This window comes from Xenopus laevis, chromosome 1S (assembly GCF_017654675.1).
Source record: "Xenopus laevis strain J_2021 chromosome 1S, Xenopus_laevis_v10.1, whole genome shotgun sequence".
NCBI classification, from domain to species: Eukaryota; Metazoa; Chordata; class Amphibia; order Anura; family Pipidae; genus Xenopus; species Xenopus laevis.
The window spans coordinates 131,308,372-131,380,460 of record NC_054372.1 but is presented as its reverse complement, the minus strand read 5'-3'; the positions used below and the strand labels follow the sequence as shown (position 1 = coordinate 131,380,460).

General features: G+C 39.7%; 2 protein-coding genes across 2 annotated transcripts in view; both read left to right on the top strand.

Annotated features, from left to right (window-relative positions):
* Window positions 1–10,456, top strand: part of LOC108707033 (platelet glycoprotein VI) — a 22,612-nt gene extending 12,156 nt beyond the window's left edge. Inside the window, exons 6-8 of the mRNA XM_018243948.2 lie at window positions 3,153–3,221; window positions 7,085–7,181; window positions 9,972–10,456. Of these exons, the coding sequence (XP_018099437.1) occupies window positions 3,153–3,221; window positions 7,085–7,181; window positions 9,972–10,011 (206 nt within the window). The 3' untranslated portion in view covers window positions 10,012–10,456. The remainder of the gene's footprint in view (window positions 1–3,152; window positions 3,222–7,084; window positions 7,182–9,971) is intronic.
* Window positions 10,457–42,191: 31,735 nt separating this feature from the next.
* rpgrip1.S (RPGR interacting protein 1 S homeolog) lies at window positions 42,192–67,423 on the top strand. Its single transcript, XM_041580202.1, has 25 exons — window positions 42,192–42,691; window positions 42,892–42,951; window positions 44,826–44,958; window positions 46,561–46,850; window positions 47,381–47,483; window positions 47,748–47,891; window positions 48,216–48,321; window positions 48,537–48,560; window positions 48,859–49,005; window positions 49,325–49,398; window positions 50,027–50,166; window positions 50,924–51,087; window positions 52,663–52,956; window positions 54,441–54,558; window positions 55,443–55,883; window positions 57,174–57,313; window positions 59,240–59,588; window positions 59,730–59,851; window positions 59,959–60,192; window positions 60,284–60,353; window positions 61,252–61,340; window positions 62,183–62,375; window positions 63,154–63,244; window positions 66,717–66,847; window positions 67,145–67,423. The coding sequence occupies exons 1-25, from the start codon at window positions 42,604–42,606 to the stop codon at window positions 67,255–67,257; spliced, it is 3,858 nt and encodes a 1,285-aa protein (XP_041436136.1). The 5' UTR covers window positions 42,192–42,603; the 3' UTR covers window positions 67,258–67,423.
* The last annotated feature ends 4,666 nt before the right edge of the window (window positions 67,424–72,089 follow it).

The window sequence follows — 72,089 nt, the reverse complement described above, 5'->3', positions numbered from 1 at the left end:
TTGAGGAGAGTGCAGACCTTGTTGTGAGATGGATATGACAGTAAATCCCTTAACACTATATTAAAGACACTGAATGCCGCACTGTACTGCAGAGCACTGTATGTAGCAGAAAAGATATGAAAACTGATGTCCTTCTGCAAAAGTAGACAAATCCTTTTTCAGAACAGGAAGTGGTCAGTGGTAAAATGCTTTTAAAATATTATTATTATTAATTATTATTATTATTATTATTAACATGTATTTATATAGCGCCAACATATTGTGTAGCACTGTAGAGTAAACGTGATTATACAACTAAATCACATGAATTATATACATAGAACATATGGAGTTACATACATCACAATCAATACAGGTACAAAAAGGTGAGGAAGGCCCTATGCAAAGGGCATACACTCTAAAGGGAAGGGAGTAATACACAAGGTGTGGGAGTGGGCAAGATCGAATTAAGTGGGTGAGAAATGTGTTATTGTATGTGGTGTTGCGTTTGTTAGTTAAGCAGAGTGAGGGTAGGCTTCTCGAAAGAAGTGCGTTTTCAGAGATTTCTTGAAAGCAGAAAGGTTGGGAGAAAGTCGGACAGACCGTGGGAGAGAGTTCCAGAGGAGGGGTGCAGCCCTTGCAAAGTCTTGAATGCGAGCATGTGAGGAGATAATGAGAGAAGAGCTGAGTAGCAGGTCAGTAGAGGAGCGTAGTAAGCGATTGGGTGAGTATTTAGAGATGAGTTCAGAGATGTAGGGTGGGGCAGAGTTATGAAGTATTGAAAGTCAGTGTCATTAATTTGAATTTGATTCTGAAAGGTAACGGAAGCCAGTGCGGGGATTGACAGAATGGCGAGGCAGAGGAGGAGCGGTTGCTGTGGTGTATGAGCCTCGCAGCAGTGTTCATTATGGACTGGAGAGGTGACAGTCTCTGGAGGGGAAGGCCAATTAAAAGAGAGTTACAGTAGTCTAGACATGATATGATGAGAGAGTGAATAAGAATTATGGCAGCGTCTTGGGTGATAAATGATCATATTTTGGATATGTTCCTTAGGTGGAAGTGACATGATTTAATAAGTGACTGGATATGAGGAGTGAATGACAGGGCAGAATCTAGGATAACCCCAAGGCACCGGGTCTGGGGAGAGGGGGTGATAGTGGAATTATAAACTATGATGGATACTTCCGGGATGTTACTGGTGTTAGTTGGAGGAAAGAGAACCATTTCAGTTTTAGAGAGGTTTAATTTAAGGTAGCGTTGCGACATCCAGGTAGAGATAGCGGACAGGCAGGAGAAGACCCGAGTTAGGAGTTCTAGGTTGAGATCAGGAGATGAGAGATAGATCTGAGTATCGTCAGCATAGAGGTGGTAGTGGAAACCATACGAGTTGATTAATTTGCAGAGGGAGGAAGTATAGAGGGAGAATAGTAATGGTCCCAGGACAGAACCTTGAGGAACTCCAACAGATAGAGGCAGGGGAGAAGATGATACTCCATTGTAGGAGACACTGAAGGAACGATTGGTGATGTAAGAAGAGAACCAGGACAGGGCTGTGTCACGAAGCCCAAGCGAATGGAGGGACTAGAAGAGGAGAGGGTCATCTACAGTGTCAAATGCGGCTGAGAGATCAAGCAGTATTAGTAGTGAGAAATGATTGTTGGCTTTAGCGGTTAAAAGGTCATTAGTTAGTCGAGTCAGGGCAGTTTCTGTGGAGTGTTGTGGCTTAAAACCAGATTGTAGGGGGTCCAGCAGGTTATTGTCAGAGAGGAATGAGGTTAGTCGATTGTAGACTAGGCGCTCAAGTAGTTAAACACCTTCTACTATACTTGCTCATTTAAGCTGTACTTACAAAAGAAGTATGCAAAAGTACGCTCTACAGTTCCTCTAGCACAGGCCTGGATCCATATGTTGTGCTTGTTGTGCAGGTTGTTACAAATCTGCCAAGCTGTGGCCACAAGGTAGTTCTATACTTAATTCAGCAAAGGGCAAAGAGCTGGGCCATTGGGGACAATGTAAGGGTCCAAGTGTAAAAATGATTGTGCTTTGTTCCTTTGCCCTTTACAGCCTATTCTTTACCTAAAACTGGCCATAAACATTCAGATTATATTTCTTGGATGACAAATTTTCTGATAGCGATAGTTTTATGCAACAATTGAATACTAACATTCAGATTTAAATTGTAGGATTAAAATAGGAAAAATAACAAACCAGATAATGTTGTGGCCATTAAATTGACAGACAATAGTCTACAGTTATGAAATCAACAGTTATAAACTAAAGTCATACTCGGGAAATACTAGTGACAGTCGCCCATGGATATCGTCAGATAGGCAATACATGCTTGGATATTGTAGTTCACCAACAAAAAAATGCTCTAACCTGTCCAATCAACTAAACGACTGATCTCTATGGTATGAAAATTGTCCAGACGATTATTATGAGTGCACAGATGGTCTGAAATTCGTACAATTTGTACGTCTATCGCAAGCTTTACACAGTGATATACTCCTGTGTATATACAGACATCTCACTGCAACAGTTGCCCATTATTATTCTACTATAATTTAGCCCACTATGCTGGAAACTTTGGATAACACTGCATGCAAAAGAAAAGAAGGTACAGGTATGGAATTTGTTATCTGGAAACCCGTTATCTAGAAAGCCCCGAATTATGGAAAGGCTGTCTACCCTAAACTCTATTATAATCAAATAATCCAAATTTTTAAATTGATTTCCTTTTTCTCTGTATTATTAAAATAGTAAATTGTACTTGATCCCAACTAAGATATCATCAATCCTTACTGGAAGCAAAACCAGCCTATTGTGTTTATTTAATGTTTACATGATTTTCTAGTAGACTCTAGTAGATCCAAATTATGGAAAGATCTGCTATCTGAGCAACCCCAGGTCCCGACCATTCTGGATTACAGGTCCCATACCTGTAATATTAATGTATAAACATACATCTGCCCATCGATTAATAATGACATTTAGTAGAGCAGGTAATGAATCAAGGTACAGTATGTAGGAACAAATACCGTAGCTAATTTCTCATCACAAACTTGTGGTTAATACAGTATATAGACCTTTTTTAAATATATGTAAATGGCAGCCATTATACTGTGGGAATTTAGTGTACAACTTTATGACTGATTTCATTGGTGGCTCTCTAGTTTCAGAATCAGATAGAAGAGGATGTGAAAAGCGAGAGAACCCAATGTATTCCCTTTTTTCTCTTCAAGGTAAGTAAAACCAAAAAGAGCAGTAAAGGACATTACTAGAACAATACAAAAAAGGCTCATTTATGAATGCAGCCAGACATACAGATGTGCTAAAATGACCTCAGTGGTGGGATGCCCATCTTTACACTACTTTTGCCCATATACACTCCTTGCACTTCTGCATGGTCATTTGGGAAGTGTGTCAGTCCTGCTTCTTCTCTGATTTAATGAATAGTTAACATTTTGCGACTACACCATATACACCCTAGACTAATTCTCATTAGTGTTTCATGGACTGGACTCCTCCTCTATGATTTATTCACTGATATGTTGTTGCTACACGTGAATTATGTTATACTGTATATGAAGTATTTTATTTAGGTATTGTGTGGCTATTTATTCACTTTGAATAACAATGTGATATCTGTGTGAAAATAGGCACTGGTGGGTAATATACACTTTAATAAATACATACCTTTTTTGGTCAGTGGGACGATATACCTGTAATTTGTGAAATTTATTGTATTAAGTCTGATGGTGATTCTTCTTTAAGGGCAAAGAAGGAGGGTGCAGTCCCTTTATCTGCGTGTTTTTTATTCTATTGTTCTTTCTGAATTCAGATTTCAATTGGGTTGACTCCCCTTCCATGGAATATTCTCCTCCTCTGCCTCTCCTTGGGGCAAATTCCCTAACTGGCGAAAATTCACTGGCGATGGCTTCACAGCAATCGCAACACTTACGTTGCCTAATTTGCATACGTCAGGAAATGATAAAGTTACAAGGACATATATGTTGCAGCAAATACATTACACAAGTCCAGGGAAACTTTATTAAAATATAATATAGTTGTTATAATGCCCTACACATGAGCCCACTGTATGGTTTATGTTTCATATGTTAGAAAATGGAGGGGGGAACCCAGTTACCCAAAAAAAAAAAGATGCCAGCGTTTTTTGCACTAAAAATTGAGGAAGTCCTATACACTCCATTGCACTTCGCCTGGTCTGAGCAGGCGAAGGCAAGTCTGGCGAAAGAGGTAACATTCAGTAAAATCCACATCTTTGTGAATTTGCGGAGTTACTTCCATTCAATTGGCGTTAAGAGTGCGAAGCAACGCTAGCATCTATCTCCTTTGCTAGTGAAGTGACACCTGTGCCCGTTAGGAAATCGACGAAGTCCCTGCGGGTGGTAATGCTACCGATTTGCCGCTAGCGTTAGCCACTTCGACCTTTAGGGAATAGACCCCCTTGTCGTTTTGGAGCTGTGTACTCACTCCTAATCTAATAGATTAAAGCAGAACCACCAAGGACCTGTGGTTGTGGTAATTCCCCCACTGGTCAGGGTTCAAAGTCATCTAACCCTTTTTGCATTCTGCACTCTACCCATAAATGTAGCATTCTACAGTGACTGAAGTTTGTAGTGGTAAAAACAATTGATAGTTGAAGGGAAAGAGAACACATGAGTAGTTTTGGTCAGACAGTTTGGTTGTTTTTTTTTTTTTTGCTATGCTGCCAGACCATCTGTCCATCTCATTACTTTATTGGATTCCAAACTGAATTGAGATTTGCCTGTTATTAATATTAATTTCAGTAAATGTGCATTATTATTTAACATCTTACACATTATATTATTGTCAATTAAATATCTATAATAGCTGCACCTTGAATGCCAATATCAATACTAACAGGTCTGCAGTGTTGGATATCTTCGCTTATCGACCTAAGGCTAGTGACACACAAGGGCTGGAATATGCAGGCCCAAAATCAGCCCCTAGATGGGCAGTAGATGTAAGGGAACCTGATGGTCCAGTGGTGTGGTGGTCTGTCCTTTTATTCTCAGCGCCAGCGCATGACGTCCTCCAGTGCGGTGCAAAATTCAAATATTCAAAGGGGACTTGACCTACCACTCATTGCCCAACGTAGGTCTATTTCCAATAGTTCCTGGGTGTGTTCCAATAGATTCTTGTGTGTTTAACTTTTTATTGACTTTGCCTGTCCCTGACCTTGTCTAGTTTGCTGCCTGTCCTGACACTTGCCTGTTTTTGACTACCCTCTTGGATCACAATTCTGTACTGTGCTACTGGTGTGTTTGACCCGGCCTGTGACCTTGACTACCCTCTGACTCAGGCCCGGATTTGTGGAAAGGCCACCTAGGCCCGGGCCTATGGCGGCAGGATTTTAGGGGGGCGGCATGCTGCCCAACCACACTCACATTGGTTCAAAACACTGGGGATGCACTGGTGGTATAATAATTTTTTTAATTTCCCGTGCGCCAATCCCCCATCCAGGGGGACAGGAGCAACAAACGGCAGTGGGCCTAGGGGCGCCCACTATGTAAATCCGGCCCTGCTCTGACTTGGTACTGCTATGCCAGATTGGTACTGAGCCAGCCAGTTCCACGACCACGCTCCTAGTTCCCCATTCTCCTTGTTAATTCTTGGTTCCCTTGCCTGCCCAGAACTCTTTCTCTGGTCCTCACATAGCTTGTATTAGCAAATGGTGTATAATTTAGCAAACACAACAGAAAGGGAAATACAGCTGTCTAAAATCTAGCAATGTGGCAATATTTCAACACAGTTTGAACTACAAATCTCACATGGATACCAATGCTTTTATCAGTGATGTTCCACTGTCTATGGTGGCAGTGAGGAAGGACATTGAGTGAGGCATTAGGCAACTGCCCCAGAAACAAAAATCTGTTAAAGAGAAAGGGAAGTAAGTAAATAAAGAATAGATAGCACAAGAAAACAAGGAATATTAACATGGGGAACTAAAGAGACTCAATTACAAGTAAAGGTATGAATTTACTTTTACAAATCACATTGCTGTTTGGCAGTATCAAGTTGCCAAGTCAAGTCAAGTTATCTATCTGTCACCTAATTTACTGGCTGCCTATGACATCTCCGGCCCTGTGCTGCTGCCATAGATGTTCTGTTTAGTAATATTTCTGGGTTAGGGATAGCTATATGGCCCACTCTGTTTCAGATCTAGGGTATACATTTTTCTAAAGCACATAGGAGATTACTAACATTTTGTGATATAAAAATATCAATCATTATCAAGTTAAAAAATCAATTCATTATTTGCTTTATAAAAATGTAATATTATGTTAACTTTGTTTACACTTAATTCTCTTTCACTCTTCTCTCCCATTTAATGCATGTACTATAACACCAATGACCATTGTGTACTAGTAATGTCCAAGAAATGTACAACATGCTATGGAGATTAACAAAAACAATTTTCAGTGTTAAAAATACAAATTCATTCAATTGTATGGTCATAGGATTTTACGTCACACAGACTTGTTGAGTCATTGGACCCTTTCCTGTGATAAAATTTGCTTCTGGGTAAAATTAGTAAAAACATTCATCAAGGGGAAAAAAAGCACAATCAATAATTACTTCTGCAGTTGATTCAGTTTTGCATAAATTGAAGAATACATATTTAAAATTGACTAAACTGTTGTATTGGTGCCAAAACATAAAGTGCTTTGAATCCTAAAGATTGATAGTACTAGCTTGGAGGAGTAATGAAAACACTGAACGTAATCTTTAATATGAAATTAAAGAAACATGCATATTACTCACCTGGCGGCATCTGAGTAGCGGAGAGATCCTCCCGTAGCCTGATTTCGGTGAAGAAACTTTGTATTTCCAGATTTGATATAACGGTTCCTCATGTAAACAGAAGAGACTAATGCTTGTGTACGAGCTGATTTTCAGCCTGCGTATTTTCAGTTCAGCCCCCGTGTTGCACTAGCCTAAGTTGTTGCAGACAATTATAGAGACAAACACAGCTATTCAGAGATAAGTATCGAAACAAAGAGCTTTATCAGCACATAAAAGCACATGTAATAAACTGTTTCTGTTGCATCTCATGCAGGAATTAAACTCTATGGAAGTGTGCTTGTTGGCAAGATCCTGGTTCTCCTCTCTCTGCTGGTTTTTTTTGGAATACGCGTGATGCTAATAAATTTAAGGTAGGCAGCAAATAGGGAGGGATATACTGTGTTATAACAATGTTTCAAATTCTCAATACAATTTCTGCCAAAAGAGAACTTCAAAGTTCTTTAGAAGCAAATAGCTCTGTGATGTTCTTTTTTTGACAAATTTTGTGACGCATTGTCTTCACTCTATAATGAAACAATGATGGTTTATTTGTCATATCAGATGTAACTAAAAAGTTGTGATTTTGTTTACTTTATGGCATTTTATTGGTATTTTTCCCTATGTACAATATGTTTTTTCCATTTCATTTTAAGTTTTTCTGAAATAATTATTAAAGCATTTTTATAATTTACATCTTTTTTTGCCAAGAACTGTTCCCAATCACTGAAATTATAAAAACCAGTATAAGCTATAGCCAAATCAATGATTCCTGGGGCTACACATACAACCCCATGTTAGCTGAAGGTAAAAATGAATTTTGATATTTTTTTATATTAGAAGGTATATTATTGCGCTATCACCAAAAGTCTACCCCTTTGAGTAGTCTCAGGCCTGTGAAATTTCAAAGGGTGACCATTACTAACTTAAGTTGTTGTAAAGGGTCTAAACACTCAACTGGTAGGGAATAGTATTTCATGCTGGGTATTTTATTAAGGGCCACACCAACATCATACTTTCATTCCCAGGGATCCTTGCATAGCCTCTGGTATACGCACATGCAAAGTACAGTAAGATTTTCCTAAGCCTATGCAAGGACCACCCATATCCAGTGAATAAGCCTTTCAGTACCATATTTTAAGCAGCAAAATGATGTTTCATAAACCAACGTCTGTGTGGTGGCCTGTGTGGTGGAGGGCTGATAATGGAAGCCAGAGTTGACCACTCCCTGTTTTAAACCATACCCACTTTAAACCACACCCATGTTACCATAAGGAAGTTTAAGACTATATCCACATAAATGGTGTTAACACACCAAAAAACCAAATGGTTGGTGCGCACTGCAAGGATATCACTCATATTAAAACATAGCCTTATTTGCTATCCCCCTTCCATGTGGATATCATGGATGCCCCAAGCACATAATTAACACCTTAGGGGCCCTAACAACCATTTCCAAATGCTACCAAGCCCAACAGGAAAAAAACCCTACTGGCTCACGTCCCACATGCAGTATAGTGCAGGCAGAGTATGGCACACACAGGCAAAGCACAGTAAGCAGATTGTGGCACACAGAGGGAGCATAGGGCAGGCAGAGTATGGCACACAAAGGCACACACCTCCCAACTGTCCTGTTTTCAGTGGACAGTCCCTCTTTTGACAGCTCAACCAGCAGTCATGTTGCTTAAAAAAAAGATACCATGTTTCTAACTTAATTCGCTTTTGGCAGAGAGCCCAGAACAGCCATATGTTCAGAACAATTTTGAGATAAGTAATTGTAACAATTTAGATAAGGAGGTCCCTGGGAAAATGTTAGACTCCCAGCTTAAAGGACAAGGAAAGTTAAACTAAAAAAATAGGCTAGAAATCTTGTACATTAGGTTTTCGGCTTCTGTGCCAGTCCCAGACAACCAAAGCCATTTAGCAGGGAAGATCTGTGCCTCCAAAGATGCCCCAGTAGCTCCCCATCTTCTTTTCTGCTGATTCACTGCACATGCTCTGTGCTGCTGTCACTTACTGAGCTTAGGGACAGACTCAAAATATACAGTACACATAGAATATAAATGTCACAGTATAAGACTGATTAGTAATTAATATGGATAATTACTACATGGCAATACAGAAATCAGTGCAACCAGCATCAGAATTTAATAATCAGCCCTGTAGCATTAGCTTATATGACAGGCCAACCTCATTTCCTGCTTGATAATTTGTGACGACCCCTAAGCTTAGCTTCTCAACGGCTGCTCAGAGCCCACTGAGCATGTGAGTGTCACATACACTTTCCAAGATGGTGACCCCCTGTGACAAGTTTGAAGTCCTGGATAATTGCTGCTATTGAGAAGCTGAAACTTTAGGCTGGTGCAATAAGTTCTGTATATAAAACATTGCATTTTTAGCCCTATTAATTTTAAGGGTTTAGTTATCCTTTAAAGGGCAATTCACCTTCATTAGCAAAACTGTAATAGCTGGAAAAAAAAACACAGAAATATGTTTAGATTTTCATAAACTAACAAATTTTGTAAAATGAACATTGTAATTAGGGGTGTGACCAAAAAGGGGCGTGGTCAAAAACATTGCCACGCTACGAGCGGCAAATTTTTTCTCCATCTTTTTATTTCCAAAATGTTGGGAGGTATGCAGGCAGAGTGGGGCAGGTACAGTATGGCGCACACAGGGATCATAGGGCAGACAGAGTATGGCACACTCACAGAGCACAGAGCAGGCAGAGTAACACACAGGGAGCATAGGGCAAGCAGAGTATGGCACACTCACAGAGCACAGAGCAGGCAGAGTAACACACAGGGAGCATAGGGCAAGCAGAGTATGGCACACACAAAGCATGCAGAAGGCAGAATGCAGCAGGAAGCAGGGAAACCTACCAGACTTTCATGTGGGGGGCCACACAAGGGGGTTGGGGCGCCAGTTGGACAGCACTGCTTTACATTATGCTGAGCATCATCTTACCCTTAAATTCCCTACCTGCACTGCTGATGCACTCAGATTGCTGAGCTGGCAGGTCTGAAATCACTCTTAAAGCCTTACCTCCTGGTTGAGCTTTGCAATAGCACCTTTTTTCCTCCTCTCTCTTTTAAGATGCCAAGTATTAAATGTGCCAAATATTAAGAAAACTATGTGTGCTGACACACTATTTCTTTTTTCAGAAGAGGAAAAGAAGAGATAGAGATAGAGATGCAGACATGAATGAGCAGGTGCACAGTGAATTTGGTGGCTGAGATCTCCTTTCTACTTAGCTACTCATGGCGTCACCCTCTTGTCTGGCTGTCATTTTGAAACCAACACAGAAATGACAACAAGATTAGATTCTTCATTTTCTTCATTTTCTGCTGACAGTCAGGGTGGAAAAGTATTATTCTTTTCAATGTGTATCCACCATAAAAGACTCATGACCGAATATCTCCAAATTGTATTGTACAGATGCTAGTAGGATAGTAGGACAGACTTTCCTTTACTGTGTAGTGCTAATGAGGGCAGCAGAGTAAAGGTTCAACTGTGTCTCTTATAACTGACTGTGCTGAAGATTATATATAGTAAATATGGTGTTTGTTTTCTGTATTATTTGTAAAAATGTATAATGTTTAGTGTATGTTATTTACTGTCACTGTATTAAATTTACTTCATATTTTCATGATGTGGGATTAGTAATTTCAATTTATACTCACACGGTCAAACCTCCATATTGCAGTAGTGAATTTAGAGAAATGGACAGTCACCAATTGACTTGTCAGGAGATTGTTGTCCGAATATTTGTTCAGGCAGCTTCACTGGAGCAACACTAGTATAATGACAAGTGTAGCATTACCTTTAAGTTACCCATAGACTTTAGTCTTGGTTGTATGGCTAGTCTAGCACAGCAGAACCAAATATTCTTTATTTAATCATGATTAAATACAGGTATGGGACCTGTTATTCAGAAAGCTCAGGATTTGGGGATTTTCCGCATAACAGATCTTTCTGTAATTTAAATCTTCATACCTTAAGTCTTCTAGCAAATCATGTTAACATTAAATAACATTAAACAATAAATAAAATGGAGTCTACGGGAGATGGCCATTCCATAATTCAGAGCTTTATGGATAACGGGTTTTCCGGAAAATGGATCCATTATCTGGAAAAGCCCAGTACCAGATCATTCTGGCTAGCATGTCTCATACCTGTATAATTGTAAATTCTAATAAAAATAATATTGAAAAAAAGTTGGTGCAAGGGGTTTTTAAAGTATAGGTATGGGATCTTAATTACTTCGCAAAACCAGCCTATTGGGTTTATGGAAAGGACATCTCCCTTAGACTCCATTTTATCCAAATAATCCATATTCCCTTTTACTCTGTAATAATAAAACAGTACCTTCTACTTGATCCAAACTATATAATTAAACCTTACTGAAAGCAAAACCAGCCTGTTGGGTTTATTTAATGTCTACATGATTTTCCAGTAGACAAGATATAAAGATCCAAATTACGGAAACATCTGTAAAACCCAAGGTCCCAAACATTCTGGATAGCAGGTCCCATACCAGTATCACAGCTTGGACAAAGATCTCATTAGTTGGCCCCCACAGCTGCACCAAGAAAGGCAGAAGATTTTCGGTGAACTTTAAAACTTACCAAGATAGTCATGGGGTCTAGGTCTGAACCAACATCGTGAGAGAGGATAAACTGTAAACACAAAACAAAGGCACGTAAGATTAGGGATGTCGCGGACTGTTCGCCCGCGAACTAATTCGCGCGAACATCGGCCGTTCGCGTCCGCCGAATGTTCGCGAACATCGCGCGACGTTCGCCAATTTGGGTTCGCCTTAGCTGGCGCTTATTTTTGCCCTCTCACCCCAGACCAGCAGATACATGGCAGCCAATCAGGAAGCTCTCCCTCCTGGACCACCCCCACACCCCCTGGACCACTCCCCTTCCATATATAAACTGAAGCCCTGCAGCGTTTTTTCATTCTGCCTGTGTGTGCTTGGAAGAGCTAGTGTAGGGAGAAAGCTGTTTAGTGATTTGAGGGACAGTTGATAGTAAGTTTGCTGGCTAGTAATCTACTTGATACTGCTCTGTATTGTAGGGACAGAACTCTGCAGGGATTTGAGGGACAGTGAGTTTAGGTTAGTTAGCTTTGCTGACTAGTAATCTACCTTCTACTGCAGTGCTCTGTATGTAGCTGCTGTGGCCACTGCTTCTGATCTCATCTGCTGACTGCTGTAATAACCCAATAGTCCTTGTAAGGACTGCTTTTATTTTCTTTTTTGTTTTTTTACTTTGCTACTGTAAGAGCCCAGTGCTATTAGTCTAGCTGTGTTGGGGAGTGGGACTGGTGTGCTGCTCCTCCTAGTAGTTCACCACTACCAGCACCAACCAGAGTCAAAATTGTTACAAAGTATCTTATTTGCACCTGTTAGCTGTTCTGAGCCCTCTGCCAAAAGCTAATTAAGTTAGAAACTGGTTTATTTCTGGCTGTTCAGTGCAGAGAAAAGAGGGACTGGTGTGCTGCTCCTCCTAGTAGTTCACCACTACCAGCACCAACCAGAGTCAAAATTGTTACAAAGTATCTTATTTGCACTGTTAGCTGTTCTGAGCTCTCTGCCAAAAGCCAATTAAGTTAGAAACTGTTTTTTTTCTGGCTGTTCAGTGCAGAGAAAAGAGGGACTTTCCAGTACAAAAGAGGGACAGGGGGTTGAGTGGTCAAAAGAGGGACAGTTGGGAGGTATGCAAGTGCCACCTAGCTGTGTGAGCTTTTTCACATTCTGTCTAAATAACAATAATAATTCCGTGTCCGTAAACATCACCTGAGTGATGTTTTTACAGCAGCAATAATATATTCCGTATCCACTACTGTATACGTTGCCCTTGCAGGCATTGTTTGCCCAGTCTTTAACCAAGTACCACCTAGCTGTGTGAGCTTTTTCACATTCCGTGTCCAGAAACATCACCTGAGTGACGTAGTGTGATTTCTGCCCTTTACAGCACAAAACGCAGCGCTGTGTCAACAATGTATTTTTCAGATACATTTTTGCCCTTGATCCCCCTCTGGCATGCCACTGTCCAGGTCGTTGCACCCTTTAAACAACTTTAAAATCATTTTTCTGGCCAGAAATGTCTTTTCTAGCTTTTAAAATTCGCCTTCCCATTGAAGTCTATGGGGTTTGCGACGTTCGCTACATCCCTACTTAAGATAAAGAATGAAGAAGCGGCTTTATGACTTTTATTTAAACATAGGAAGGTATGTGTTGTTTCATGACTGAAAGGGAACTGACTCTTTCCTACTGTGATTTGTTTATGTCTCCATATTGTGTTTACTGCACTACTAACCACCATCTTTAATTCATACCTATTTTTAATGCTACTAATGGAGAGGCTATGGAGTGCCATTAAAGCTGCCGCCTTTTAAAATTCTTCTTCTTTTGGGAGGAACGGTGACAAAAGGGGGCAGACCATGACATAAATGGGGCGTTGACTGTAATGTCAAAAGGGGTGGAGCTATGACACAACAGCCTGCTAGAGGGTGGATCGAGGGGAGATCGTGGAGAGAACAAGCTAAGATTAAGGAGGATAGAGGGTTTAGGTGGGTAGGCCAGTGGCTACATTAAACGAATTCTAAAAATTTACTGGCAACTACAGTAAATGTATCATACTTGCGCCAGCCTTGAGATATTTTTACCTGCAAGGCCAGTAAAATACCATCCAGATAGCAACCCTAACTGCCATTTGTACCTTTTACCTACAACACTATCCCCAATATATTTTGCAATCAAAAATTAATATTGTATACTAAAAAATATTTGGACACAAAGGACTGTATATATTAAGCCTTTTGTAATAGAGGGTAACCTAATTAAATGGAACACCAAAGTTAGTTTCACACTCAATGCTGTTAGAGTAGTTTCACACTCAACTCTCCCATAGAGTCCATTTTCAGCAAATAATTCTAATTAAAAAAATTAAAAGTGATTTTCTTTTCCTCTGTAAAAATAGAAGAGTGTTTTGTACTTGATTGTAACTAAGCTGCATGAATCCATACTGGTGGCAAAACAGTTTTGTGGAATGTAATGTTTAAATGATTTTTAGCTTGGGATGCACTGAATTCACTTTTTTGGGATTCAGACAAAATCCAGAATCCTTTGTGAAAGATTCACCCAAATATCAAACCGAAGCTTAATTTGAATGTGCAAATTGGGGCTATAAGGGATTAAAAAGAACCATGGGCTAAGTGAGCTGTTTAAAAATGTTGTACTTCTTTGTGTGACAAAAAGTCACATCATTTTAATGATTCTCATTCGCTTGGCCACATACTTGTATTCTGCTGAAATAGGCCACATCCTGAACCAAAACCTGGATTTAGTACATACCTATTTTTAGTATACTTAAGGCCTGGTGATGCAAATTACAGAAAGATCCCTTATCCGGAAATGATAGATCCTATACCGGTATTTCCTTTCCAGATCTACAATTACTACATATTTTGATTGCTTAAATAGGTGGTTCACCTACAAGTTAACTTATAGTATGTTATAGAATGGTCTATTCTTTGCAACTGTTCAAATGGTTTTCATTTTTAATTTTGTATAGTTTCTGAAACTAGTTTCTGAAAATACCTTCTATTTTAGCTTATCTTTCTATTCAGTCCCTCCACTATTCATATTCCAGTCTCTCATTCAAGACATCGCCTGTTTGCTATGGTATATTGGACCCTACAACCAGAAATCTGATGAAATTCCACACCAGTGAGCTTCTGAGTAGATATATATATTGAAGTAACCAAGCCAGAACTAAGGGTAGACAAAAGAGGCATGTGCCAAGGGTGCAAAGCTGAAGGGGCACCAGACACGCACATTCTCTGCCTCCTTCCTACCCCTAGTCCAGACCCTGTCTCCACTCTCCTCACTGGTGCTGTTTGAGACTTCACATGTGCCCGCATATTCGATCGCACCCAAGGGGTAAGAGGCGGGGCAACCAGCCGGGTTGCCTAGGGTGCCCGGCCAGCCTGGTCTGGCACTGGTCAGACCTAAATGGCCTTTCTATATGGGGTGCCATGAGAAAAATATGTTGCTAAAGACACTAAAGACACTATAATTTGTAATTTAAAAGATTGCTTAGGACAATTTGTTGCAGTTGAAATTCATTTTAAAAATGAATGAAAATTGTTATGTTGAGACACTTGCCATTAATTAAAATAAGAGGGTCTGCTATTTCCTGGGGTTATTTTAGTAAAAAGGTATAGTGAATGAAAGGTCCCTTTGTCTTTGTGGGTCATGGCAAAAACAGTCCTTAACAGGTGCGGCTTCCAGGCAATACTTCTGCAGCAGTTTATTTGTTCTCCTGCTGAGGAGCTGTTAAAATAGCAGTCAGATCCTATCCTTAGAATGTGCAAGCCACAGGAAATGAAAATGTCAAACCTTCACCATTAATGTACTCGCCTGAAGTAGCAGCCTTAGAATCATATATAATGGCAGCCAATATGGCTGATTGCAGGTGTAACCCCTTTTTGGCTGAAATAGACTAATACCAACTAGTGTGCTAGACCTTCTTTCACCAGGATGGGTTTTTGTTAAATGGAAAGATCACGGGCTCATGTTGTTGAACTACAACTCACTAATGCCAAAGGTATAAAAGAATAGAGTTGGATGCCATGGGTTGTTTGCAAAACAGTAGAACAGGCTTTATTCAATTATAAAACACCACAGGGTTATCATACTCACACATGAGGTATTCAAAGTACATTGCCAGGTACATTCAAAGGTGTAGCAGTCACAGCATAGAAAGACACCACTGAATGAATAGCACAGGGAGTTGAAAGTATCACCTTCCAGGTTGTCAGTACCTCATGTGACCCAGATCCCCTACAGTATATGTGGAACAGGGATAGAACAATTACCTGATTCCCTTGTCAGTACTGTGGTCCCTTCACTACAGGCAAAGCAGAGCCTGGGGGAGAGCTACTCCCTTCTATATTCCTTGTTGGAGCTTGAGCTGCTCTTACTAACTAAGCCTCAATGTCTCACTTTTGTCTATAGAGTGCTATTACATGAGCTATCCTGCACACAAGCTTATGAAAATAGGGGTCATTTATTAAGACTGGAAACATTTACACCTGGGAAGATACCCATGGCAACCAATCAGATGTTTAATTTCATTGTTCTCCTCCTAAAAATATCTAATCACTGATTGGTTTCTATAGTTTACTGCCCAGGTGCAAATTTGCCCATTATTGGGACCTAACATGTTTTTCAGTGTGGCCCAGTAATAGAATGCTATGCTCTCTGTGCTGTAAAACTAATAAAAACAGAAATCTTGGGGTTATATCGACATTCAATTAAACACAACTGCTATATATATATATATATATATATATATATATATATATATATACACATAACCTGACATGCACAATGTGTCATCTTATTTCACTGAATTGTCGCTTCACTTCCTTCAGCCAACCTGTCACACCTTCATATGCTCACTACTTCTCCACTCCTTACATCAAGTTGGTTTTTGGTAAGTGCAGCTTTTTCCACAAGGTATTTTTATGAATTGTATATAATTTTATACAAATTGTGTACCATCCTGTATGTTTCTGAAAATGTTCTACAGTTTCACCTGTTTCATTTCTGCAGATCAGCAGATATCAAAATGATTTTCCTGAAGTTCCCTTGGTGGTTCAAATTTTGTCAGCTCCTTCTTACTTTATTAAAAGTTTGAGCATTTATAATAACTGCTGAAATAATAATAGCTGAAACATTCCTGTAGTTTTAGTACTTTGCAAGACAAGAAAATATATGACCGTGCTACATCCACTGCTTTGGGACCCCATTACATGGCTATACCCATCGTGTTTAAAGCCCCGTCCTGTCTATATTTCTAAACACTCCAATGAGTGTCTAAAGCTTGCTCCCAATAAACTTGTCTCATTTAAAGATCTTCGTTTAAGTTGTTGGTTGTCTCAGGGCTCATCTTGATTCTGGGACCTTCTACTCCAGGCTCCCAGCACATCCACTGTCAAAGAGAATAGTCGCTCCACACTCATCCTTCACAAGATTTCTTCCTCCGCTCTGTTCCACACCAATCCCAGGTGCTCAGCTACCAGCGCCTCAGCTGTGCATATTGCAAATTGAGAATAGATTAGGCAGCACTCCGGATAAAATAAGAGAGCATTTATTGAAACAAGTGGTGGATCCATATTGCATGATGCATTTCGGAAAAAATTCCCTTACTCATAGGCTTACAGGTTAAACAATGCTGATTCCTTAAAGGGATTCTGTCATGATTTTTATGGTGTAGTTTTTATTTCTAAATAACACTGTTTACACTGCATATAATTCACTCTACAATATAAAATTTCATTCCTGAACCAGCAAGTGCATTTTTTAGTTGTAATATTGGTGTGTCGCCAGCCATCTCAGGTCATTTTGCCTGGTCATGTGATTTCACAAAGATCCAGAACTTTAGGATGGACCTGCTTTCTGGCAGGCTGTTGTTTCTCCTACTCAATGTTACTGAATGTGTCTCAGTGGGACTTGCATTTTACTATTGAGTGCTGTTCTTAGATCTACCAGGCAGCTGTTATCTTGTGTCAGGTTGCTGCTATCTGGTTATCTTCCCATTGCTCTGTTGTTAGCAGGGGCGATCCTGGCCCCTCCACTGCCTGAGGCAGCAGCAAATGGAAATTCACTCTTAAAGTACCAGGAGCAGCATCTTTGCTGCCCCTGGTACCTAGTGGGGCGCTGCCGCCTGAGGCGACAGCCTCAACACGCCTCATTGGCGAAGCACCCCTGGTTGTTAGGCTGCTGGGGTGAAAGGGAGGGGGTGATATCTTTCCAACTTGCAGTACAGCAGTAAAGAGTGACTGAAGTTTATCAGAGCACAAGTCACATGACTGGGGTCAGCTGGGAAACTATCAAAATTAAATATGATAAAATATGTTTGCTCTTTTGAGAAACGGATTTCAGTGCAGAATTCTGCTGGAGCAGCACTATTAACTGATGTGTTTTGAAAAAAACATGTTTTCCCATTACAGCAGTGATCCCCAACCAGTAGCTTATGAGCAACATGTTGCTCTCCAACCCCTTGGATGTTGCTCCCAGTGGTCTCAAAGCAGGAGCTTATTTTTGAATTTCAGGCTTGGAGGCAAGTTTTAGTTGCAAAAAAACCAGGTGCACTGCCAAATAGAACCTCAATGTAGGTTGGCAATCCACATAAGGGCTACCAAATGGGCAATCACAGTCCTTATTTGCACCTCAAGAACATTTTTCATGCTTGTGTTGCTCCCCAACTCCTTTAACTTCTGAATGTTGCGGATGGGTTCAAAAGGTTGGGGATCCCTGCATTATAGTATTCCTTTAAATAGACAGCATAACAGCGACGTCTACTGGACATCATCTAAATTACAAATTTAAAAAAAACACATACATAAAATAGCATGCATATGAATATGATTCCCAAGTCCCCAATTAAAAATAAGCTTTATTATATTAACTTAAAAAGCAAACAAGCAAAAATTGGACTGTTAAAACATGTTTCCTAGAGCCAGTGCCTGTAAGAGATAATGTCTCCAAAATGGGGAGATATTTTTTTTTATACTCTTCACTATACTCTGTTACGAAAGAGATGTTGTCCCTATCTTTCTTATGGCCATTACTTCTATGATTAATCCTGTCTCTTCTATTGGTACCTCTAGATCTTGTGGTTATTTTACTTGCCTTGTCATAGGACGCCCTTACTAAATCCACTCCTTCTGTTTAATATGAGAGCTCTGCACTCTGTTCAGTAAAGGAACTATCTAAGCTGCAGTTCCTACAGTATCTGATAAATTGACTTTATGGTATATTATGCACGGTAAGCCTTGGGTGACAACTATCCGCCTTAAGTATAGTGTTACCTGCTGTAGGTTTACGAAAAACCTCGGATTCCATCTTACCAGAGTAGATATCGCCTCTCAACTTAAGATCTAAAAAATCAATCTTGTGCACATCAAATTTCAAAGAGAAGTTGAGATTGTGGTCATTATTATTTGGATATACGTGAAAAACCTCAATAAGATCAAGTGGTCCACCCCATATAAATAAGCGGTCATCAATGTAGCGACCATACAATGTGCTTACGATGGGGGTTATCACATCCAAAAATTATAGACCGCTCCCACCAACCCATGTAAAGGTTGGCATTGGAGGGGCAAAGTACACCCCTATAGCAGTCCTGTATTTCTGAAGGTAGAAAGCCCCTTTAAAATAGAAAAAAATATGTGTAAAAATTCAAAAACCAATAATGTGTAGTTAATAAAATCTTGTGTGTACTGTTTAAAATTAGAAAGAATCTTTGTGATTGCCCATAACCCTCTGTCATGTGGGATGGATGAGTATAAGGACTTAAAGTCCCTAGACATCCAACAGTACCTGCCCAACCATATAATTTCAGAAAGTTTCAACAACAATTGACCAGAATCTCGCAAATAAGAATGCAGTTGAAAAACCAAAGGTTTAAGACCAGAATCTACCAAGTCCAATAATCCCTCATTAGCTGAACCAATATTGGCCACAATAGGTCTCTATTCTGGCGAAGTCAAAGATTTATGTATCTTTGGGAGGTGGTGGAAAATTGGGACCACAGGGGAACATGGGATAAGATAATCCTTGCCCCCAGAGTCCACCAAAAAAAAACAAAATTCTATTTCCGCAAAAAAAAAAAATCTGTGGATTCAAAGGTAATTTCAAATATGTGTTGGCATCATTTATTTGGAGCTCAGCGTCTGCAATATAAACCTTTGTGTCCATAACTACAACACTCCCACCCTTGTTCGCCTGGCGGATTGTAATATCCAAATTTTCTCTCAGGGATTTAATAGCTCTCCTTTCATCAATGGATATATTATCACAACTGCTTCTACGGGTATTCTCAGCTAATTTCTTAAATTTAGATTCGATCAAGTCTTGAAATATACCTATTGAGGGGCACCTGGAATGTATGTGATAAAATCCGAAACCACCCTTTTTGATAGAGCAATGCCGTCCACCAAGTTCTGAGATGTGATCTGACCAGGACTTTCCCCAGCAAATCTAACTCTGCTACTAAGTAGGACTAAATACATTGCAGATAAGTTGTTGAATAAACCTGAACTGGCAGCTTAAATCTGCCCGTTTATGGTCAATTTATACGCATTTTATTGCTCTGCCAGGATTATAGTGTCAGTAGTTCCTTAGCTGATACTCAACAGGCTGTATGGACTCAAGTGGGTATCTAGTGAAACTACATTTTCCCTACATACTAATTGAGTCCCTACAGCATAAAGATGGGAGCATGATGGGTAAATAAAAATGACAGCATAAAGATCGGAGCATGATGGGTAAAGAAAAATGACAGCATAAAAATGGGAGCATGATGGGTAAAGAAAAACATAAGGCAGTGAGAGCCCACCAGAGGTTCTCCAGATGTTATTGAACTCCTAGGATCTCACCTACAGCTGAAGGTTGTGGCTGATGCTCGGAGATGTAGGGCTGACAGGCCTCTAGTTACTCACTGATATATATAGATTGGAAAGTTAGCTAGAATTAACACTTTCTTTCATTATGCTAAAAATGTATTCATTTGTTTGCAATTATTTGAACATTTTTTCAAGGTATAACTCATGAGCAGAGTGTAATACAAACAATATGTGTATACATGTCTCGTTTAATGTTATTTTTATACACACTAATATTTATTTGCCTTTACAGCTTTACCCCTTGTGCCTATTTCTAGTTTTACTTCAGGGAGGAGAAGCTGTCTAACTATTTTTTTAGACTGTCTAACAATTATCTTGTTTTAAATTTAAAAAATGATGTTTTCATGTTGGGCAAGGTTTGAATTTGAAAACAAAATATGAATGAGTAGTAAAACTGAGCATTTGCTCAACACACACTTACAGATTACCATACAAAACCTAATATCTAACGCCAATATCTGTGTTTAACAGAATCACCACAAGCTCCAGTCATATCTTTGAGCCCCTCACACCCTGTGTATTTAGTGGGTGAACAAATCACTGTCACATGTTTGTCTCCTGGTAAAATGGAAGTGTCAGGGTTCCACTTTTATAGGGAGAAAAAAAGAAATCCTCCCAACTGGCAAACAGACAGACAGATATATAATAACATCTTCCAGGAGACTGCTGGGAGTTACAAGTGTGGATATTGGCAAATATTAAAAGAGAGGGAACTACAGTCTAAGCTTTCCCATAAATATTCAAGTTTCAGGTAAGTTACGCTGACTTTTGGTATTGACATTATACGGTTATAAGCAGGTAGATGTAACATGGCAAGCACAAATACATAAGTCTTTTACCTCAATAAAATGTGCTTTAAAAAGAGCCACAGAAGATTAAAAAATGGCTCTGTAATTACTTTATGCAGATCTTCTACTTACATATCCGAGAATCACAATATTAGAGCTGAAAAAGAAGAGGTTTGCTTCCATTCTTCCTGCTGATAGGTAGCAGCAGTGATACAGTGGGTGAAGGAATATGGAAGCTTTTGTTGGTAAGTGTGTTTTTTGGAGTTCAACACAAAGATAACACTACCTAATTCACAGTTGCAAAGGTAGAATTGTAGATGGGCACTGAATGTAATAAGTGGAGAATTCCTACAGGCAGTACTCAATAAGGAACAGCATTGCAACAGGTTATTCTGCACAATATCAACCAGATGGTTTGTTATCAGTACTGGGCAAAATGCAAAGTAAATGATAAGCCCTACTGGTGTGAAACCCATAGTTCAACATATTTACTCATACCTGTTTTGTTAGTAAATGAAAAAAAGTATGCTATTTGAGGTCACCCTCATAACTGCATGCATTTTCTTCACCAGTTCTATGAAAATAAATATATACATAATGGTCTTTTTTTCAAATATATATATATTTAAATATACATCAAACATACACATTGTATACATATGCTGAACAATACAGATCTAACAATGTAAAAAGAGAAGACAGTATGAGATGCAAATTGTAGGGACAGGCAAAATACAGAGTAAGCAAAGTGAAAAGACATGGTGTTGAATATTGTACTGTTCCACTACCCAGGGGCCCAATGCAGTTTATGGCTGTCTACAGCGCTACAGAATGAAAATCTCTCATATAAAATAGCACAATTGTTTCCAATAAACAGTTTATTTTTAGGTGCTGGGTGAACAGATACAAATTTGATCTATATTGTCAGATATTATTTGCCCCATTAAAGTGCAGCAGCCAATCACTAGCGACCAATAGTGAACAGTAAGGGCAAATGACTCAGGGAGGGAGGTTGTGATGCTGCAGGTGTTGAACTGTGGAAAGCAGTTTTTAAACATGTCTACTCATTTTGCCACAGGGAAAGGACAGCAGCTGAAACAATGCTATTCATGGTAATACTAAAACAGGTCGAGAGTGAGTTGAGGACACTTTTAGTACACTATACAACGCGATAGCTAACATTTTATATCAAAGGTAAACCACCCCTTTAAGCTGCTAGTTTCAGTTCTCCCAAGAGACTTGCTTATCTTATATAGTTACAATCGTATCTTTGCTTATCTTAAAGGGATACTGTCATGGGAAAAAAATTTTTTTTCAAAATGAATCAGTTAATAGTGCTGCTCCAGCAGAATTCTGCACTGAAATCCATTTTTCAAAAGAGCAAACAGATTTTTTTATATTCAATTTTGAAATATGACATGGGGCTAGACATTTTGTCAATTACCCAGCTGCCCCATGTCATGTGACTTGTGCCTGCACTTCAGGAGAGAAATACTTTCTGGCAGGCTGCTGTTTTTCCTTCTCAATGTAACTGAATGTGTCTCAGTGGGACATGGGTTTTACTATTGAGTGCTGTTCTTAGATCTACCAGGGAGCTGTTATCTTGTGTTAGGGAGCTGTTATCTGGTTACCTTCCCATTGTTCTTTTGTTTGGCTGCTGGGGGGAGAAGGGAGGGTGGTGATATCACTCCAATTTGCAGTACAGCAGTAAAGAGTGATTGAAGTTTATCAGAGCACAAGTCACATGACTTGGGGCAGCTGGGAAATTGACAAAATGTCTAGCCCCATGTCAGATTTCAAAATTGAATATAAAAAAATCTGTTTGCTCTTTTGAGAAATGGATTTCAGTGCAGAATTCTGCTGTAGCAGCACTATTAACTGATTCATTTTGAAAATTTTTTTTTTCCCATGACAGTATCCCTTTAATTTGTTACAAATCTATTGAAGTACAGCTGCTCAATGGTCTGGGCCCTTTGCCAAAAAGCCTCTTATTTTATTTAAGTTTCAGAACTCTTTTTCTGGCATCAGGGACATTTCAGTAAGAAACCCCAAAATTTGGACTATCCTGCAGAAAACAGTTGGGAGGCACAGGCATAGGAAACAGGGGGCAACAGAGTCCGTGGACCCCCAAGAATTTTCATCCTCCGGTTTGAAACTTTTTTTTTTTTAACATCTGGGCTGGCTCCCTTCCCTGTCCGATCCACCCAGCGAAGGAAAGGAAGCCACAGCGGGGAGGTGTGCAGGCTAGGGGCACACATTTTAGAAATCTGGCCCTGGCAGAGAGGGAGCCTGGAAGAAGAGCCATGTTTCCTTGAAGCATCATGGAATTGGCATGTGCCTGCTGCATTTGAGCAGTGGTGTAACTACCGGGCCCCTGGGGGAGCAGGGGTTGCAGTTGCTCCAGGGCTGCAGCATGAAACATCGCATCTAGAGGGGATGGCAGCCAGTGCACATCCTGGGCCCGTAATCAACTACTTCTGTTGCTGGCTTCGGAGCAGCATGGCGTTGGCGCATCACACGCGTCACCGTGCTAGCCTGTGCCTGCTGCATTTGTGACTGACTCCTCCTAAGAATCCTCCTGTTCTTCGGCCGACTGGAGTTTAATTTCTACCTCTCCACCAGGAACCTTCACTGAATCCTAGTTATAGGTGAGAGTGAGTGGCTGATCATTGTCAATTTGTCAACATACTCCTCTGTTTGTCTCTTCTCCTGCTATGGGTTCCTTGGGGTATTTATACATGGAATTGCCCCTTTGCCATCCCACTATGGGTTCTGGGGGGTATTTATGCATGGAATTGCCCATTTGCCATCCTGCTGTGGGATCTGGGGGGTATTTATACATGGAATTGTCTCTGTGCCATCCTACAATGAATTCTGGAGTATTTATACATGGATTTGCCACCATACCATCTTGCTATGAGTTCTGGGGGTATAAATACATGGAAGTTCTGGGGGTATTTATACTTGGAATTGCCACCACTCTATGTAAGCTACCCTCAGAGTTCTACAATTCAACTTGCTGATTGAATTTCTGACATTAGTTCACAGCGTGTGGAAGTTTTAAGAATATGAGCCAAGTTGGAGCCCAGAGCACCTTCTCAGTCAGAGGTTTTATAAGCACGATAGTAATGTATGTAACGTTGTGTATCTGCTGCCATTTCCCTCCTAGACAGGAATACCACAGACTGAAGGTTCTGCTATTCAATGCAGTCATACACCTTCTCTGTGTCAATGTTAGGCATGCAGCCTCTCTTGCTAGGTCACCGATCCAGGGATTTACCAATTTGGTTTCCACTTCTTTTCCATATCTTTTCTTAGTTTTTTCTTGTATGTTAGTTGTATGTCTATAGTATGTTATTGTAGGGTGTGTTTTTTTTCCATTGAACAATGTTTTCTTTTCCTTGGGCTTGATCAATTCTATTTCATTTCTGCCACTCCCACAATGAACAACACATAATACTATATAATACACAAAAGCCATGAATATTTGGTAAATTATATCCTTATAAACTGTGAGTTCTGATGTCATCAGTTATCAACGGTGAGTTCTGATGTCATTTCTGTCACATGACTCACTAAAACTTGTGTATTATAATAAATAAAGTACCCCCAGTTGCAAAATATGAGGATATTAGAAGTTACCTCGGAGTTCCATGACCTGTATAAAAACACTCGGCCTTCAGCCTCGTGTTTTTATATGGTCATGAAACTCCTCGGTAACTTATAATATCCTTATATTTTACTAGAGGGGGTACTTTATTCACTATATAATGCCATTGCATTGTCTGCACTTCTCTTTCCTAAGGCTGCATTAGGGAAATAATTCACTGGCTTCTCAAATGGGGGGGGCTGGATATTTTCCCCTCCATGCAGTGCCTCTACATGCCTACATTCTGTGTACAGAGACTGTTTAGAGAATGTCAAAAAGGGTTCAGTGGATGTTTTTGACAATGAGACAAGAGAATAACAAGATACAGAGCTGAGCTAAACAGTCGTTGATAAAACTGGGTATTAGGAATGTGCAGTCTATTAATAGTGCTAATTTGAGACAAGCAGTTGTAGTAATATATTACAAAAATGGATGGAAATTATTCTGGCTGGTATAAAAATAGTTAATATAAAGGTCTGGTCTGCAGTGAGATGGGGAATAGTCTCTGGAAATTTAGATAAAGAAAACATGGTGCTTTCTATACAACTCTTCTCATAAGCTGAGGAGGATCTTTTGTCCACAGATAAGAAAAATCATAGATCTCATGTAAATGGTTTTCTTTCAACAGGATTAAGATGACATGGGAACCAATAATTTCAACTTTTCTACATTCCAGTCTCTGGCCAGCGAATCAAAAGACCTCTCCTTAAATGAACCTTACTATGGATCAACATGTATCTAAATATCTCTAGCAGGCAACAGGATGCAATATATTCTTTTGCCCCACTGCATGTTAGATGCATGTTTGCACAAACAGAAAATAGTCATAATCCTCACCCCATCCAAAGAAAGGGCGGTTTGGGCTAAGCAAAAGTGCTAAAATTAGATTGCAGGGTTTAAAGAGTGGAGCAAACTTTGAAAAAATCAGAAGTCCCAGATCAATTGAAGATACAGAAAATGTGCATATTCTTAATTCTGCACTGACAAATTGATGTCCTAAACTGAATCCATAATGGCCCATAATCCAGAGACAAGAAATGATATCCAGGATGGAATTTCAAAGTATAATTGGGAATGCTGTTGCATCTAAATACTGTATGTTACATGCAGTTAAGGATACCAGACCATGTAATAACTGCAAGACTTCAGTAAGTGCAGTCACGCACCTTGTATTTTTAGAAGCAGTGAGAAGCCTGTGGTTTTAATTAGTCATTGGTTGACTAATTGCCTGCAGGTGATCTTAAAAGTACAGCGGATAAATGCATAAGATTGAAGTGGGATTTACCAATGCTCTGTATAAAGCTGAGCCTGTAAAACCAAACTCTTTGATTCTTGCTAGTTTCCCTTGCCCTGATGACCACCAGACTACTGTTATTTCCATGAGAGAAAAAGTTCTTTCACAGTCTCTTTCATGCACCCCTCAACATGCCCTTAAAACAAGAATAAAAAAACCTTTAGACATATATGGTAATCACACTGCTCAGTTCTGTGGTTGAAGCTCCAATCACTAGTTGTCACGATATAACCATTCTAAATGCATTACAACCTTGCTTTCAGTCTAACCAGTCCTCTGTAACCCCAATGTTGGGGCTCTCCATCATCACAGCACTGGCTGACTACTAACTTCATAAAGCCATGCCAATGGCAAATCCTGAAAATTCACCAAGTTCTGCACTTACAGCTACAGGCCTGTTAATAAGTTGTTGACCTCATACCTGCCCCATTATGCGCAGGATGCATGCCCTCCCCTGCACTTTCTGTTGCATAAACATATGTGAAAGAATACATAGGACTCCTTTAAAGGAAAGACACAGTCTTTCAACCTTTCAACCTAGATGTACCAGCCATTCTTGCCTGCGCTGTTTCTATGCAACTGCCTATCGAACTCCTGACTCCCTTGATTGGGAAGCCATTTAGGCTGTGGATCTGGCTAGCCTAAAGTCTTGATTCTTTGTCTATGGCCCTTATCTCTATTTTCTGAAAACACAGTGGTCTTACTGTTCTTCTGCTCTAATATGTGTCTTCCTCCCCAGATACCCCCTCCATTCTTCACTCCAGGATGGGTAATCCCTTGGCTCCTCTGTTTGGGCCACCCAAGTTACTAGTACTTAGACACGGTTTTGCCTTTCTTCTTCCACCAGTGGGAATCAATGAACCAGTGCTTTAGCCTACTCCCCTACATTATAGGCAGAGTCGGACTGGGAAACTGGACACTGGGAAAAAACCTGGTGGGACTCAGCGCTTGTGGGCCCCGTCCGCCCATGATAGTATCCCTTTAACTTCCAAAATACAGATACCTGCCATTAAAAATCAGGCATGAGCAGGTGTCCAAAGTACTATAAATATAGCAAACAAGAATTTCTTTTACAGTAATTACCAGTAACTACACAAAAGCATAATGAACAAAATGAGTCATTTATTATGACCATTATGACTTTGCAAATGACCCCTAAAGTCTTTATACAAGTTTTTTAAATGTGGGATTATATGGTGTCTTGGATATAATGTATCACTGAATGGTTAGTTTATGCAAATTCTTACACATATTTATCCGTATATAATTTGTTATTGTTTATATATCATTTATATTGTTTCTTTTTTTTTTCTCCATCAACACATCAATAAATGGATCAGGTATACAAGGTATCAGGTATTATGTGACTATACATTTGTTTATTTCTCCACAGAACTGGATAGAAATAAGTAGTGTGGAACGACCGCTGTTTTCCAGCCTACAATAAACATAATTTTTTTGTCTGGACATATCTTTAATAATCAAAGTCTTTAACCACAAAGTATTTCATTTTTAGAGCAATCTCATTCGCTGCTGCTTTGTGTTGTCCTCTTGCAGATACTCAGAAGGCCTTTGAGTCTTTCTTTGACTTCACTACAGCTGTAGACATAAAAAAGTGGGGGCAAAATTAAAGAAAAGCTGTTAAGAGTAAATAGTATCTGATATGGAAGAAGCATTTCTTTCGTCAGCAGACTTGAGTATTTGCCAAATAAAAGAAGAATGCTTTGGTATCCTTGAATCCCATTGATTGGACCAAAGAACAATGCAAAACCGAATACAACCAGCATGAGTAGAGTTCTGATCCTTGTCTGTTGGTCAGTGGAGACAGATGGAGAGTTTTTCAGGGCAAAACAGATTAGTGTCCAGAATGTTGCTAGGAGTACTAAAGGGATCAGGCCAAAGAGTAATGAAAATAGCAGATCCAAAATGGCTGTTTCGGGTGCCACATAGTAGTCAGGGAAACATAGACTTGCTTTGCCCATTATTAAAAACATTTCAACTATGGAAAGTACAATGGCAATTAGCCACACTGAAAGGCTAATTAAACCTCTTATCCAACCCAAGCAGAATTTGCGGTATTTAATTGGATGTGCCACTGCTAAATATCGTAAAACAAATATGCAGACAACAAATGTTGCTGCGATCCTCCGTGTAAAACCTGGAATAACAAAGAAAACAGAACAAGCAAGAGATCCCAATTTCAAGATGCCCAAAGTATACGCTGCTCCAAAGGCTAGCATAACAGATTCCATAAGGCTGGCCAGTAGAAGGCTAATAACAAAAACTGAAAGCCCATAGGAACTTCTGACCTGAGGCCATATAGCCCACACCACCAGAATATTAAGTGGCAGGGCCACTACAGAGATGCCAATGTACAGACAGGAAAAAACTGTGTAGCAATCTTCAGAGTCAGAGCTGCAAGACAGTAGGACTACAGGGGAGAATGGGGTATGTGTGATGAGCAGGGAGGATGACGTCAGATTAAGTCCTTTGGACATCATGCAGGAGGCATCTGTGGAAAGAAAAAAATATATAAACTTCTTTATCTGATATTGTGATACATCTGAGGTCCTCAAAGTATAGTTCCTAAAATCCTCAACATTTACAAAACTACTACTAAATGACATCTTCTTTCATTAGTGTTTATTTATTACCAGAGGGGCTAAAATATATCAATTCAGATGCCAGTGCCAACCAATCAGATGCTTAATTTAAAGGGGTGGTTTGTCTTTATAACAAAACTTGTAAAGTAATTTCTGGGCACATATCAATCATTTTACTACTATATAATCATTATATTAGATTCTTCTCAAGCTGGCTCTTTCAGGTGGGATCGATGACACCAGTTAACAGCCTGCCCCTCCTCTTCAGTGCTAATAACTCGCAATGAGGGCTTCAGCGATCATAATATGATCATTGGCTTGCAGAATTATCCAATCCTTCTAAGTGTGTATGTTTACTAATCTAGCAGGTTGGAGTGCTGCTTCACACACACACAAACACACACAAACAAACACATGCATAAATATACATATACACACACAAACACACATACACACACACATACACACACACATACACACACATACACACACACACACACACATACACACACACATACACACACATACACACACACACACATACACACACACATACACACACACACACATACACACACACACATACACACACACATACACAAACTATTGTAAAGTTAATGTGATTAATAAAGATGTCTTCGGTAGTTGAAACAAGGGGCATATTTAGTTAATTGAAAAAATAAATGCACCTTAATATTGCTGTTTAATTACAGGAACGATGCACATTGCCTGAAGTGAAGAAGCTTCTTTAATGGTATCTAATGATTGGCTAGTGAATAAATAGGTGCGCAGTATGGGGATTGGATCCTTCTGGTGTTTTGAGCGAATGCCAAACACGAGGGAAGGATTAAGTGCAACCAATAGTGAAGCAGTAAGGTCAACAGAGTTGGGATGGATGTTGTGATGCAGAGAGTTGGGAGGTGCAAAAGAAGTAATGAAGCACACCAACTGATTTTGCCAAGGGGAAAGGAGAGCAGCTGAACAAGCCTTATACTGGATAAAAAACAATTGGCCATTGCTGCCATTGTGTAGACACTGTTATTAAGGCAAGTCTTGTATCATCTCAAAGTCTTGTTTGTGCACAAGAATGGGAGACCTGATGTCCATCCCCATGCACCGGTTACACAATTAAATGGTAAAGAGAGAGGGGAACTGTGAGGAGAGCAGTGATATCTAGGAAGTGCTGAAAGGAAAGTGAAAGTAATTGCCTGCCCCGCCTCAATGCCTAAGGCATAGAGGAGGGGCAAACAAAATTTGATTGACAGCTGATATTTTTAAATGAGCTTACAGCTATGAACATTTTAATAAAAAATATAAATTGGATTTCATGTTTAATTTGAAAAAGGACTTTTATTATACAGCTTTTTATGTCTGGGTGACAGGTCCACTTTAAAGGGGATCTATCACGAAAATGAAAATTTAAAATCAGCTTCATCTCTCTGTACCGTTTAAGAAATAATCAAGTTACTCTCAGTTATCTCACACTGTTACTCTTCATGCTCTCTTTATACTGAAGTCTGGGTCAGATTTTAATTGGCAGGTAAGTCCAATATATCATTTAGGGGGGTCTCCCTTTCCCAATATATGTTTTTAGAGTTCACTCAAATAACCAACTCCAGCACAAAAAAGCTCACAAAAATAAATGACTCTAGCCCTGCATGCACTGAAACATGATTTCCATCAGAGCCTGATATGTAAGCACCTAAGCAAATGCTGCAAACAGCCCCCCCCCTAAAGAAGATGTATTAGACCTAACTGTAGGTCAAAAACTGACTTCATTTACTGCATGAAGAGAAAATGAAGAGAGAGACAGTTTGAGAGAGTGAAGAGTAACTTGATGATTTCATAAACGGTACATAATTTGTAACTGATTATTTATCTAGAAAGTTTCTCATTTCACTGAGAAGAAGTTCATATTAAATTTGAATTTTCACGATAGATCTCCTTTAAATAGTATTGTTTCCTGCAACCAAAATGCAGGCTACACCTCTGGTTGGGGAAACAATTTTGCTATGACTGTTGTCTGATATTACAACATGAATAATACAATCTGTAAAAATGTATAAAATAATTTACTGTATGTGATATGAGTGGTGCTTTAAGGTCTCAGAAATATATAAGATATTATGTAATATAAATATTGATCCAGTGGTATCACTAGATTTTCCTGAACCCCACAGCAAATTCAATGCTCCAAAACTTATATCCCTGGGGCCCCCCTGCAGCTGCAGACTCTGCTTCCTCTGTAGTTACACCCCTGCAGTGTTCTTAAAGGAGAAGGAAAGGTTAAAACTAAGTAAGCCTTATCAGAAAGGTCCATCTAAAAATACCAGTAAACCCCCAAAGTAGTGCTGCTCTGAGTCCCCTGTCAAAAGAAACACTGCATTTCTTTCCTTCTATTGTGTACACATGGACTTCTGTATCAGACTTCCTGCCTTCAGCTTAAACCTCATTGCCCTGGGCAAGAGCATGCTCAGTTTGATCCTCTTCCTCCCCCCTCCCTTCTCCACTGTAATCTGAGCCCAGAGCAGGGAGAGACTCAGGCAGGAAGTGATGTCACACCATGTTAATACTGCAGCTCCTATCCTAAACAAACAGTAAGTTTCTAGAGCTTTTTACTCAGATATGGTAAAACATTCTACAGAATAAATATAGAATTCTAGCTTGCACTATTGCAGCTAATCTATTGGCAATAAAATGCCTCCGTAGCTTTCCTTCTCCTTTAAATACCTTGTTTGTTGTGTTTTACAGTGTGTGTTGCACACAGTATAGTGTATCAGCTTATCTTACCATACACATGGGATGAGTGTTGATTGCTACAGTGAATGACTGACTGAATATGCAGAAAACGTCTGTTCTTTTGGAAAATACAGCTTGCCCTAGTCATCTACATCATCTAGGTATTTCAGTTAAGGGACATGCTGCACAGTTTTGGACGTTCCATCTGTGAATAGAAAAACGTAGAAAAGTAGAAAGGCACTGCTTTGATTTTTGTTCTGTTAAAGCGGCTGTGTTGGTCACAGCAGAGAGGGAGTAGGTAGATAAGTATATAAACACCACAAATCACAAAGTTACACTTTATTTTGAAGTCAAACATTTGCTAAATCTGCAAGACTACATGATTAATATAATATCAGCTCCACGGCTTTTGTTACATGTGCTTGTTTATACAGAGATACATTTTTCATTTAAAAAGAGATATTGTGGATTCTTATAAATAAACAGGTATGGAAACAATTATATCATTATATATCACTGGGGGCCACAACTCCAGTTTACCCCACCTGCCCCACCCCTGTCATACTCAGATGCCTTCATTTTTAATTAAGGAAGGTGTCATAGAAAAAAGAGGTACAAAAGTGCAAATATCTTGAGCCATCCCTGCTTTCCATATAGACATGGAATTAATTGCTCCTGGTCCAGTCATTATACAGTGACAGACAGTTAGTTCAGTCCCTGGCTGATGACTTTGCAGCCTTTTGTACAATGGTTCTTTTCACCACTGAAAGATTCTGTGGCAAAATGCTATGGTGTGTCCAATTCTCTAATTGTATTCAGTTGGAACGGGGTTCACCTAGAAACACAAGCATTTCCTTACAGTGGCAGGACTGCTGCTTTCACTCGATTCCCACAGAACACAGTGGACGCAAATGGTGATTTGGGGTGTTCTGAACCCGTTTTAAGGTGGTGAAAAAAGTCATGGAACAGCAAAGCAATTATGCCATACAATTACTGCTGTATTATAAAACTGTCATGCTCCATGGGACCGTGATGATAAAGCAGAAGTTGTTTAAGCTAATTTTTAATATGTGACCCTATCGTGCCTGTGTATAAAATGTCCTACTAAACTCACAAAGTGATTTACGATAATAGTAATTAAAAAAAGTCCATCTTTCAATGGTGCGGGTTCTGTATTTCCGGTGGCTAGCAAATCTGTGCAGCCAGTCATGCGCTGATTTTGGTAACTTGTTTGTAAAGTCTAAATGCATTATCAAGTATTTAGGTACGCATCAGTAATGCTTTAGAAATACCCAGTTATGGGCACAACAAGCCTTCTGTGAGCAGTTATTGTTGCAGTGCCGATAAGGACATACACTATCAGGCTTATGTTTGCATAATGCAAAGTTGGTGAGATCTGAAATAATACTGTGAGCTTTTTCCTTATTGCTCCTTGAGTAGGTTTGTGCTCCTGTTTAACATTTAATAATGCTGCCCTTTGCTTTACTCTGCTTTCCCTGTGTGTGTTTCTTTCTTTGTTTTTAACCTGTGTCCCTTCTCTAACTCCATAATCCCCTTCACCAAAACCACATCTCTATAGTTCACATATCCACTTCCTTTGCTCGCTGTGCTCTTCCCTTGCTCACACTCATTCTTTATTCCTTCCAGGCTTTAGCCATTGAAACAATGCACAAACTTCGAAGGACTCTTTCATTATTATACTAAACTCTGAATTTATCTCTTATTTTATTTTTTAAAAACCACAACCAAACTCCCATGCATTGACCTTATTTCTTAATTAAAGAACTCAAATTAATCAGTTTGGGAAAAAACCTAATCAAGTGAAAACACAAATCTTCTGTTTATTTCTAACTGTTCCCCCGATTCTCTGAATTCTTTCAGGTTTTTGCCCAAAATGCTGATTTTTTAAAAATTTTGTGGGTTAAACTCCACCACGATATCTTCAAATTGAGATGAGTCCCATTGACTTATACAGGACCTCAACAGGTCTGAGATGGCAGATTTTTTCTGCAGCATCGGGGTATAATAAATATCTAAAAATTCGAGTTTTTTATTCCACGAGAAATTTCAATTTATGCCCCAAAAGTTTCAACCAAATAAATTTGAGTTTTAGTAAATAACCTCCTAAGTGTAAGTGCATTTACCTACAGAAGCTATAAGCTTTCACTGATCTAGTGCAGATTTTCATAGACATCCACAGTAAGATAACAGAGAGGGTACAACAAATATTATAATAATGATAATTCTAAATTATAATAATTACAGTCCTTTGGAATGATGTTTCCTTTTAAAAGACAATAGATAGATTAACATGATTATTAACATTAATTATTTATGATTGTGAACATTCTTCATTTGAGAAGAAGAGTAATAGTCACACAATCCTATACAAAGCAAAACATCCAATATATGCTGTATATGTGTATACATATATAGAAGTAGCAGATATCATACCTGTTGTTCTGTTGCTCAGGTTTTGTTGTGCAAATGTTCTGATGCGACTGAAAGTTCATAGCCACTTCCTCTTCTGTCAGTGACTATTCCTGTCTGCTGTGCATAAATCATCCCCGCACTTTAATTGTAGTCAGGCAGCCTGCGGTATCAATTGTATATAAGGTTTTTCTGTATAATTAGGTCAGCTAACATTTAATGTTAACCCTTTGAATGAAGAAAGATTATGAGTTTATTTTGCTAAGATAAAAAATAGAGAGAGAAAAGGAAAAAAGTCAAAACCTCTCACTGAAAATTCATTCCCCTGCACAGTTTGGACATATTACTATCCTTTGTATGTTGGCATCATTTTCTTTTGTATGGGCCTTTGTCATTTTTTTCTTTTATATTATAGAAACTCAATCTGGTGAGTTATATATTTATGTCATCGCTTTCAGTGGCAAACAAGTTGCTAAATGCTATCAGCTTTTCAAGATCCAGACAGAGTGATTACTGTGAACAAAGCATGAGGCTCATAATGTCAATAAGTGTGTGCATTCTTTCTTATACCTAACATAATGCCATGCCACCATGCCAGTCCAGACAAAGCTATAAAACAATGACTTGAACATGAGAAAGGTCATTTCCTCATTCAAGAACTACCCATTAAAAATAACCTACTAAATTCTAGAGTTGTCACCAACCCGATGTCATGAAGGAGATAAAGATCAAGTCCTGAAGAGGAAATTCTTCTTTTCACTAAATGTTAACATGGAATAAAGTCTCGAAAAGACCTGAAGTGGATCATCTCCCTCAAGACAAGGGGTCAGTTGACATCTCTGAAATTCAAATACTTCTGGTAGGAATTGCCATTCCATGTAATATCCTGGTGGGCCCAGTGATGTTGTTGGCCATGGGGATCTCAGTTAGGCAAGTGCCTCCATAATCTCAGTGGAGTACCCTTTTACCATGGAAAACTTGGAGGGCACTGCTTTAACACATAAGTCAAACTTTATATATTTCATTTACTGGCAATCTCTATTTCACAGAGTTTAAAACCTGGCTCATCCACTTGGTATTTGCTTAAAGGAGAAGGAAAGCTACGGAGGCATTTTATTGCCAATAGATTAGCTGCAATAGTGCAAGATAGAATTCTATATAAATTCTGTAGAATGTTTTACCATACCTGAGTAAAAAGCTCTAGAAACTCTCTGTTTGTTTAGAATAGGAGCTGCAGTATAAATGTGGTGTGACATCACTTCCTGCCTGAGTCTCTCCCTGCTCTGGGCTCAGATTACAGTAGAGAAGGGAGGGGAGGGGGAAGAGGAGCAAACTGAGCATGCTCTTGCCCAGGGCAATGAGGTTTAAGCTGAAGGCAGGAAGTCTGATACAGAAGCCCATGTGTACACAATAGAAGGAAAGAAATGCTGTGTTTCTTTTGACAGAGGACTAAGAGCAGCATTACTTTGGGGGTTTACTGGTATATTTAGATGGACCTTTCTGATAAGGCTTACTTGGTTTTAACCTTTCCTTCTCCTTTAAACTGAAACTATGAACTTCCCTCTAGCTCAGGGGTCCCCAACCTTTTTTACTCGTGAGCCACATTTAAATGTAAAAAAGAGTTGGGGAGCAACACAAGCATTAAAAAGTCCATGGGATGTCAAATAAGGGCTGTTATTGGATGTTTGGTAGCCCCTATATGGACTGGTAGCCTACAGGATGCTTTGTTTGGCAGTACACCTGGTTTTTATGCAACCAAAACTTGCCTCCAAGCCTGGAATTCAAAAACAAGCAGCTGCTTTGAGGCCACTGGGAGCAACATCCAAGGGGTTGGTGAGCAACATGTTGCTCACGAGCTACTGGTTGGGGACCACTGCTCTAGCTGAACCAATTCTCACACAGCTAAGTCTTATCATAAATACTGTCATACTCTTCCAGTAGATAGAGTAATAAAGTGAAATGAATATGGCAGACTGGCAGCAATAATAATCAGAAATGGTTAGACTGTCCTTGTTAAAGTGGCACACGCTATGAGGGACCTTGACAAACATATGTTCCTCAAATGGCTCAGCAGCCTGGGCAGCCTGAATTACAGTTTACAAATTAAAGATGCTCTGTGGTCCTCCGAGCCCTCTTGCAATTCACATTAATTTAATATATTCACTTGTTTCTAAGATATTAGCAGTTTCAGCAAGTTTCAGACTCCATATAGCAGAAGTTTAGCTCTCTGTGAAGAGCAGAGCCCTAACTATCTATGTATTCTAAATGCACTTCATGTAAATCACTTGTAATGGGGTGACCGTTGGCTGTTGGGCCCCATTACTGTAAGATACACATGTGGGGCTTTTCTGACATCTTCACACAAGTATGATGGACTCAAACAAACTTTATTGATTAACAATCTCTTGCAGGGAGGCAGCCTTGACACCGAGGCTGTGGTTACCAACAAAGGTTATTTGTACAATGCTTATTAATTCTGCAAATTGTCTCTCTCTGCTTCTCTCAGTCACACATACAACTGGAGTGTACTTCACCAAAGTCTTCAGGGCCCTTGTCCCACCAGAATGCATGCACAGAGTGTGGTTAGCTGTTTCAGGGAGGTCCTTCTTCTCCCCTTTCTCTGCCGTGACTGCATGTACAGTGTCCAAGCTACCACTGTAGGACCCCTCTAAGTAACCATATACTTGTACACTAAGATTCCTTACACTGGTGCACAATCTCCCAGGGCTCTATTCCCCACCTAGTCACTCTTCATTGAGACAACAGGCTATCCATGCTCATTAGCCAACTCTAACTTTCACTCCTAGAGTGAACTCACTTGCCACTACTATCTTCTAGCTAGCCCTGACAATACTAACCTCCCTGTATAGTAGGGCTGGCCACTTTGATCTGGATGCTGCCTCTTCATGGTTCTAGGAAAATAAGACATGCCTCAGCATTAGGGTTGCCACCTGTCCGGATTTTACCCAGACAGCCGAGATTTTGGAAGGGCTGCCGGGTGAAAAGTTCCTGTCCGGATTTACAAATTCGGAAATCCTTTCAGGACATTGAAGTGAATGACATGGCAATTAGCCAATCGCTGATCACCACGTCATCAGTTCTGCCCCTGATGTCACCCACCCCTCCACCCAGCATCACCTGCCCGCCCCTGACATCACCAGTCCATCCCCTGCCAGTTTTTGCAGAGAAATAAAGTTGGCAACCCAATTCAGCATGGCACTACATAATATAGGCTCCTGCAGCTGAATTCCCCTGCAGGCAAAATCTGCCTGAATTACCAATTGCCAACCATTTACAGTAATAAAATAAAATATATTTTACCTCCTTACACACTTAACCCATTCTGTCCTATTGTATAATGGAGAAGACAACTTAAAACTACGTGATGGTACTGATCTGTTTTGAAACACCCAGTGACTAAAGTCCCTTACTTTCTACCCAGATTCATGTGTCTCTTCTTCAAAAAATATACCCCATACGTGTGGTACTTTTCAGCAGCCATCTTGTTGCATTCCTATTTGTCTGGGTTTTATTTAATTATTTGTCTTCTTCTTCTGCCTCTTTCCATACTTGTTATCGTTACTGCTACTTCCATCCGGCCTTCTCTTACAAATTGTATGCAGTTTGTCTATTGATGCAGCTTAACCCTGGAGCTACTGCAACTGTTAATATGAAGATAACTCCAAAGTTCTCACAGCGGCTGCGTCACCAGATGTGGCAAACTTGTGCCTAGAAAATCAGGTGCAGATCTCATTTTGATGCCAAGTACCAGAAATGACAACATTGCATTGGGCAATTTGAGTCCTAAAGAGAATGCTGAAGCACACCATAATTAAAAGAATCTTTGAAAGATTTAAAAAGAAAATCATTTTACTTAAAATGAACTCTATGGTAAATGGTCTTCCCATTATTGTGAACATTCTGGATAACAGTTTTCTGGATAATGGATCTTACACCTGTAGTAAAAACACTCACGCCATCTTTTGGCCATAAAACATAGGATTCATTTACAAAGTGCAAAGAATAGGTGGATTCCTCCTACATGATGTGCAAGTTGGGGAATGTCAGAGGATTCAAGGCTCAATGGAGCCTTATACTTATGGCAGACGCAGACAGACACCAAGCAGAAGTGGTCTCTGCTTGAATAATAAGGATATGATTTTGTGTTCCTTCTGGTGGAGAGATGATTTCCTTACAGCTGAGAAAAAATGTTTTAATGGTATATTTCCTGATATTATGATATGACTCATCCTGATATGACTCATTTATTATTTATATTGTTTCCCGGTATTTAAACTCATTTCCTCTCTGGCAAAGAAATTTTGCAGACATTCATACTTTGGTAATAAAAGCAATTTTAGATATACACTTGCTACACTGTAGCTTAGCTCCTTGCAACATGTGCAAATGCACTTGTCCAGCCTGCTCTGGTAAATAGAGTGGATGTATGGAAAATATGGAACCCTGGAACTGTTCATCCGGGAAAGTGTCAGTCGTTCCACGGTTCCACTAATGGGCATTATTAAGGCTTGTGCTGGAAGTGATGCAATTCCAACATAAATTTATATAGTGCATGTGCTATTTTTTTTAAATTTACAGTTTTCTTGTTAGCAGGGCCCTCCTTCTAGGGGGCCAGGCCATCAATGCGTTAATAATTGGGCCCCCCCTGAGGGTACAGCCAGGCAAACTTAGTATTAAAGGGCCATGGGATTTCTGATGATTTCTCACTCATATAGTCTTGACATAACCCAGGGCAAAGGTAGAATTTGTAAGAGTTGTTCACATTCAAACACTTTTTTCAGTTCAGGTTCAGGTTCACCTTCTAAAGCAACAGAAATAAAGACTTTCCCAATTACTTTCTGTTTATTTTTCTAGTATTGAAGTATAAAGTTTATTTTTTCACCTTCTAAACCAGCTCTGGTGGAGGAGTGGGGCACAGACTCTTTAACTGTTCTAAATTGATATATTTAGTTGATACATTTCATATCTTTGTCCCTGTTGAGCAGCATCCGAGTGTCATTAAAAGCAGCTGTTAGAATTGATACAATAGTTGCTAATATTCCACTGGTGCTGGTGGAAAAATGTATCAACTAATGTAACAAATTGTAATTGCTCAGAATTTACCTGCACTTGGAATACTGAGCTGTCAGACTGAAACACCGGAGACACGAACATTCAACTTTAGACTTCAGTTTTGGAAAAAAAGTCAAGAATGTAAATTAAATGAAAAAAAAACAAAAACGTTATTTTGGGTGAACAAAAACACTATTTCAAAAACAAATATTTTGCTAAAGCAAAGTTGGCCATCCCAAATTCAATGCCAACCAATATACATAACAAAATAGGCTGTCTAGTAATATATTATAAGAATTATATACTACAATTAATTTTTCAAAAGATATGAGGGGTCATTTACGTTATCCTGCGGTCCAAGTGTTAGCGTGTAAGTGGCACAAATGCACACCCCCTAGTATGCAGTTAGCAGGCACTATGTCCCACCCAGGGTAAGCTGCACCATGCCCCTCATGCCAGATTTAAAAAACTAATTGTTTGAGATTTATTACCCCGGGCTGCTAAAAGTCTGAATCCAAAAATACTCCAGCTCAAAATTGCCAAGGTCATGTAGACATCAATGGCAGATGTACCTTTTATAATTGTGCTGGGTTTTTTACGATAATCTGAAAAATTTGTGGATTTTGGACGAAAATTCGGCTTTTTCAGGATTCAAATCCGAAAAATGTGTATGTTTCAAAAAAATTTCACGATTGTATAGAGCTTTTTTCCACACCAAATTTCTTAAATTATTTTATTGATAAATAAGGTAAAATTGGAGATGGGCATTTGTTCGAATTTGTTTTAATAAAATAATGAGAAAATTTGGAGTATTTGTAAATAACCCCCTAATTGTAACCACATTGCAGCCTTTTGGTGCCCCAGAATGTATAGCTCCAAGGGAGCTGGACAAAACACTATTAGGGGAATGTAATTAAAGTCACAAAGTGCAAAACAAATTGCGCAGATAAGACTAAAAATCCACATCTCGCAATGTAATATTGTGCCTTAAACTGTTATTGCATTGCGAATTGTAATTGCGCACTCTTAAGAAGTGCTTGAAGGTATCGTAATATTTTGGAGCAAACGTAACGACTTTTTCAGTAAGAAGTTTAAGTACATTGACTCATTGTCGCAAACTATAAAATTCGCAAACGGCCGTCCACTGTCGGAAGTGGTCGCTAAACAGTTTCCATGCTCGCAAAAGCTATATTAAATTCGCGCAAAGCAAAGTTTGTTTGCGCAAAGGCATAACTTTTCACATTGCAAATAGTTTTTCCGATATCGACTTTTATTACATTCCCCCCTATAAATCTCCCTGTGTGTCATTATCCTTAAAATCAGTTTCTTCGTCTTTAAAACATATTCATACTACTGGTTGCCAGTGCAAAAAAGCTCTACAGTATGGACTTGTAACTGATTAGACCTATTTTACTGTAAGATGTCTTACTTTAGATCTCTGCTGACTTATTAGGGCTCATTGACAAAAAATAGGGGCATGTGATTTTACTTTGTTCCTTGTCCAAATGTGTCTTTGCACTGCTAAAAAGCACGGAGTATAAATGGACGTGCGTCAGTCTATATGCAGCTTTGCTTCACACATAAGAGGCAGGAAGTGGGCAGCACATTGGAACACGCTTGCATGTCATTCAGAACTAGGCATTGGTTTTGTATGCGTACACATAATACGCCAGTGTGTGCTTCTTTAACTTTCTATATAGTCTATATCAGGGCTGTCCAACTGGCAGCCCCCCTTTATGTGGCCCTCCACATCAAAATCTGACTGCTGTGTCTGTTTACCATTTGTAAAATTTAAAAGGTATCACTACAGAGATTAATTGGCCCCTGCATTGTTTAAACCTCAAATTCAGATTAATCCCCTGTATTGTTCACACCTGTGATCCTCCTGTATTGTTCACACTTGTGACACCTCTACTGTTCACTCCCATAAAGACTGTACTGTTCACACCTGAGACCCAGACTGAAACTGCCCACATTGTTCACCTGTTCACACTTTATACAAAATGCTAATGGGGCACCAGCACTGTGTCACTGTATGTAGTACATATTAGACTGGTCCTGATTCCTGTCTCCTGCTCTGTTCTGTTTTCCCTATGCTCCCTGTGTATGTCATACTTTGCCTGCTCTTTGCACCCTGTGTTTGCCATACTCTGCCTGACCTATGATCCCTATGGAACACAAACCTGGTATTTGTTCTGGGGGTTTGTTAGCATTTGAAAATTATTGTTAGGGGCCCCTAAGGTGTTTAATCATATGCTGGGGTACTGTATTATACACAGGGGAGGATGCATATGGATTTAAGGGTATGTCTTAATATGACAACTTTTTTAACATAAGCAAATGTACAACACTTTTTCATTTATATTACTGCCCCCTGTACCAGCAAGCCCAGCAGGCATCCATAATACAGCCTACCCTGTACCTGTGGCAGTAGCCATCCATTATGCTGCCCCCCGATACCTGTGCCAGCAGCCATCCATTATACTGCCCCCCCCATACCTGTACCAGCAAGCTCAGCAGCCATCCATCATACAGCTCTCCAGCAGCCATCGCCCAGCCCAGCAGCAACAGCAAACATATGGCCCTGGCCCAAATCTGTACCTGGCTGTACCAGCAGGAAGCTTCACACTTTCACAGTAATAGAAAGAATGTCTTCAGTTCAGTGCAACTGTGCAAGGCTGAGCGCAGCGAGAGCCACACCAAGCAGCCCCCCAGCTCTCTGCCTCTCTCTGTCACCCAATCGCATCAGTGACGTCATTGACGCATATACGCATGTCGCACTGCACTGCCGCACCGCACAGAAGGAGCTATTACTTGCTGGCAAGAGGGAGAAGGTAAAGGAGGGGGGTTCCACCCGACTGAGTGACCATGAAACAAATGATTACATAAACACTTGAAATTTTTTTTAAAAAAAAACATTAAAAGTGTGTGCCTCAATGATGACGTCCTAGACAGCCGCCTACTCTGCCTACCCCTAGTTCCAATCCTGATCCCTACAGTGAGCAACTATCTGTTTTTTTGGTGTGCTATTAATGTGGACATGGTCTTGCAGAAACATGGGTGTGGTCTAAAGTGGGTGTGGTCTAGAAACAGGGAGTGGCTAACATTGGTTTCCATTATCGGCCCTCCACCATGTAGATTAGAAAAATTCCGGCCCTCTGTGCCATATAAATTGGACAGCACTGGTCTATATTCTTATTTTATCATGATCTATATTCTTTTATTTTATTTGTTTTATATTCTAAGGTTAGTTATAACTATGTTACTGTGTGTGCAACACAATATTCTTGTCCACTAACAATATATGTGGCTATGAATGCATCAGTGACAGGATTTGGCTCATCTCTGAGACAGGCTAATACCCTCAGTAGATTGGCTACTGTTCCTTTTTCAGCAGATGGACCAAAGGATTAGCAAGGGCTTAATGCAGTAGTGACAGGGAGGAAGGTGCAAGGAAGAGGAGAAAGAGAAGCTTAGGCAAATAAACCTCAGGGACTATATACTAGAAGGAAGACAATAGTGATATAAAGGTCTGAAAAAAGGGGGAGCACTGTACCTGTCAGGAAGACAAAGTGAGAACTCAGATGTATATAAACTAACAGTATGTAGGATGCCAGCTATTGCCTGATCATCTGACATTGGATCAAGTACTATTTCAGAAGACTTTCTGGCAATGACTGCAAGCCTGGCATGGTAGAAACCCCCCAGCTCTTTTGAATTCACAGAGCCAAGATGTCACTGCTCCTGTTGGACGAGACAAGCTCAGATATTCCTGTGAGGGATACGGATTGTAAGCCAGCTGTGTTTAAAGCAATACAAGGTATCACTTATATTAAAGCAACTAGTTCTCCTGTTACAAATCTAAATGATCTTCCCTATCCTAGGCTTCTTTTCTGCAGTTTATTTACTCCCCCATATCCCCTTTTAGAAGACACCCCCATCCTTCCCGTTATCTGCCATTATTTCCAGGTTATTGTGGTTATGTATTAAAGTGCTGCACTTATCCAAAATCTTTTGTAGAGGTGGTAGTCGCTCCCTATTCACGGAAACAACAGGCTCAGAGAACAATGAAAGTAAAAGGTAATGAGTCTTACACCATTCGGTACATTTTAGTATTTTAGCAAAATAAGCTATACTCTTGCTTTAGTTTTCTGTATATGATCATATTGGCATAAGTTATTCTGTACAGTCAGCCTTTTACTATCTGCTTATGTTGTGTTTAGCTGTGAGCTGCCATACTGTTCCATACCAAAGCAACCAGGTATATTAATTGCATAAATAGTGACAGAGTGGCCTCCAGTGGTCAAACTATGATTAAAAAAAGAATAACCACATATAGTCCTTTTAAATGATCTACATTTGAAGCACAGCACTTACCTCCTGATGTGGATACCCATATTATATTCAAGAAGAAAATGTGTATAAAGTATATATATATACATATTTTTTTTTAATATATAAATGGTCAGTTAACATTAGCTGGAACTAGGCAACTGTGGAAACACAGAATACTGTGCATGTACATATTTAAAAACAGCCAAAAACATTTTGCACCAGGATGTCTTTTCTAACTGTATTATTTTATTATATATTGTTCCTGCTTATGCATTGGGTAGGGAGATATTATCCAGCCCCATTGTTCTCCAAATGATCTGACTTTTTGGTTGCCATTGTTAGCAACCAAGCAACCAAACAGCTAATGAAGGAGAGGACAGAGATGATTGGGAAGCTTTAGATTAAATGCTGGTGTGAAAAAACCACCTAAAAATAATCCATCTGTGTTTCAGGAAGTAGTTTGGACTCAAGAAAGTGCCCTAAAGGACCCTAAAGATTAAGTAGCAGCAAAGTGCTTTGAATGCCCATAGTCCAATAGTCCAATAAATTTGCTCAGCTAAAGTAACATTAATCTGTAGGGGGACAATGTTGAAACATTTGAAAGTAGATGGTATTTGCAAAGAGAAGACTGCTCTTTTTGGACTTTCCCAAAGGAAGACTATTTATTATGGCTGAAAAAAAGAGGAATGACATTAAAGTTACAGTGACAATGAAGCTTATTGTTCTAGTATTTTAAATGAATAAATAATAACATTGATATTTTGTTTATAGTAAACAGAGTAGTAATCTGCATGGTAGTTTTATTTTTTCTTAGAGTATTACAAGAACCCACTAGGTGGAAGAGTCCCGTGTCAGGCCAGGCTGGCTGGGCACCCTAAGCAACCGGGCTGGCCTCGTCACCCTCACCCCCTGACGGATTTACTTACGTTCGACTGAGCATGTACATGAGTGAACAGGCGCCCAAGCTCGCAATTGTACTACAGGGGAGCAGAACACTTTCGGGACAGGGGCTCAGACTAGGTGACAGAGAAGCGCCCTCTAACTATGGGCCGCAGGCACGTGCCTCTTCTGCCTACCCCTAGTTCCGGCCTTGAGTCAGTCTTAATAAGACTAGAAAGATGTGTGCGTTTTAAACATCTATTTAACAGTGTTAAAGGAGAACTAACCCCTGAAAATAAATAAGGCTAGAAATGCCATATTTTTTGATATACTGAAGTTCGTGCACAAGCCTAAAGGTGCAGTGTCTCTATAACAATAATATGGGCCGTTAAAGTGTGCACTTCAAAATGATTCATGCTAAATGCACTGGTTTTTGAGCTGCCATGTAACGAGAATCTGAATTAACTACAAATCAGCCTTGTATTATGAATTTAATATTCTAAGCTTAGGTAACTGACAGAGCATGTGTTATGAATCAGCAGAAAAGAAGATGGCGAATTTACTGGGGGCATATTTGTAGGCACATATTTTCACTGTGTGTTTGCATTAGGCTGGTATTTATGGAATCACGCTCTCCTGTTTCTACTTATTAAACTGGAGAATTGCATTTTTGTGTTGTCTATATGAATCTAGTTACTTTATCACACAAAAATGTTTTTTATGTATAATATTAATTTTAGATAAGGATCTGAAGATGCGACGAAGAGTCTCACTTATCAGTCGAGAGGCACTAGAGGATAACTTCCTCCGTATTCATGAGGAGAACCTTCTACTTAAGGACCATGCAAGGAAAATGGAAGACAAAATAAAAAGGTAAAAAGCACATTTAGCATATAGGTTGTCACTCACAGCATTATTGATAGAGAAAAAGAATATGGCACTTAAAGAACCAGTCCAAGGTAACTACAGCTCTTTAGCAGTAAAGATTTGTGCCTCCAAAGATGCCCCAGTAGCTCCCCATCTTCTTTTCTGCAGATTCACTGCACATGCTCTGTGCTGCTATCGGCTACTGAGCTTAGGGACCCACTTACAATATACTGTGTATATATAACACAATTAGCATCAGTATGTAATAATCAGCCCTGTAGTGTCAGCTTATATGACAGGCCAACCTCATTTTCTTCTTGATAATTTGCAACAACCCCTAAGCTTAGCTTCTCAACAGCTGCTCAGAGCCCACTGAGTACATGTGTGTTGCAGAGACATCTAACAAAATCCTTGATGGCAAACTCCTGTGCCAACTTTGATGGCCTGGATCATTACTTCTATAGAGATGCTGAACCTTTAGGCTGGTGCAATAAGTTCATTATATAAAAATATGGCATGTCTAGCTATATTCATTTTTAAGGTTTTGTTCTCCTTTAATGAAGTGTGATAAACAAATGATAACAAGTACTCTAGTTCAAATTAGTCAGTTCTTTCACCCTGCATGTTTTTGGTCCTGCTTTTGTTTCTATCACAAAGTGTTGTCATGTGTTCCCTAATGTTTCAGAAATATTACAATGAAAGCTATTAGTCTTCTTTCTTTTAAAATACTCCGTAACAAGTGTAGAGACCCTAAGGGTTAGACATTTTACTCAGTTTCTCCCTGTATTTAGAAACCTAAGTGACTTACCCAAGCATTGATTGTCCTTTTCCTGGGTCCTTTTGTAATCTGTTCTGGTTCTTAGTTTGCCCAGTAGGTGGCAATATAATTTTGAATAAAAGGGGAGTACACACATGCTCAGAGCTATTTTCCAGGATACCTGGGTCTAGCCAGTGACAGGCCCTGGTAAGGGATAGTTCTATTTAGTGATAGGAGTTTGTGTTAGTGGCGTGCAGGTTGAGAAATTCCCGACCCTTACCTACCCCCTCCCAACTGCAACTGACCCGCCATTCCCCCTCTTTTTAAAGACCTGCGGTCACCCCGCCCCACAGTGACTTCACAAAAGGGGCTAGCAGAAGCCGTCAGTGCTAGGTCACAGGTGGGGAGAGCAGGAGAAGAGCTCAACCCAGACCTGCCCGCAACCCTAAGATTTTGTGCAGGAGCCAGCCTGAACCCGCCCGATCTGCGCTAGACCCACGGGTCCCACAAGTTTTGGGCTGGCCCACACATAACTAGTATGTGTCAGTTCAGCTAGTGCGCAGCTTTCTGACTCCAACAAGGAGAGTGCTTGGGGTTAGTTCCCTTGCGGTGATCAAGCCGCAAGACAGGGATACAAGTGGGTAAACTCAGGAGCAGGGAAAGTGCCAAGGATCCACCCAAGGGTAAGGTGCTTAAAGGGCCATTGCACACCACTGGGAGTTGCAGGGAGTAGCCCACAGACTAAGGGTACCAAATGTACACTGTCAGCAAGTCACACTACTCCTACACACCTCAGGCTCACCCATGAGTGTGCTACACATGACAGCAACATTTCATATTCTTGTCCACAGAATGGGGACCAAACTGCTCCGGGTAACGTCAGATCTTGTGCAGACAGGAAAATCATCTGGGGCAAGGCATGATGGGCGAGATTTAGAAACTGAGGAAATTATAGAAGACTTACAGGATAGAGTCCGAGACCTGGAACATAAGAATGAAACAATTAGACACAAACTGGTTACATATAAGCAACGATTACAGGTGCAAAGTGGGTGCAGACATTGCCCCTACAGCACAGTGGCACCACGAACAGACTCTGGAGTCAGAAAAAACATTGTTCTGCCAGATAACATTAAAAGAGGTGAGTGCATATTAAAAGGTTAGGTTTTCATTTTTTTGTTTTCATTTTCATTGACAGCCAAGTGGTACCTGATGCCATTTTTGGGTAATGCTTTATACGCAAGTCATTGCTGATGCTATCCTGATGGGCACTAGGCAAATGCCCCTTCTGACCATTTAATAAAGCAGTCCTGTCCGTGAGTTTTATAATAAGAAAAGGCAGCCTTAAATGGTAATAGCAATAGCAAGAAACTTGCTATGCTCAATGACTTATTAAAACTTGTACATTAGCAGTTGCTGCCCACCCATGCTCATCATGTAATTATTTTGTTCATAGGTGGATTATAATAAATCATGGCTAGGCCAAGCCAGAAAAATCAAATCAATCAATTTCCTACAACATACATGACAAATATATTTTACACAAAACTGGCCCTGAATTTGTCCTGCATTGTGTTTGGATAATTATACATGGTACTGTATCTTGTCATATGTTCTGCCTCTATCTATGATTTCGGTATATGTGGTATTATTCCTGATGTATAATTTTAGGTCTGCAGGTGCAAAGTCTGGAACCGAGACCCCCCCAAGTATGCCAAGTTCAGGCATGTGGAGAGACCCTCAGTGATGAAGCCAGAGCAGAGATTCAGAGGCTGTATGTATCCCTCTTGTACTTTCACCTAGGAGACTATTTATCAAATTCTGTAAAAATGTTGCAATATGGTATATTGATAAATCTTGAATGGTCTATACCTGGATATATAGGACCTCATGTTCATTTAATTGAACAATAAGCCAGTTATTATATTATTATACAAAATCATATCCATCCTTTGTCTGTCTGTAAAAAGTTCTTATCAAGTCAGATATATGGTATATTTTTGTTTATAAAACCTGATGTAAATCTCTTGCGCTTCAGATTCAATTTAATTGAAAGTCAGAATAACAGGGCTGATGATAAGTCCACTATTGTGCAAAAAAGTATGGAGTCCGTGAGGTCAATGGATGCAGTGGCAGAAATGATGCTCTCTGTGCAAAGAACCCAGCAGGCTGACAATCAAAGGTAAATGTAGTGGCTTTGACCAAAACAACATATTGTATATTTGAGGATAACACACATAAAATAACTTGACATATTTTGTGTTATGTAATATGGAACTCAGATTGCTGTTGTTATTCTTGCTTGCCTCAAACAGGGCTGTGTTCTATTGCAATACTTGTATAGTCACAAAATAGAAAATGTTATGCATACAAAAAATGAATGAATGAAAAAAATAAATACATTTCCAGCTCGTGCCTTGAAATTTCTTTCAAAAACCAGGGCTTATTTTTCAGCCCTGTTGCCTCTAGTAGAGAATTGCTTAAATAAAACCTCCTATCCCTACAGGACTGCTATCCAGGAGAATGTAATGGTGATACGTCTTCAGAAAGAGCTGAGAGAGAAGAACACAACTATTTGTGCTTTAAGGGAACAGTTCCATCAGCTAAAGGAGGTAATCAATACACACATGACTATGTACTTTTTGGATAACTGCAGATCATCATGTTTTAATAAGTTTAGATCTACGGTTTATTTGGTACTAATGCTGGTTCATTACCAGTTTGCAGTTGAGATGTATGGTCATCAGCTGTACTTCAGATCAACTGTGTATTGATAATGGATTATAACTAAGCTTGGTTTGCTTATTTCTTGCTTTTCTACTTTCAGTCTTATGAAACAGAACTACAACAGGTAAGTGTAACTGCATAAGACATACTGAATGAAAAAAATTGAATAGCCTGTTGTGTAGACTGACTAAGTACCCCAGGCTGCCCTTCACCTTCCTACCAATACCCCTCATTTTACATTAGAATTTTCTGCAGGAAAGTGTATTTAAGGTTGATCTGTGGGCAGAATAATAGCTGAGCAAGTTGAGCTCAAGCTGAATGGTAAAGCATGAAGATAGTCTGTACATATTATGCGATGTCTACATGATTGGTTTCTGTGTATCTCTCTGTACTACTGTTCTGAGCCTTTGTCACAATTGTAGAATCAAAAGTCCCTGACACTGAGCCATGAAGCGGTTTTGACTCAGCTGGAGGACCTCACATCCCAGTTGAAAGCAGAAAGGGCAAAGGTGGTGGCAATGGAAATTGAGCAACAAAGTGTCCTTAACTTGCAAAGATCTTTACAAGAGGTAACATCAACAACTTCAGGGGCCAGATATTTTTTCATCTGCAATTTCCGCAGGTCACCTGTGACCCCCCAATTCCTGCTTTCCCCCTGCTTCCCCAGCCTGCACATATCTACAACAAGGAGGACAACACAACAAGGAATGTCAGTAGGAGTGGGCACCAGTTTTAATTTAAAAAGAATATATATATTACCTGTACATGTAATATACTGTATGTAACACTGCTGCTTTTTGCCTTTTCCTGAGAAGTGATTAGAGAATTCAAATGGAACTTATTGACACTTTATTTGCCACAAATGTATCCCATACTTTTTTTTTGTAGTTCCAGGAGCGTGTGACTGACCAAGAGAAGGAAAATGGGCTCCTCAAAGAAAATTATGAGAATCTGCTTAGAAGGTGAGAATGTGTATTGCATCTCTATACCATTTATTTATTTTCTTTGGAGCAGAGCAGTTTGCCCTTTTGTCTTTACTAGAACTCTACAGCTACAAACTTCAAGGGCAGAGGGTTCTTTTTACCTCTGTGTCTCTTACATGTTATTATGTGTGATATAAGACATGGATTCCTTTGATAGATATGGAGCCACTCCCTACTACATCATCTTCCCCCATTCCACTCAGTGCAGTTATTCTGAAATCTCAGTTTTTATGCCAATTCATAATGAATACCAGTAGGGCACAGGCAGGTTAAGCAGCTCATAACTAGGGTATTGTGAGCAAGGGGACAGTCCATAACTGCTGTACACTCATATGGGTATGAAGGCATGTGAGCCAAGTACCAAGGTTGTAGCAGAGGTAATGCTGTACTTTACTCAGCTCATAAAAACAGAGCCTATAGAATAACTTTGAACTCTGCACACTAACATGGCAAGGCTGTAAGAGTCTTAAAAGGGCAGAGCTGTTTAACTGGAGGTCTACAAGCCCGACGTGAATGTCCAAAGGAGTTCTGTGTCTCTCGAGACATTATACATTTAATACAAACTGATTATTTTGGGTTTGTTTGTTTGTTTGAATGTACTCCATAGTTCTCTTAATGAAGAAAAAGTCAGCATAAGACAATCAACAGAGAATGAACTGAAAGAAAAGATTTCTCTGCTGGAGGAGCAAATCCATCGTCATGTGTCTGACAATAAACTAAACAATGAACAGCTTCAGCATGAAAGAGGTAGGAGGCAGGCTTTTCTTGTGTGATGATAACACTGAGCTCAAGTATGCTGTACAAAATAATTTCTAAACAGGCATCCAGTGGACATGGTAATAAGCAAGGGTTATCTTACAAAAACTAATAGGGGTCCAGGTGCCCCAGACCTTCAGCTTGGGGAGGCAGACAATGTGTTTTGCATATAGTAGTAGGCTGGTACAAACCAAACTGCACTCCAAAATTTGATGCAGTTAAAAAAGTTTATTTAGTGGAAAAACATCTTAAAAAGGCTCTTTTTTTAGATGTTTTTCTATTAAATAAACTTTTTTAACTGCATCAAATTTTGGAGTGCAGTCAGGTTTGTGCCTACTACTATATGCAAAACATTAAGTATACTGTAGCCCAAATATCATTCCTGTATTGTGTAAGATGGGGCTTGATCCACCATGACCATCTGGCAGGATTTTAAGTCTTTATTTGTCATTAGAATTTGCAAGTTCTAAATCAGCAACATCCTGGTAGCCTCTGGTTCCCCATGGGTTCAATGTGTAGCTGATATATCACTCAGTGCAATTAATATCATGCAGCAAGTACACCTTGTCTTCCTTTTGTATGCAGAACATAAGAAATGTGAGTTTTTAAAAAATGTGATGCAATTGCAGTTTTATATATGGAGGTTCAATTTTATCCCATATCTACTGTATCCTCCTTTGGAAAAAGTTCTAAAAAAAAAAGCTTGGTTACCTTATTGGCATATTTGTATTTACCAATTCCATTTCAGAACAAAATGAGCACTTAAAGAAGGAACTCTCACTAATGCATATTCAGCTCCTGGAAAAGATTCAAGAAGTCAAGAGTTATCAGGAAAAAGTGTCAGCCATACTGGCTTCTTCAGTCAACAACACTGTCCAGGAGCAAGCTGGATTGACCTTGCAAAGAACCTCGGTGAGAAATCCCTGGCACTTGTTTCTTTTTGTCATTCTTAGGGGTGATTCTAACATTAAAGCTGCCCACCCCCTTGCCACTTACCCATATATATCCAGCAATTGTGCTCGCTGCACTAGTAAAGCTGAATTTTCAGCATAATTACCATAAAAAGTGGCTCTTGAAATTACCAGGAGCAGCTTTTGCCACCCCAGGTAACTTGCAGGCAAATACAGCCTAAGGGAAAGTTCTCACTTTGCCTCATGGCAGAAACTCCCCGGCTCATTTTGCATTTTCAGGGACTTTCACTACAGTAATTTGCTTATTTGACAACTTACATCATTAATCACTAGTCAGTTGTGGTTTTGAATAGAGATTATTCCTATAAAAGCAAAGGATCGCCCTCCTCTCATGATGTATATTTTTTGTAAGAATTATAGGGGCAAATTCACTAAAGCACGAAGTGGCTAACGCAAATTCTCTAGCGTGATGTAATTTCGTTACTTTGCCGATTTACTAACGGGCGCTGGCGTAAATTCGCTAGAGAAGTGGACGTACTGTAGCGCTACTTCGCACCCTTACGCCAGGCGAAGTTGCGCTATGGCGAAGGGACGTAACTACGCTAATTCACTAACTTGCGCATTTTACTGAACATTACCTCTTGCGCCAGACTTGCCTTCGCCACCTCAGACCAGGCGAAGTGCAATAAAGTAGATAAAGTAGATAGGGAAGTCCCTAAAAATGATGGCATCTTTTATTTTCTAAAGGGTGAAAAAGATTGTACATTTTTTTGGGGGTACCCTCCTTCCCCCTTATATTTCCTAACATATTCAGTGGGCACATGTATAGGGCAAAATATCATCTCTATTTTATTGTATTGAGCTTTCCCAGGCTTGTGTAGTGTAATGTATTTGTTGCTACATATACGTCCATTGTACTTTAACTTGGCGCCGTATGCAAATTAGGCATCGCTAGTGTAACTTCGCTTTGCTTGACGAATTAACGCTAGCGCAACTTCGCTACTTTTTGCCTCCCTGAGCGCAACTTTGAATTTTAGTGAATTAGCGGCGCCCTGGCGAAGTGCAGCGAAGCCTGTGCTAGCGAAACTCCGCAGGTTAGTGAATTTGCCCCATAGAATCTTATACATCAAATCTGACAATACACATTCATAAATTTCCTATCTGTGCATTAGTGAGCATGATAAAACCTCAAAATAATTTGCAAGCAAACCCAGAGCAATAAAGGAACCCTGAATTTGAAAGGTGCTCAATGGCAAAATCCTCATTCCTGACAGCACAGCACTTTGCACATTAATTAAAAATGGTAGCTCTGTAGCTTTGGTGAATTTACTAACTGGTACTAATTAGTATGGAGCATTCTTTTGACCGCCATTTTTTTAATGAGGCCCAATATGTATCTCAAGGTTATAACGAGAGCTTTATGCTACATGCCTTCCATCTGCAAAATATTCAGTTGCTACTAATAGGTTATGTGTTATGTACAGGGCTGTTGTGTGTTAAATTGTTTTATTTATTTATAATAGATTCACTTATGGCTATTTTTCATAAGCTTCACATTAAATGTATTATAAATTAGACACCAAGACTGGAAGGTTATAACCAGACGAGGGAATTCAATGCAACTATGAATAGATGGTTTGATGAAAGAAGAAAACTGGAGGAGATGGAACATCAGATACGATGTGAAGATGAACAAAGGCAAAGAGAAGACAGCAAAAAGCAAAGAGAAGAAGAGCAAAAAAAGGTGGAGGAGACAGAGATGGAGAGGAGGATTGGCAGGATGGATGCAGACCATGCAGAGACAATCCTAGAGCTGGAAAAGACAAGGGAAATGTTGTTCCTGCAACATAACATTAACAATGACTATCAGGTACTAGAAAAAGTGAGAGTTAAAAAAAAAAAAAAACATTGAAAAAGATTAAAAGATGCAAGGTACACATATCCCTTATTTCAGTGGTGTAACATATGTAATTTGAATTCAAAGTGCTTTGCTTTTAAAGGTCCATTATACAATAAGGGGCAGATTTATCAAGGGTCGAATTTCGAAGTAAAAATTACTTTGAAATTCGACCATCGAATTAAAATACTTTGACTTCGAATATCGAAGTCAAAGGATTTTTCACCGAATTTGGCCATTGAATCATTCGAATCGAATGATTTGAGTACCATCGAACGATTTTACTTCGATGTGGAAAGACTTAGAAAAATGGTCTAGAAGGTCCCCATAGGCTAACATAGCACTTCAGCAGGTTTAATTTGGCGACCTATTGAAGTTGAAGTTTTTTTAAAGAGACAGTACTATTTAACTTTTAATCGAATTCGAAGTAAATTCGAAGTCGTAGTATCCTATTCGATGGACGAAAATTCTCTCGAATTCACTTCGACCCTTGATAAATCTGCCCCTAAATGTGTGTTGCTGTATTTCTCTTAGTACAGGGGGATTTTTATTTTACCATGGCTTTAAGCTAAAGGTGGCCATACACGGGCCGATAAAAGCTGCCGACAGACCAAGTCGGCAGCTTATTGGCCCGTGTATGGGGGCCCCCGACGGGCTTCACCGATCGAGATCTGGCCGAAAGTCGGCCAGATCTCGATCGGATGGGATTAAAAATCCCGTCGGATCGCGGGCGCATCTGTTCGTTGATGCGGTCCCGCGATCCGACCACCCGTTTGCGAATGCTAGGATCCGATCGTTGGGCCCTAGGGCCCACGATCGGATCTGCCCGATATTGCCCACCTCAAGGTGGGCATATCGGAGGGAGATCCGCTCGTTTGGCGACATCGCCAAACGAGCGGATCTATCCATGTATGGCCACCTTAAGTCTTTGTACAGGAGCTTTGTCAGCAAACAAAAGGATTGCTTCAGGTTTAGTCATTCCTATATAAAGTATATAACTGCTATTGTTCCAATTAGCCACCCCCCCGGAATATCACCCTGAACATGGCCACTGATACTAACCCCCATATGTAATAAAAGGCACAAAGTATGACCGGGTGCAGTAACCCATAGCAGCCAATACGATGTTTGCTTTTTAATAGATGACGAGCAAAAAAAAGGGAAACTTTATATGTTCACCAGGTAAAATTAAATGCTGTACTCCACTGATATTTCTCCTGGCCATGAAACCACAGAAGAGAGTGGGAAATATAATAGACAAGTATGAATGGGCCAATGAAACCTATTTACGGTCACATAAAGACAATTTGCTTTTTAATAAGTCTGATGAAGTAAAGAGTGCCAATATGTTTTTCACAAGGTTAGCATTGTTTTACTGTGACTGAGCCAGGGACGTGCAGTTATATTACCTTTGCATCTCCTGTACTTTTTATTCCTTGTGTTCTTTTGTATTTCAGGAGGAGCTGAAGGCAGTGAGGCTTAAAGCCGAGAGTGAAAGCAGAGAAAAAGAAGAGAGGAAATGTCACTATGAGGATAGAATTTTTAAGTACAGGTCTAGGATCCAGACTCTAGAAGGTAATATTAGCATGCCATTGTTTACTCAGCATTACCTTAGTAGTTCATTTGGCTTGAAAAGGGACAATTGTGCATCAAGTTCAGCTCATTAGCCTCTGGTACTACATTCAAAATCACATCCACTCCAACCTCAAGGTCTAGGTGTGTGCTTAACTACAGAGGGAAGTGAAATGTGTCGGGCCGTATATATTGTACATAAAACCATGCTGGTTCATCACAGTGCTGTGATGTGAAACAAATTCCAGTACAGGTATGGGATCTGTTATCTGGAAACCTGTTATCCAGAAAGCCCCGAATTATGAGAAGGCAATCTCCCATAGACTCCATTTTAATCAAATATTTCACATTTTAAAAAAATGAATAACTTTTTTTCTTTAATATTAAAATAGTGCCTTGTACTTGATCCCAAGTAAGATGAGATTAATCCTTATATGGGGGTAAAATAATTTTGTTTGGTTTATTTAATATTTAAATGTTTTAGTAGACTTATAGTATGATTATCCAAATTACGTAAAGACCCCTTATGCAGAAAACCCCAGTTCCCGAGCATTCTGGATAACAGGTCCCATGCCTGTATTTTATACCTTAATATTCCTTCAAAAAACTTTCCTACCAGAAATCAGACTTACACGCATATCGTTACCTGAGAAAAGGTTCCTTTTCTGAATAATGACACCACATATGCAATCAGTTGTGACAATACCAGACATTTAAGTACTATGGAAGATTCATTAAATTATGAAGTCTTTTAGGAAAATAGCATGGGACAATTCTGAGTGTTTTTGGTCATTCTCCAGCATATGGGCAACCAGACCCTCCTCAATTCAATGTATATAGAAATTGAAGCCAGAGTTTTATAATTTAGATCACATATTTTTCCACAGCTCAGCTCAAAGACATTGCATATGGAACAATGCCCTCCCGATATGAGTCTCAGTCTCCTGATGTGGATATGTCACCTGTACCATCACTGCGACGGGGAGAGACTCTCTTTGAAGTTCATGTAGAAGCTGTCTGCTTCACACCACGGGGGCTGAGGGAAGTCGGTGACCCTCAGCCAAACACCTTTTGTGTTTATTCTTTGTATGACTTTGAAACACACGCCACTCCAGTGGTAACTGGCACCAGCCCTCAGTACAACTTCACCTCTCATTATGCAGTTACTCCAGATGCTGAATTTCTTCGCTATTTGAGAGTCGGTGTCTTGACTTTGGAGTTGTATCAAGCTGTAGGAGGAGAGCATAGAGAGCTGGCAAGGGGGCACATTAAACTGGAAGCAACATTGCAAAGCACTGAAAAGATACATGGAGCCGTTACTTTGACTGGTAATGGTAATAAATTGCTTTCTAGACTAATGAGACTTGTGCAGAGCACTTTGTCCAAGTCTTACCATCAGTAGCCGGTTACAGTGCCTGTGATTTAGACATGTGACCTCTATATTCCCTCTTTTTCAAATTCAAATGTTAGGAGGAATGCTTCATGTAGGATTGTGTTGGGGGAAGGCGCAGAATGACCTGCTTTTATGTTGGCTTTTACTAACCTGCCGTCTGCTACAAGCAGATTCCAAACACAACACATACAGAACCTGCACCCACCGTACATAGAGATAACGGTACCAAGCACATTCTAAACTTTGTTCACTTTGAAAGCAGTGCTGCAAGTTACAAAAGTAAAACATATGGGTATACAACTTTACAACCATTTTAATACAAAATATACCAAGGGTCAATGTTCTCCATTTTTCTCATGCTGCTGTCCCCATCTAACCTAGTGTATACTTCTGAACCTGCCTTTAAAGGATAAATAAACCTTTAAAATAAGTGAATGTAAAATTGATGGGGGTGCTATTCTAAGAACTTTTGCAATTTACATTCATTATTTATTTTCTTTTAATTCCAAGATATTAAGGGATACGAATAGAAACCTTGATCAAATCTTTCCTAAGCAGAAGAACATCAGAGCAGCCTCTTTTTAAAGGTTTAATTATCCTTTAATCTCTCATTTTACAGTACTAAGCTGCTGTCAGGAACACAGCCAATGAGAACAATTAACAGGTGTCCATTTCCTCCTAGCTGGAAGATAATGCCTTGATAATATTTTCATTCATTCTGGGCTATAAAAGGAATGATGTCCTACACCACCATAGACCTATGTTACCAGGTCTCTACCCTGCTAGCAAAGGAGCCTTTAGCATGTCTGCTTTGTATTATTCTCTAATGCAGGGGTCACCAACCGTTTAACCCGTGAGCCACATTCAAATGCAAAAAAGGTTGGATAGTAACATAATCATGCAACTTCCTGGGGGCTGTGATTGGCTATTTAGCATCCCCTACATGGACTCATCCTAGAGTCTCTGTTTAGCAGTACATATCATTTTTATGCAACTAAACTTTGCCTTCAAGCCAGGAATTCAAAAATAAGAACCTGCATTGAGGCCACTGGGAGCAACATCCAAGGGCACTGACTCGGAGAGCAACATGTTTCTCATGAGCCACTGGCTGAGGATTGCTCTAAAGCCTATGCTAAACTGGGCAGCATAGTGACCAATTAATAACTAGAAAAGGTATTCTGGACCACTCAATTTTTTTCACATTATCACTTTTTATTTTTTTAAGATGTCAGCGGGGAAGTCATAGGAGAACTGGAATACTGGATTTGTCTACATGGATACGTATTTCAGGTTCAGCGTGTGCAGAAGCAGAGTACTAAAGCTCGCAGCTACCTGTCAGCTGGTAGATATTGCCATTCAGAGAAGGTGAGTCTCATACTCTTGTTGATATAACTACAGATCGGAAAGAACGCCGCCCCAAGCAAATTTAATTTATCATAGATTTTGAGTTTCATATATGGGAAAAAATTGAATGTTTAATATCATCCAGTACCTCAAATCTCATCCAGTGTTGAACTGGCTTAGCAGAGTACAGAAGATTTCCTGGTGGGCCCCAGCCTTGGAACATTTCCAACAAGCTAATATTTATCTTCTCCGTTTGTCTAAGTAAAAACCATTTAGCAGTATCTACATCTAATTGCTGTTAGAGTGAACCCAGAGTGTTGTGTAGTTTCTGTGGTGAGCCCAAGGAGAACCAGCTGAAACTGAGATCACTTATAGATTTGCCACCCATTACCTCAAAGGGTTCTCTTTGTTGCTGTTTAATGGCAGCTGAATATTAAGCAAATGGAGGGTATACAAACAATGTCTATATTGACAGAAGAATGAAGGCAGAACCTTCATTTAAAGGAGAAGGAAACCCCCAGGGCGCTAAACCCCTCCCCCCCTCCCCTGTGCTGCCCCCCCTCCCTCCTCCCCCCTGGCCTACCTGTCCCCCTGGGCAAATGCCCCTAACTTTTTACTCACCCCTCTGCGCAGGTCCTGTCCACGGAGTACGCAGTCGCCATCTTCTCCCACGCGCGTCTTCTTCCTGCTCTGATCGGCGTTTTCTGGCGCATGCGCAGTAGGAACAGGTACCGGTACGGCTCTACTGCGCATGCGCCGAATGTCACGAAGTTTTCCGATTTCACTTTGTGACATTCGGCGCATGCGCAGTAGAGCCGCACAGGGGAGGGGGGGAGGGGTTTAGCGCCCTGGGGGTTTCCTTCTCCTTTAAAGGAAAACTAACCACCTTGTAACAAAAGCCCCCCTTAACTGCCTGCCATCACCCCCCCTACCCTCTCTCTCTACTGTGCATTAGTCAAAAAGAAGCCCCTGAATAAAAGCCTGACCCTAAAATGCAGAGCAGTGCAGTGAAGTTCCCACGCACCATCTTCTGCCTGTCTGTATTCTTTCCTGACCTAGTCAGGAATCGGCTTCAGCTGCACTTGCTCCCATCAGCATTGAGACCGAATGGGCAGAAGCAATTCACCCACATGAAGCCTGCTGACGCATGCGCAGTTGGGCCAAGTGAGGAATCGACTTCAACTGCGCATGTGTAAATCGGCACTGAGACCAGAAGACAATATGAAGAGCCAGAAGCTGGCAACCGGGAGCTCCACTGCACTTCACTTAGCATACAGTTTTACTATATAGAAAGGATAAGATTATATTAAAGAGGAACTATTGCAAAAAATGAAAAATGTAGTATAGGTTTCATCACACTGAAATAAGAAACTTTCCAAATACAATCAATATAACATTCTGCATAGTTTCTGAAATAATTAAGTTTATCTTCACTATCCCCCTCTTTGCATCTGTTTCTCTTTTCTTTTTTCTCATTGACAGTTAGATCCAATATCTCTTATAGGGGTGGGGGGTTTCCTTTCCTAGCAGATGTTTAAGAGCTCACTCAAATAACTGATTCCAGTACAAACAAAATCTAACAAAACCCCTGCCTTTTACACAAATTCTGCATGTAGTGAGACATGATGTCTGGTAATTTTAATAGAGTGAGCTCTAATTCATCTTCTGGGCAAAAGGAGCCCCCTATAAGATCTATTGAATCTAACTGTCAATGAATATCTGACACCCAACTGCTACATGAAGAGAGAATGAAGAGAAACAGATGCTGAGAGACTAAAAGTGAAGATGAACTTGATTATTTCAGAAAAGATAAAGATTTTTTAATTAATTATATTTAGAATAATTAAGTTATCTTATTTCAGTATGCTGAAGCTTATATTAAGTTTTCATTTTAGCGGTGGCTATAATGAGATGTAATAAAATGTTTGAGTTTAATTTTTCTTGCAGCAATTGGCATCGCCTTTTTCTACTGGACCTCAAAATGAACTTACCATCAGAATATGGGGTTGTAGAAGCCTAAAGGTGGGATGTTTGGGATACCAACCAAGTCCTTATGCAATATACCACTTCTACCATCACCCTGACCATTCTACTGCTATCATACCATGTAGCAACAATCCTCAGTTTGGAGATGAATCTGTTTACCCACTACAAATAACCACTGACCTTGAGAGATATCTTCAGAAGGAGTGTTTATATGTTTATGTGTTTGATGATGAAGATATGCAGCCTGGAGTTTACTTGGGAAAAGCAGAAGTACCTTTAGTCAGCCTAGCAAAGGGAGACAACATTCAAGGTGAGCCATTCAAGCACTTGCATAATCCTATGTTCATTCTTAGTAAAATAATTATGTAGCACATCTACCATGTTAAAATTCAAACTGATTAGTAGTTAATGTATATTTTGCACAGTCAATGTCTTGTCATATAATTTACAGGAGATTTTGCACTGTTGAACCCTTGTGGAAAGTGCTCTGGATCAATACAACTCAATATGGAATGGAAATTTCCTTACAAGGCTACAAGCTATCAAAGTACTCAAGAGGTTCCACTTTCACAGGTAAAAAGGCTTTTCTTATTTACTTTTACGGCTTTTACAGTTACAGCAATAGTTGTAAGGCTCTTAGAACATTTACTGGATCACCATGTGTTTAATTAATTTACTAGCATGGTGCCCATATGAAATTGCTGCCGAGTGCTGCACCAAAGGTTAACTTAACTCGAGCAAAGCATTGCAAAACACGCAAGGCTGAGGACGTTCAACAAGATGACATAACCTCCACCAAAAGGGGACGTAAAGACTTCTCATCAACATCCAATCAAAACACAACCCAAAACGCTCAAAAATCGAACCTTCTGCCAGCTGGATACCACAGCAATGATCCAGACGACCAACAAGAGGTAGGCAGACAGAAATGTAAACATGGGGGTCATAAGGATAAGTGAAAATGCTTAGTTCAAAAAAGAAAAGATGAGTTTTTTTTATCTGCAGGAAGCTTTACAAGCACAGGAAGGTGATCAGGACAACATGGAAGACACTATGGAAGAGGATAATATCAATGGTAAGGGCAAAAAATGTACCATATGCAATTATTTATAGAAGGTGGAAACTATATTTTGATAATATTCTACCAGATATCTGTAGATGTAGTAAAATCCACTGGACTTGAAGATGTTTGACCAGTCATCCAATTGGCTTTCTCAATTCAGAATGACTTGTAATTAAGATCTTTGTGGAATAAATAGCCTGGAATGTTGCTCCAATCGGCATAATCTGTTTATCATAATCAGCAAGGATGTCATAAAGTTAGGTGTTGATTGTGTTAGCATGGTTGGAACTTTGAAGTGTTTTTACATCTTCTAGGGAGAGGTGCCAAAACAGCATCGTATGTGGCAGACAATAGAACTTGGTTTTTCAGTTTTTACCTATATGGCTTCTTTAACCAGTCATTCTCCCGGTCTAGAATCTGGATTAAGCAATCTTAACACGTGTGTCCTATTTCTTTTAGATGTAGGTTCACAGCTCTATCCTGACCAGAGGAGCTGGCTCTTCTGTTTGCGCCATACGCTGTACATACATACGTGTAACTGTTTGGTTTCTCCCATATACAAATCAGAACACTCTTCACTGCACTGCACTCACAATGTTACTCTTCTTGTGCTTTGGGGTTGGGACTTTTGGGTGAACCAGTTGCTGCCTCGGTGTGTTGGGTGGCGTGACATCTATTGTCTGCCACGTACAATGCTGTCAAGTCATTTTGAATTGAGAAAACCAGTTGGATGACTGGTAAAACGTCTTCAAGAAAAACACAGCAAGTCCAGCTGATTTGGCTTATTTCTACAGATTTGCCATGACCTGGATGAATGAGAATCTGAACAAACATCCTACCAGATAATGTTTGTAAGAGGTACAAAATATTTAGGTGAAGAAAGTAAATAAGTATATCATTATTTACTTAGGTGATCACACAGCAGATGCAATTGACCCACAAAGTACAGATTATAAGGACATCATTTTAGTGGTAAAACCACTTGTTCCAGAAAAACCAGTAAGTATGTAAAATAAATACAGCTGATACAATATGTTTTCTGTAGGTAATTCTCACTCATTGCTCACAAAATAGAATTCCCATTTGCTGGCCCTTAATTTAGCAAATATTCCCAAAAACCTACAGGAGCATATTTGCATGGACTCAACCTTATAAATAACTTGTTCAATCATGATCAGAAACAGGAGAGTAATGCTTTGGGTACCTAGCATAGCTATATTGCTTTTAGATAAAGAAATAATGCAATAGTTGTAAATATCACCAGCATTCCATGAATCAATGGGGCGGATAACAAAAAATGCAGCTGCATAAACCATTATAAACATTAAACACAAGAAATTAGTAAATAAAATTGCAGCGTTTGTAAATCAAATAAAAATTATGTACAATCAAGTTAGTCTTTACTATCCCACCCCCTGCAATCATTTTTTCTAAAGATTACTTAATTCATTTTCACCCTTGATAGACAAATACCGAGGGTGACTCATTTAGGTGCCCATGATATACACCCACTCTATACATTCTAGTTCATAACATTAAAACCACAAATAAAACAAAAAGAAGGTACTTTAATAAGAGGTGCATGGTTTATGCCAGGTCTAGTTACACATAGCAATCAATCACTTGCTTGCACACAAATAGTAGACCAACAATGCTAAATACTGGTTGTATTGGGTTAATAGGTCTAAAGCAAACTTTGCCCTGTTTCTTTTGTTTTTTCATTTTTGATTTGATGTCATACAGAGAAGGGACTTTAGGTGGGATTGATGATATAGCATCTGAGAGCCATATCTGTCTCAGGTTGGATGACCAGCTGTCTAATACATCCTTTCTCATTGCAGCCTTCATCCATGATCCGTGTGGAAATCATGTCTCTGACCTTAAATCCATATTCAGAGGTGATGGGTGACAGTGCAGTACAAAGGTTGTTTGTGGAATTCCGCTTTGCTGGTGTCCCACCGGAGGAAACGGAGACCCCTGTGTCACTTCGCAAACCCAACCAAGGAGAGGAGCTATACTATCACTTTAGTAAAGGTTTGCTTCATGGAGCAATATTATATATATATATATATATATATATGTATGTATCTTTATATCTTGATGACGATCCCCAGTGGATCAAAATGTGTAGATGTGAACATGGAGGAATACATCTTTGCCACATTGGTATGTGATGTTTGTAGCTGTGAGTGCTTTCTTACATTGGACTTTATAATATATGGTGAGCACTCAGCCTATGGGGCACATTTACAAAAGGGCGAAGTGACTAACGCTGGCAATTAAACGCCAGCGTGACGTCAATTTCGTTACTTTCGCCTATTTACTAACGGGCGCAGTAGTCACTTCGCTAGCGAAAGAGATAGACGCTATTGGTGCTTCGCACTGTAACGCCAAGAGTTTAGTGGAAACAAGTCCCAAAAAACACTGGCGCCTTTTCCTTTTTTCAGAGCCTGCAAATGTGCTTAATTTTTTTTTTTTTTTGGGTAACCGGGTTCCCCCATACATTTTCTACCATATGGAACACAAACCATGCAGTGTGCTCATGTGTAGGGCATTATAACAACTGTATTTTATTTAAGATTCCCTGGACTTGTGTAATGTAATGTATTTGCTGCAACATATACGTCCATTCAACTTTATAATTTCCCGCTGTATGCAAATTAGCCTGAGCGAAGACCTCTCACGAAGTTACGATAGGCATAATTGAACGCTAGTAAATCTCTCCCTATGTATAAAGACAAAACCTACTTAAAGTAATCAGTTTTTTAGTAAAAGACTAAATTCTTTCTTGACTTACTTTATTTTTACTCAGTGATACATCTAGATGGTACAGAACATGCAGAGCGCAGAGATTTTCTCTACATGCTTTTAGATGGATCCGACTCAAATGGAGATATTGTCAGGTAAATCTTGATTGTGTGAACTAGTATAGCTACAAAGGACTTACCCAAAAATCCCACTCTCATTTCATTTAACCTTGTGTTATACGTCCATTGAGTTCACCTGTTTGCCTGTGAAACCTGCCTAACTGCTAGTTGATCCAGAGGAAGGCAAATAAGTATCATAAAAAAAGTCTCTACAATTTGTTACAGAGGGGGAAAAATCCTTCCAGACTCCAAAATGGCAAATGGATAAATCCCTAACCAACTTTGTTCTAAGATCTATATTCAGCCTTGTTCTCTCACTTGCCATCCAACTCCATCTTGAAGCTATCTCATGTATCTTCTACGAAAACTGATCCAGGGAGAGAATTGCACAACTTCACAGCTCTCCCTGTAAAAATCCCTTTCTGAATATTAAGATGGGATCTCCTTTCTTCTCATCGGAAAGGATGCCATTGTGTCTACTGGAAGCACCTACCAGTAAATAAAGCATCAGTTTACTATATGGTCCCTATATATATATATATATATATATATATATATATAGTTATACATAGTCTCCACCTAATTAACAACTATTTGTTTCCCCTTAAAGGGGACTATTGTGAAAATGAAAATATAATATTAGCTTTAGCATACTGAAATAAACTCTAAATACAATCAATTAAAAATTACTATTCCTCTCTCAGCATCTGTTTCTCCTTATTCTGTCTTCATTCAGGAGTTGGGTGTCAGATGAATGATCCAATATATCTTATGGCGGGGTTGTCTCCTTTTGCCTAGAAGATGTATTAGAGTTCACTATTAAAATCACCAGAAATCATGTCTCTCTACATGCAGAATTTGTGCAAAAGGCAGTTATTTTGTTAGATTGTGTTTGTACTGGAATCAGTTTTTTGAGTGAGCTCTAATTCATCTGCTAGGAAAGGAAACCCCCCCTATACAGTGGTGTGAAAAACTATTTGCCCCCTTCCTGATTTCTTATTCTTTTGCATTTTTGTCACACAAAATGTTTCTGATCATCAAACACATTTAACTATTAGTCAAAGATAACACAAGTAAACACAAAATGCAGTTTTTAAATGAGGGTTTTTATTATTTAGGGAGAAAAGAAATCCAAACCTGTGTGAAAAAGTAATTGCCCCCTGAACCTAATAACTGGTTGGGCCACCCTTAGCAGCAATAACTGCAATCAAGCGTTTGCGATAACTTGCAACGAGTATTTTACAGCGCTCTGGAGGAATTTTGGCCCACTCATCTTTGCAGAATTGTTGTAATTCAGCTTTATTTGAGGGTTTTCTAGCATGAACCGCCTTTTTAAGGTCATGCCACAACATCTCAATAGGATTCAGGTCAGGACTTTGACTAGGCCACTCCAAAGTCTTCATTTTGTTTTTCTTCAGCCATTCAGAGGTGGATTTGCTGGTGTGTTTTGGGTCATTGTCCTGCTGCAGCACCCAAGATCGCTTCAGCTTGAGTTGACGAACAGATGGTCGGACTTCTCCTTCAGGATTTTTTGGTAGACAGTAGAATTCATGGTTCCATCTATCACAGCAAGTCTTCCAGGTCCTGAAGCAGCAAAACAACCCCAGACCATCACACTACCACCACCATATTTTACTGTTGGTATGATGTTCTTTTTCTGAAATGCTGTGTTACTTTTACGCCAGATGTAACGGGACGCGCACCTTCCAAAAAGTTCAACTTTTGTCTCGTCGGTCCACAAGGTATTTTCCCAAAAGTCTTGGCAATCATTGAGATGTTTTTTAGCAAAATTGAGACGAGCCTTAATGTTCTTTTTGCTTAAAAGTGGTTTGCGCCTTGGAAATCTGCCATGCAGGCCGTTTTTGCCCAGTCTCTTTCTTATGGTGGAGTCGTGAACACTGACCTTAATTGAGGCAAGTGAGGCCTGCAGTTCTTTAGATGTTGTCCTGGGGTCTTTTGTGGCCTCTCGGATGAGTTGTCTCTGCGCTCTTGGGGTAATTTTGGTCGGCCGGCCACTCCTGGGAAGGTTCACCACTGTTCCATGTTTTTGCCATTTGTGGATAATGGCTCTCACTGTGGTTCGCTGGAGTCCCAAAGCTTTAGAAATGGCTTTATAACCTTTGAAATTGAACTCAGGTGTGATAAACCACAGTTAAGTTATTTTTTAACAAGGGGGGCAATCACTTTTTCACACAGACCCATGTAGATTTGGAGTTTTTTTTCTCCCTTAATAACGTAAACCTTCATTTAAAAACTGCATTTTGTGTTCAATTATGTTATCTTTGACTAATAGTTAACGGTTTTTGATGAGCAGAAACATTTAAGTGTGACAAACATGCAAAAGAATAAGAAATCAGAAAGGGGGCAAATAGTTTTTCACACCACTGTAAGATATATTGGATCATTCATCTGACACCCACTGCTGCATGAAGACAGAATGTAGAGAAACAGATGCTGAAAGAGGAATAGTGAAGATAAACTTGATTATTTCAGAAACAAAGCAGAATATTTAATTGATTGTATTTAGAAAGTTTCTTACTTCAGTATGTGGAAGCTTATATTAAATCGTAGTTCCTCTTTAAGCCCTGAGAGTGCAGATTCCTTCTTTGCTGTGTATTTATACAATTATACCCCAACTTAAGCACCTCTTCTCCAGTTTAAACTTCCCCAACTTGGCCAGTCTTTTTTTTTTCACAACAGACTTTCCATACCTTTTACCAACATAGTTTCCCTTCTTTTGACTCTCTTATTCAATATCCCTGAGCACTGGAGACCAAAACTGCGTGACATATTCTTGATGGAGCCTTACCAGGGCTCTTTAAAGGAGAAGAATGACCCTCTTATTTAGCAAATCTGTACCCCCTTTAATACTTTTCTATCATGGATTTGCCTAATGAAGTCACATTAAGAGTTTAATGGGGTTATGTAATTAAAGGCATCAAGTTTGCCCAGGGGCAGTAACCTATAGCAACCAATCAGTAGGTAGAATTTCCTGGTCACATGTTTAAAGCAAACATCTTATTGGTTGCTACTGGTACCTGCTCCGGGGCAAACTTAGTGCTTTTTATTACATTTGGGGGGTTAGTGGCTTGCATATTTTTACATCCCAGGTGCATAAACTGTTATGTGGCACTGTGTCCTGGAGCTTTTAACTTGATTGCTATAAGCCAGCCTTGCTCTTGTGGGTAGGTCTTGAAACTCAGAGACTTTATACACTAAAAAAAAGAGCTGATGAAGCACAGTTGCCATTTCTGAATCCCTTAAACTAAATCATTTACATTATTACTTGTATATTTGCTATGTGTGCTAGAATAGATTGTTAGAGATCACTAGAGCTAGTGTAATGTGATTTCTGGTTGGCTCCTTAACCATCTGTGACAAAAATGCAACAACTGTTCTGGAAGTACTGCTGCTCCACTCAATATCTGGGAAATTCCCCCAGTATCAAAAGGCATTAGAGGTGCAATACCAAAGGAGCATATATTAATAAGGCCAGGGTATTTTTCAGGCTTAAGTTCACTGTGGTGAGTGACCCAATTAATGAGGATGAAGAAGAATGTCATGATGTGGGCTATGCTTATATGGACCTTCGTCCTCTATTAAGAAGAGCCGAAGACAAAGCTGAGGAAACTTTACAAGGTCAGTTTTTAATAATTTGAATATATTATTTAAAAGTTAAGCATACCTTACTTATAATATGGTACTTACTGAATTTTCCTTTTCTGTTTTTTATGCAAGTAAAACTGACTGGTACACAAGATCAGATCCAACTTACTTTACCTACCTATCAACCTATGGGATATGCATAAATAAATTATCAGTTTAATGAAGTGTAGCATAACTTCCCCCCCCCCCCCCCCGCTGATTGGGTTTTGCCTGGATTAGAAAAATGATGATATTACCACCCAGAGTAAATATCCTTGTGTTCTATCCTAGTTTTGGATGTAGCCGATGAAGAACAAGTCATCGGAGCACTGAGAGTAGCAATAGAAGCAAAAGACGCAGCGCGGACAGTGCACAGAACAAAGAGAGCAAAGGAGATACAGTGAAGATTTCTCTCATTTCAAAAGCCATCCATATCCCAAAGAATAAAAATGGAATATCAAAGCATGCAATGCTTTTATCAACACTTACATATTTGTCATTTGGAAATGGTTCACCTCAAACTATAGGGATATACTTATATCTTGGATTAAAAGGAGTTTTGGAGTAAGAGCATGTAGTTACAGTTTAGTTCTTGGCTCATTTCCCTCAATATATATATATATATATATATATATATATATATATATATATATATATATATATATATAAATAAAGGTTGGAAGGATCAGCACACTCCATTTTGCGATGAACAAAGTGTTTTTTATTAAACACACATAACTCCAATATATATATATATATATATAGAGTTGGTGTTGTGTGGGACCCATCCATTCTCTGATAATCAGGCTTCTTGGAATATACAGTTGTGTTCCAAATAATAGCTCTGGGTTTAGAAAAGTGAATAAAGCTCAAAATCCTTAATATAGCTTTTATTTCCATACACACAAATGCATTGGGAACACTGCACATTCTATTCCAAATCAAAACATGAAGAAAAAAATTGTTATTCCTTTAAAAAAAAAGTGAAGAAAACAAAAAACAGTAATAACTGCATTCTTCTTTACAAATTTCTTTACAAACTCAAACATTCACTGTATAAATTTTGCTTTCCTTTGAATCACTGAACTAATATTTAGTTATATAAGCAGTGTTTGAGAACGGCTGCACATCTGTGTTGCATGGAGTAGACCAACTTCTTGTTACATTCCACAATTCTTCTGCATTTTTTGTTTTGCCTCAGTAATAGCATTTTTGATGTCGCCCACAAGTTTTCTATTGGATCAAGGTCCAGGGATTGGGCTGGCCACTCCATAACATCAATCTCGTTGGTCTGGAATTAAGACATCGCTCATTTACTGGTGTGTTTGGGGTTGTTGTCATGTTGAAAGTCCCATTTCAAGGGTATTTCCTCTTCGGTATAAGGCAACATGACCAAGTATTTTAATGTATTGAACCTGATCCATGATCCCTGGTATGTGATAAATATGCCCAACACCATAGTACGAGAAACATTCCCATATCATGATGCTTGTGCCACCATGCTTCACTGTCTTCATTGGTTTGAATTCAGCATTTGGGGCTTGTCTGACAAACTGTCTAAGGCCACTAGACTCAAAAAGAATTATCTTGCTTTCATCAGTCCACAAAATGTTGCGCCATTTCTCTTTGGGCCAGTCAATGTGTTTGGCAAATTGTAACCTCTTCAGCATGTTTTTTTATTTTTTTAACAATGGGACTTTGTGGGGGCTTCTTGCTGATAGCTTGGCTTCACATAGGCATCTTCTAATTGTAACAATAACTCACAGGTAACTTTAGACCTTCTTTGATCTTGCTGGAGCTGATCATTGACTGAGTCTTTGCCATTTTGGCTATTCTATCCATTCGAATGGTAGTTTTTCCATTTTCTTCCACATCTTTCAGGTTTTGGTTGCCAATTTAGAGCATTTGAGAATTTTAGCTGAGCAGCCTTTCATTTCCTTCGCTTCTTTTTATTTTTTTCCCCTCTACAACTTTTTAATCAAAGTACTCTGTTCTTCTGAACAATGTCTGGAACAAGCCATTTTACTCAGATTTTCAGAGACAAATACACTATAACCAACATGCACAACATTTGCTGATTTCCTTCCTTAAAGAAGTGCCATAATTGACACCTGTTTTTTCACAAAATGAATGACCTCACTAACTGAACTCCACACTGCTATTATTTGGAACAAGTCTCAATTAATGATTCAGTTACCATGTAGAAATATAATTTCTACCAAAAACTGTGATTGATCAGGTTAGGGATGTCAGACAACTGTATGCCTTTTACCAAGCTTATGAGCTGCATTATGTGTCAAGGCCACAAAGCCCCGGGCTAGGGCGGCATGACTAAGTGTGGCATGCCAGCCAGTCACATCCTAATTTTTTATAAAGCACTGGGGACTCGCGCTAAATCCCCAGTACTTCAACCTGCGCATGAAAGGGGGTGCAAGAAGCGAGCACCCACAAAGTAAAGCCAGGCCTGCCCTTTATCATAATGTTTTGCGATGGTCTAAGCAAGATGAAGTGCTTAAGGCAAGCTCTGCATGGACAGAACTCAAGCATCACTGAATTAACCCCACTGATCAAAGCACTGACTGTTCATCATATTTCTTTACAAAGAACTGAAACAATGAACTGTGTAAAAAAAAAAAAAATCTTTTGTATGTTAGAAAAAATAATTCTAAGCAACCTTCCAATATGCATTACAAATATTTGTCTTTAGAGTTATTTGTAGATGTAATTGCTTTTGAATGCAGTATCTATGCATCCCTTAGAATTCTCTGCATTATTGGTTCTCCCAGCTGTTTAACAGACTTGTGAAGAAGCATGCAGCACACTGTGGGGAAATTTGTTTTAGCCTTAGTTGGAGTAAAAGCTGCTAAACTGGGAAGAAAAGATAGGTAAAAATAAAAACATTCCCTCAAACGCAACAGAAGATAGTCCAAAAATGAAGGATTCAGAGAAGTGCTATTGATGACCACCAATTCACCATCTGATTGATAATACCTTTCTTCAAAGGTTTGAAGGAATTGTTCAGTAAAAAAAAAAAAAAAAAATAGATAGGCTGTGCAAAAAGGAGATTGTGTACTCACCGTTAAATCTCTTTCTCTTCAGTGTCTTGGGGGACACAGGGACAGTGGGGTATAGCTGGTACTTCCAGGAGGCAGGACATAACTAAGAAAAAAACTGTCTCCTCCTTCACTGGCTATACCCCCAGTAGGCGGAGATTTGCTCAGTTTGCAACAAAGTCAACAGGAATATAATAACCTCTATAACGTAAACTGTACTAAAAAATACAAAATGAATCATGTCTGATGGAAAAAGGGAGAGCCTCAATCCAGGGAGGGAAGCCCTGTGTCCCCCAAGCGACTGAAGAGAAAGATTTAACGGTGAGTACACAAAATCTCCTTTTCTCGAGGTCAGCTTGTGGGACACAGGGGACGTACCAAAGCGGTCCCCAAAATCCCGGGTGGGAGAGGGAGGCCTATGTGGAAATAACCACTGCGGCTTGAAGCACCTTTCTGCGAAGCGAGTGTCAGAGGCCGCAAAGGTATCAAAATGGTAAAAATTGCAAAAGGAGTGGACGGAAGTCCATGTAGCTGCCTTGCATAGCTGTTCTGCTGATGCCGGATTCCTGAACGTCCAGGACGTACTCATCCCTCTGGTAGAGTGGGCATTAATTTGAGGCGGAGGCGTTTGTCCCTGTGCTGTGTAGGCTCGCTGGATGGTTTCTTTGATCCAACGGGAAATGGCAGATTTAGTGGCAGGAGAACCCTTATGAGATCCACAAGACTGATGAGGAGTGCATCAGTCTTGTGGATGTCCTTAACTCTATGAAGGTAGAATTTTAGGGCCCAAACGGGAACTAGAGAGTGTAGAGCCACCTACTTGGGATTGGACCGTGAGGGACAGAAGGTTGGATTCGTAATTTCTTGATTTAAATGGAAATCAGAAACCACCTTGGGAAGGAAGGACGGAATGGTTCGGAGAACCGCTCTGTCATGAAGGAAAACCAGGAAGGGTGGTTTGCAGGATAGAGCGTGGAGCGCAGAAATCCGTCTTGCTGAGGCAATGGCCAGGAAGAATACTGTGTTCCATGTGAGCCATTGAAGGGGCACTGACCACAGGGGTTCAAAGGACGGGTGTTGTAGAACCCCCAATACAAGAGTGAGGTCCCAGATAGGAATAGGCGGTCATATGGGAGGAACTCTAGGATATTAGGGACTGAGAAGACCTTGAAGAGTGCCTTGTTCCGGCTGCACCACTGGTGGTATGTAGACCAGACTTGATGGTATGTTTTAGCCGAAACTGGTTTTCTTGCAGCACACATAGTGCGTGCAACAGCCTTGATCAGGATCTGCGTCTCAAGAGCCACGCCGTCAAGTTCAGGTATGACGGGTTTGTATGTTGGATCGGACCCTTGGGAAAAGAAGATCTGGCAGAGGAGGCCGTGTCCAGGGTTCTTCTACCGACAGATTGAGGAGGTCTGTGAACCAGGAGCGACGAGGCCACCTTGGTGCTATGAGAATGAGGGTCGTCTGTTCGGTTTGCAGCCTTCTGATTATCCTTGGTAGGAGAGGAAGGGGTGGAAAGGCGTATGCCAGATGAAAGTGCCAATCTGCCGTGAGTGCATCTATGTTTAAGGCTAGTGGATCTCGATACCAAGCTAGAAATGTTTTCACTTTTCGATTGTGTTGAGTCGCCAGAAGATCCACCTCTGGTATACATCACTTCTGTGTTATCTCGTGGAAAACTTTGTTGTTTAGCGACCGCTTGCCTGGGTCTATGGACGGTCTGCTTCCCAGTTCAGAAGACCTGGAATGTATATGGCTGAAAGAAGAACTCAATGGCTTTCCAGCCATTGGAAGATTAGATTGACTTCATTTAAGGCCCCTCTGCTTCTCGTGCCTACTTGGTGGTTGATGTAAGTCACTGCCGTGGCATTGTACGACAATCCTCACTGCCTGATCTATTAGGACTCGTTGCCAATGAAGGAGACTTAGACGATTGCTCGAATCTCTAGGAGATTTATCTGCAGTTTCTTTTCCTCTGCGTTCCAGACGCCCTGTGCTGGTTTGCCCTCGAGGACTTCTACCCAGCCGAACAGGCTTGGGTCTGTAGTGAGTACTCCCAGTGTGGATCTCCCAGTGGTCTTCCTGATGTGAGTTGATTGGTATTCAGCAACCAGCGCAGAGATAACCTTGTTTTGTGAAAAAGACGGATGGATTGACGTTTCCACCATCAGAATATT

Coding starts and splice junctions, on each gene's coding strand:
- rpgrip1.S (XM_041580202.1), top strand. CDS start 42,604: ATGTCACTGCTCCTGTTGGACGAGACAAGCTCAGATATTCCTGTGAGG. Junction 55,884..57,173: donor TGGAGCCGTTACTTTGACTG/GTAATGGTAATA, acceptor TATTTTTTTAAG/ATGTCAGCGGGGAAGTCATA. Junction 59,852..59,958: donor AAGAGGTTCCACTTTCACAG/GTAAAAAGGCTT, acceptor TTAATTTACTAG/CATGGTGCCCATATGAAATT.